Source organism: Hyperolius riggenbachi, chromosome 10 (genome assembly GCF_040937935.1).
Source record: "Hyperolius riggenbachi isolate aHypRig1 chromosome 10, aHypRig1.pri, whole genome shotgun sequence".
NCBI classification, from domain to species: domain Eukaryota; kingdom Metazoa; phylum Chordata; class Amphibia; order Anura; family Hyperoliidae; genus Hyperolius; species Hyperolius riggenbachi.
Window position 1 is genome coordinate 244,547,220 of NC_090655.1, and position 68,299 is coordinate 244,615,518.

The 68,299-nt window shown below is 45.3% G+C and overlaps 2 protein-coding genes across 3 annotated transcripts; both read left to right on the forward strand.

The window, feature by feature from the left end:
- The first annotated feature begins 21,250 nt into the window (after positions 1–21,250).
- On the forward strand, positions 21,251–39,170 carry LOC137536516 (gastrula zinc finger protein XlCGF57.1-like). Of its 2 annotated transcripts, XM_068258730.1 has the most exons (5): positions 21,251–21,330; positions 26,182–26,375; positions 26,497–26,594; positions 34,565–34,862; positions 36,510–39,170. In XM_068258730.1, the coding sequence occupies exons 2-5, from the start codon at positions 26,345–26,347 to the stop codon at positions 37,808–37,810; spliced, it is 1,728 nt and encodes a 575-aa protein (XP_068114831.1). In that variant the 5' UTR covers positions 21,251–21,330; positions 26,182–26,344; the 3' UTR covers positions 37,811–39,170. The 2 variants fall into 2 exon arrangements, with proteins under 2 accessions (XP_068114831.1, XP_068114830.1); XM_068258729.1 differs by lacking the exon at positions 21,251–21,330 and having other exon boundaries at positions 26,096–26,375.
- Positions 39,171–43,919: 4,749 nt separating this feature from the next.
- LOC137535126 (gastrula zinc finger protein XlCGF57.1-like) lies at positions 43,920–52,288 on the forward strand. The gene is made up of 5 exons (XM_068256939.1): positions 43,920–43,975; positions 44,076–44,152; positions 45,601–45,698; positions 46,181–46,559; positions 48,970–52,288. Exons 2-5 carry the CDS (start codon positions 44,122–44,124, stop codon positions 50,091–50,093), a joined length of 1,632 nt encoding a protein of 543 aa, XP_068113040.1. The 5' UTR covers positions 43,920–43,975; positions 44,076–44,121; the 3' UTR covers positions 50,094–52,288.
- The last annotated feature ends 16,011 nt before the right edge of the window (positions 52,289–68,299 follow it).

Genomic DNA, 68,299 nt, shown 5'->3' on the forward strand with positions numbered 1-68,299 from the left:
ATCGCCGTGGTGTTGCTATTGGCAAAATGGGCACGATATAATTTTTGAATCTTAACGTGCCTAATACAAAAGGGCCCTATTTAGTTGATCTCCCTCTAAGATGGTTTAATATATTCTTTTTTGGCAGAGTACTTTGGCTAATCCAATTGGCTAAAAGTAAATCACATTTTGGCCAATAGAATTGTAAGCCGTCCCACCATGGCAAGGTAGACTCTTAGGGCGGGTTAGGGGAAGGGAGTGAGTGAGGTATAGGGGATGGCAGTTTTAAAGAGGGATAAGGAGGATAGGTGGTCATCATAGGTACCACTCTTACACCCTCACCATGGCAAGGTAGACTCTTAGGGTGGGTTGGGGGAAGGGAGTGAGTGAGGTATAGGGGATGGCAGTTTTGAAGAGGGATAAGGGGGATAGGTGGTCATCATAGGTACCACTCTTACACCCTCAAGTGTAAAGTCTAGAAACATGACAACCACCTGATAAATAATTGGGATCCAATTGTTCCCCCTTAGGCCTGGTTCAACATTGGGATCGCAAAAGGCAAATCACAATCGCCTAAGGAGTGTGATTGCATTTTTACCAAGCAAATGTGGCTCCATGTTGCAGTGATTGCATTTTTCGAGTCTCATTCCAGAGAATGAGAATGGAATTCTAACTGCCACCACAATGTTGCACGCAGTGCAGCTTTGCGATATAAGCACACCGCAGGCACTGCAAGGTTTTACTACAGTGCTTTGCTGAATACCGGCTATCAGCAAAGAGCAGAAACTCTCCCCACCAAAAGCATACCAAGTTTGAACTGGCCCTTGAGAGAATTTGATTGGTGATTACAATTTGTTGCAACCTTCAGGGTAGAACTCAGGGGCATATTTAAAATGATTTAAATATACCCCTAAGTTCTACTTATGGCCTCGTCCTCCCCACAGCCATACCAATCCTCACCAAAAAGTTACAAAGCATAGAAGCGCAAACAAAATAAAAAAGATGCAGGCCGACAATCGTAGTTCTGGAAAATACCAATTGCATTAGCAAAAACCCGGCAATGCAATTTACATGTTCATCATCGTGCTGTTGCTATTGGCAAAATGGGCACGATACAATTTTTGAATCGTAACGTGCCTAATACAAAAGGGCCTTAATTAGTTGATCTCCCTCTAAGATGGTTTATTATATTCTTTTTTGGCAGAGTACTTTGGCTAATCCAATTGGCTAAAAGTAAATCACATTTTGGCCAACAGGAATTTAAGCCGGCCCACCATGGCAAGGTAGACTCTTAGGGCGGGTTGGGGAAAGGGAGTGAGGTATAGAGGATGGCAGTTTTAAAGAGGGATAAGGGGGATAGGTGGTCATTATGGGTACCACTCTTACACCCTTACCATGGCAAGGTAGACTCTTAGGGCAGGTTGGGGGAAGGGAGTGAGAGAGGTATAGGGGATGGCAGTTTTGAAGAAATATAAGGGGGATAGGTGGTCATTATGGGTACCACTCTTACACCCTCAAGTGTAAAGTCTAGAAACACGACGACCACCTGTTAAATAATTGGGATCCAGTTGGTCCCACTTAGGCCTGGTTCAACATTGGGATCGCAAAAGGCAAATCACAATTGCCTATGGAGTGTGATTGCATTTTTACCAAGCAAATGTGGCTCCATGTTGCAGTGATTGCATTTTTTGAGTCTTATATCAGAGAATGAGAATGGCACTCTAACTGCCACCAACATGTTGCATGCAGTGCACCTTTGCGACATATGCACACCACAGGCACTGCAAGGATTAACCACAGTGCTTTGCTGAATACCGGCTATCAGCAAAGAGCAGAAACGCTCCCCACCAAAAGCACACTAAGTTTGAGCTGGCCCTTGAGAGAATTTGATAGGAGATAACAATTTGTTGCAACCTGCAGGGTAGAACTCAGGGGCATATTCAAAATGATTTAAATATACCCCCAAGTTCTACTTATGGCCGCCTCCTCCCCACAGCCATACCAATCCTCACCAAAAAGTTACAAAGCATAGAAGTGCAAACAAAACAAAAAAGATGCAGGCCGACAATCGTAATTCTGGAAAATACCAATTGCACTAGCAAATACCCGGCAATGCAATTTACATGTTCATTGCCGTGCTGTTGCTATTGGCAAAATGGGCATGATACAATTTTTGAAGCGAAATGTACCTAATACAAAAGGGCCCTAATTAGTTCATCTCCCTCTAAGATGGTTTATTATATTCTTTTTTGGTAGAGTACTTTGGCTAATCCAATTGACTAAAAGTAAATCACATTTTGGCCAATAGGATTGTAAGCCGGCCCACCATGGCAAGGTAGACTCTTAGGGTGGGTTGGGGAAAGGGAGTGAGGTATAGGGGATGGCAGTTTTAAAGAGGGATAAGGGGGATAGGTGGTTATCATAGATCCAGTGGTCTCTTACACCCTCAAGTGTAAAGTCTAGAAACCCGACGACCACCTGTTAAATAATTGGGATCCAGCTGGTCCCCCTTAGGCCTGGTTCAACATTGGTATCGCAAAAGGCCAATCACAATCGCCTAGGGAGTGTGATTGCATTTTTACCAAGCAATTGTGGCTCCATGTTGCAGTGATTGCGTTTTTCGAGTCTCATTGAACAAAATGAGAATGGCACTCTAACTGCCACCGAAATGTTGCATGCAGGGCACCTTTGCGACATATGCACACCGCAGGCACTGCAAGGATTTACCACAGTGCTTTGCTGAATACTGGCTATCAGCAAAGAGCAGAAACGCTCCCCACCAGAAGCACACCAAGTGTGAACTGGCCCTTGAGAGAATTTGATTGGTGATTACAATTTGTTGCAACCTGCAGTGTAGAGCTCAGGGGCATATTTAAAATGATTTAAATATACCCCCAAGTTCTACTTATGGCCGCCTCCTCCCCACAGCCATACCAATCCTCACCAAAAAGTTACAAAGCATAGAAGTGCAAACAAAACAAAAAAGATGCAGGCCGACAATCGTAATTCTGGAAAATACCAATTGCACTAGCAAATACCCAGCAATGCAATTTACATGTTCATTGCCGTGCTGCTGCTATTGGCAAAATGGGCACGATATAATTTTTGAATCTTAACGTGCCTAATACAAAAAGGCCCTATTTAGTTGATCTCCCTCTAAGATGGTTTATTATATTCTTTTTTGGCAGATTACTTTGGCTAATCCAATAGGATAAAAGTAAATCACATTTTGGCCAAAAGGATTGTAAGCCGGCCCACCATGGCAAGGTAGACTCTTAGGGCGGGTTGGGGTAAGGGAGTGAGTGAGGAATAGGGGATGGCAGTTTTGAAGAGGGATAAGGGGTATAGGTGGTTATCAAAGGTACGACTCTTACACCCTCAAGTGTAAAGTCTAGAAACATGATGACCACCTGATAAATAATTGGCATCCAGTTGGACCCCTTAGGCCTGGTTCATCATTGGGGTCGCAAAAGGCAAATCATAATCGCCTAGGGAGTGTGATTGCATTTTTACCAAGCAATTGTGGCTCCATGTTGCAGTGATTGCGTTTTTCGAGTCTCATTGAAGAAAATGAGAATGGCATTCTAACTGCCACCGAAATGTTGCATGCAGGGCACCTTTGCGACATATGCACACCGCAGGCACTGCAAGGATTAACTACAGTGCTTTGCTGAATACCGGCTATCAGCAAAGAGCAGAAAAGCTCCCCACCAAAAGCACACCAAGTGTGAACTGGCCCTTGAGAGAATTTGATTGGTGATTACAATTTGTTGCAACCTGCAGTGTAGAGCTAAGGGGCTTATTTAAAATGATTTAAATATACCCCCAAGTTCTACTTATGGCCTCCTCCTCCCCACAGCCATACCAATCCTCACCAAAAAGTTACAAAGCATAGAAGTGCAAACAAAACAAAAAAGATGCAGGCCGACAATCGTAATTCTGGAAAATACCAATTGCACTAGCAAAAACCCGGCAATGCAATTTACATGTTCATCGCCGTGCAGTTGCTATTGGCAAAATGGGCATGATACAATTTTTGAATCGTGACGTTCCTAATACAAAAAGGCCCTAATTAGTTGATCTCCCTCTAAAATGGTTTATTATATTCTTTTTTGGCAGAGTACTTTGGCTAATCCAATTGACTAAAAGTAAATCACATTTTGGCCAATAGGATTGTAAGCCGGCCCACCATGGCAAGGTAGACTCTTAGGGCGGGTTGGGGAAAGGGAGTGAGAGAGGTATAGGGGATGGCAGTTTTGAAGAGGGATAAGGGGGATAGGTGGTCATCATGGGTACCACTCTTACACCCTCAAGTGTAAAGTCTAGAAACACGACGACCACCTGATAAATAATTGGGATCCAGTTGGTCCCCCTTAGGTCTGGTTAAACACTGGGATCGCAAAAGGCAAATCACAATCGCCTATGGAGTGCGATTGCATTTTTACTAAGCAAATGTGGCTCCATGTTGCAGTGATTGCGTTTTTCGAGTCTCATTCCAGAGAATGAGAATGGAAATCTACCTGCCACCAAAATGTTGCATGCAGTGCACCTTTGCGACATATGTACACCGCAGGCACTGCAAGGGTTTACCACAGTGCTTTGCTCAATACCGGCTATCAGCAAAGAGCAGAAACGCTCCCCACCAAAAGCACACCAAGTGTGAACTGGCCCTTGAGAGAATTTGATTGGTGATTAAAAATTGTTGCAACCTGCAGTGTAAAACTCAGGGGCATATTTAAAATTATTTAAATATACCCCCAAGTTCTACTTATGGCCGCCTCCTCCCCACAGCCATACCAATCCTCACCAAAAAGTTACAAAGCATAGAACTGCAAACAAAACAAAAAAGATGCAGGCCGACAATCGTAATTCTGGAAAATACCAATTGCACTAGCAAATACCCGGCAATGCAATTTACATGTTCATCGCCGTGCAGTTGCTATTGGCAAAATGGTCACGATACAATTTTTGAATTGTGACATTCCTAATACAAAAAGGCCCTAATTAGTTGATCTCCCTCTAAAATTGTTTATTATATTCTTTTTTGGCAGAGTACTTTGGCTAATCCAATTGACTAAAAGTAAATCACATTTTGGCCAGTAGGATGGTAAGCCGGCCCACCATGGCAAGGTAGACTCTTAGGGCGGGTTGGGGAAAGGGAGTGAGGTATAGGGGATAGCAGTTTTAAAGGGGGATAGGTGGTCATTATGGGTACCACTCTTACACCCTCACCATGGCAAGGTAGACTCTTAGGGCAGGTTGGGGGAAGGGAGTGAGAGAGGTATAGGGGATGGCAGTTTTGAAGAAGTATAAGGGGGAATAGGTGGTCATTATGGGTACCACTCTTACACCCTCAAGTGTAAAGTCTAGAAACACGACGACCACCTGTTAAATAATTGGGATCCAGTTGGTCCCTCTTAGGCCTGGTTCAACATTGGCATCGCAAAAGGCAAATCACAATCGCCTATGGAGTGTGATTGCATTTTTACCAAGCAAATGTGGCTCCATGTTGCAGTAATTGCATTTTTTGAGTCTTATATCAGAGAATGAGAATGGCACTCTAACTGCCACCAACATGTTGCATGCAGTGCACCTTTGCGACATATGCACACCGCAGGCACTGCAAGGATTAACCACAGTGCTTTGCTGAATACCGGCTATCAGCAAAGAGCAGAAACGCTCCCCACCAAAAGCACACCAAGTTTAAACTCGCCCTTGAGAGAATTTGATAGGAGATAAAAATTTGTTGCAACCTGCAGTGTAGAACTCAGGGGCATATTTAAAATGATTTAAATATACCCCCAAGTACTACTTATGGCCTCCTCCTCCCCACAGCCATACCAATCCTCACCAAAAAGTTACAAAGCATAGAAGTGCAAACAAAACAAAAAAGATGCAGGCCGACAATCGTAATTCTGGAAAATACCAATTGCACTAGCAAAAACCCGGCAATGCAATTTACATGTTCATCGCCGTGCTGTTGCTATTGGCAAAATGGTCACAATACAATTTTTGAATCGTAACGTGCCTAATACAAAAGGGCCCTAAGTAGTTGATCTCCCTCTAAGATGGTTTATTATATTCTTTTTTGGCAGAGTACTTTGGCTAATCCAAATGACTAAAAGTAAATCACATTTTGGCCAATAGGATTGTTAGCTGGCCCACCATGGCAAGGTAGACTCTTAGGGCAGGTTGGGGGAAGGGAGTGAGAGAGGTATAGGGGATGGCAGTTTTGAAGAGGGATAAGGGGGATAGGTGGTCATCATGGGTAAAACTCTTACACCCTCACCATGGCAAGGTAGACTCTTAGGGTGGGTTTGAGGAAGGGAGTGAGTGAGGTATAGGGGATGGCAGTTTTGAAGAGGGATAAGGGGGGTAGGTTGTCATTATGGGTACCAATCTTACACCCTCAAGTGTAAAGTCTAGAAACACGATGACCACCTGATAAATAATTGGGATCCAGTTGGTCACCCTTAGGCCTGGTTCAACATTGGGATCGCAAAAGGCATATCACAATCACCTATGGAGTGTGATTGCATTTTTACTAAGCAAATGTGGCTCCATGTTGCAGTGATTGCATTTTTCAAGTCTCATATCAGAGAATGACACTCTAACTGCCACCATTATGTTGCATGCAGTGCACCTTTGCGACATATGCACACCGCAGGCACTGCAAGGATTTACCACAGTGCTTTGCGGAATACCGGCTATCAGCAAAGAGCAGAAACTCTCCCCACCAAAAGCACACTAAGTTTGAACTGGCCCTTGAGAGAATTTGATAGGAGATTACAATTTGTTGCAACCTGCAGGGTAGAACTCAGGGGCATATTTAAAATGATTTAAATATACCACCAAGTTCTACTTATGGCCTCCTCCTCCCTACAGCCATACCAATCCTCACCAAAAAGTTACAAAGCATAGAAGCGCAAACAAAACAAAAAAAGATGCAGGCCGACAATCGTAATTCTGGAAAATACCAATTGCACTAGCAAATACCCGGCAATGCAATTTACATGTTCATCGTCGTGCTGTTGCTATTGGCAAAATGGGCACGATACAATTTTTGAATCGTAACGTGCCTAATACAAAAGGGCCCTAATTAGTTGATCTCCCTCTAAGATAGTTTATTATATTCTTTTTTGGCAGAGTACTTTGGCTAATCCAATTAGTAAAAGTAAATCACACTTTGGCCAATAGGATTGTAAGCCGGCCCACCGTGGCAAGGTAGACTCTTAGGGTGGGTTGGGGGAAGGGAGTGAGAGAGGTATAGGGGATGGCAGTTTTGAAGAGGGATAAGGGGGATAGGTAGTCATCATGGGTACCACTCTTACACCCTCAAGTGTAAAGTCTAGAAACACGACGACCACCTGATAAATAATTGGGATCCAGTTGGTCCCCCTTAGGCCTGGTTCAACACTGGGATCGCAAAAGGCAAATCACAATCGCCTATGGAGTGTGATTCCATTTTCACTAAGCAAATGTGGCTCCATGTTGCAGTGATTGCATTTTTCAAGTCTCATATCAGAGAATGACACTCTAACTGCCACCATTATGTTGCATGCAGTGCACCTTTGCGAAATAAGCACACCGCAGGCACTGCAAGGATTTACCACACTGCTTTGCTGAATACCGGCTATCAGCAAAGAGCAGAAACGTTCCCCACCAAAAGCACACCAAGTGTGAACTGGCCCTTGAGAGAATTTGATTGGTGATTACAATTTGTTGCAACCTGCAGTGTAGAACTCAGGGGCATATTTAAAATGATTTAAATATACCCCCAAGTTCTACTTATGGCCTCCTCCTCCCCACAGCCATTCCAATCCTCACCAAAAAGTTACAAAGCATAGAAGTGCAAACAAAACAAAAAAGATGCAGGCTGACAATCGTAATTCTGGAAAATACCAATTGCACTAGCAAAAACCCGGCAATACAATTTACATGTTCATTGCCGTGCTGTTGCTATTGGCAAAATGGGCACAATACAATTTTTGAATCGTAACGTGCCTAATACAAAAGTGCCCTAATTAGTTGAACTTTCTCTAAGATGGTTTATTATATTCTTTTTTGGCAGAGTACTTTGGCTAATCCAATTGGCTAAAAGTAAATCACATTTTGGCCAATAGGATTGTTAGCTGGCCCACCATGGCAAGGTAGACTCTTAGGGCAGGTTGGGGGAAGGGAGTGAGAGATGTATAGGGGATGGCAGTTTTGAAGAGGGATAAGGGGGATAGGTGATCATCATGGGTACCACTCTTACACCCTCACCATGGCAAGGTAGACTCTTAGGGCAGGTTGGGGGAAGGGAGTTAGAGAGGTATAGGGGATGGCAGTTTTGAAGAGGGATAAGGGGGATAGGTGGTCATCATGGGTACCACTCTTACACCCTCAAGTGTAAAGTCTAGAAACATGACGACCACCTGATAAATAATTGGGATCCAGTTGGTCCCCCTTAGGCCTGGTTCGACACTGGGATCGCAAAAGGCAAATCACAATCGCCTATGGAGTGTGATTGCATTTTGACTCAGCAAATGTGGCTCCATGTTGCAGTGATTGCATTTTTCGAGTCTCATATCAGAGAATGAGAATGGCACTCTAACTGCCACCAATATGTTGCATGCAGTGCACCTTTGCGACATATGCACACCGCAGGTACTGCAACGATTTACCACAGTGCTTTAGTGAATACTGGCTATCAGCAAAGAGCAGAAACGCTCCCCACCAGAAGCACACAAAGTGTGAACTGGCCCTTGAGAGAATTTGATTGGTGATTACAATTTGTTGCAACCTGCAGTGTAGAACTCAGGGGCATATTTAAAATTATTTAAATATACCCCCAAGTTCTACTTATGGCCGCCTCCTCCCCACAGCCATACCAATCCTCACCAAAAAGTTACAAAGCATAGAAGTGCAAACAAAACAAAAAAGATGCAGGCCGACAATTGTAATTCTGGAAAATACCAATTGCACTAGCAAATACCCGGCAATGCAATTTACATGTTCATCGCTGTGCAGTTGCTATTGGCAAAATGGTCACGATACAATTTTTTAATCGTGACGTTCCTAATACAAAAAGGCCCTAATTAGTTGATCTCCCTCTAAAATGGTTTATTATATTCTTTTTTGGCAGAGTACTTTGGCTAATCCAATTAACTAAAAGTAAATCACATTTTGGCAAATAGGATGGTAAGCCGGCCCACCATGGCAAGGTAGACTCTTAGGGCGGGTTGGGGAAAGGGAGTGAGGTATAGGGGATAGCTGTTTTAAAGGGGGATAGGTGGTCATTATGGGTACCACTCTTACACCCTCACCATGGCAAGGTAGACTCTTAGGGCAGGTTGGGGGAAGGGAGTGAGTGAGGTATAGGGGATGGCAGTTTTAAAGAGGGATAAGGGGGATAGGTGGTCATCAAGGGTACCACTCTTACACCCTCACCATGGCAAGGTAGACTCTTAGGGCGGGTTGGGAGAACGGAGTGAGTGAGGTATAGGGGATGGCAGTTTTGAAGAGGGATAAGGGGGATAGGTGATTATCATGGGTACCACTCTTACACCCTCAAGTGTAAAGTCTAGAAACACAACGACCACCTGATAAATAATTGGGATCCAGTTGGTCCTCCTTAGGCCTGGTTCACCATTGGGATCGCAAAAGGCAAATCACAATCGCCTATGGAGTGTGATTGCATTTTTACTAAGCAAATGTGGCTCCTTGTTGCAGTGATTGCATTTTAGAGTCTCATATCAGAAAATGAGAATAGCACTCTAACTGCCACCATTATGTTGCATGCAGTGCACCTTTGCGACATATGCACACCCCAGGCACTGCAAGGATTTTCCACATTGCTTTGCTGAATACCGGCTATCAGCAAAGAGCAGAAAAGCTCCCCACCAAAAGTACACCAAGTGTGAACTGGCCCTTGAGAGAATTTGATTGGTGATTACAATTTGTTGCAACCTGCAGTGTAGAACTCAGAGGCATATTTAAAATGATTTAAATATACCCCCAAGCTCTTTTTATGGCCTCCTCCTCCCCACAGCCATACCAATCCTAACCAAAAAGTTACAGAGCATAGAAGTGCAAACAAAACAAAAAAGATGCAGGCCGACAATCGTAATTCTGGAAAATACCAATTGCACTAGCAAAAATCCGGCAATGCAATTTACATGCTCATTGCCGTGCTGTTGCTATTGGTAAAATGGGCACGATACAATTTTTGAATCGTAACGTGCCTAATACAAAAGGGCCCTAATTAGTTGATCTCCCTATAAGATGGTTTATTATATTCTTTTTTGGCAGAGTACTTTGGCTAATCCAATTGGCTAAAAGTACATCACATTTTGGCCAATAGGATTGTAAGCCGGACCACCATGGCAAGGTAGACTCTTAGGGAAGGTTTGGGGAAGGGAGTGAGAGAGGTATAGGGGATTGCAGTTTTGAAGAGGGATAAGGGGGATAGGTGGTCATCATGGGTACCACTCTTACACCCTCAAGTGTAAAGTCTAGAAACACGACGACCACCTGATAAATAATTGGGATCCAGTTGGTCCTCCTTAGGCCTGGTTCGACACTAGGATCGCAAAAGGCAAATCACAATCGCCTATGGAGTGTGATTGCATTTTTACTGAGCAAATGTGGCTCCATGTTGCAGTGATTGCATTTTTCGAGTCTCATATCAGAGAATGAGAATGGCACTCTAACTGCCACCATTATGTTGCATGCAGTGCACCTTTGCAACATATGCACACCGCAGGCACTGCAAGGATTTACCACAGTGCTTTGCTGAATACCGGCTATCAGAAAAGAAAAGAAACGCTCCCCACCAAAGGCACACCAAGTGTGAACTGGCCCTTAAGAGAATTTGATTGGTGATTACAATTTGTTGGACCGACCTGCAGTGTAGAACTCAGGGGCATATTTAAAATGATTTAAATATACCCTCAAGTTCTACTCATGGCCTCCTCCTCCCCACAGCCATACCAATACTCACCAAAAAGTCACAAAGCATAGAAGCGCAAACAAAACAGAAAAGATGCAGGCTGACAATCGTAATTCTGAAAAATACCAATTGCACTAGCAAAAACCTGGCAATGCAATTTACATGTTCATCGTCGTGCTGTTGCTATTGGCAAAATGGGCACGATACAATTTTTGAATCGTAACGTGCCTAATACAAAGGGGCCCCAATTAATTGATCTCCCTCTAAGATGGTTTATTATTTTCTTTTTTGGCAGAGTACTTTGGCTAATCCAATTGACTAAAAGTAAATCACATTTTGGCCAATAGGATTGTAAGCCGGCCCACCATGGCAAGGTAGACTCTTAGGGCGGGTTGGGGGAAGGGGAGTGAGTGAGGTATAGGGGATGGCAGTTTTAAAGAGGGATAAGGGGGATAGGTGGTCATCATAGTTACCACTCTTACACCCTCAAGTGTAAAGTCTAGAAACATGACGACCACCTGATAAATAATTGGGATCCAGTTGGTCCCCCTTAGGCCTGGTTCAACATTGGGAACGCAAAAGGCAAATCGCAATCACCTATGGAGTGTGATTGCATTTTTACTAAGCAAATGTGGCTCCATGTTGCAGTGATTGCATTTTTCGAGTCTCATATCAGAGAATGAGAATGGCACTCTAACTGCCACCATTATGTTGCATGCAGTGCACCTTTGCAACATATGCACACCGCAGGCACTGGAAGGATTTACCACTGTGCTTTGCTCAATACCGGCTATCAGCAAAGAGCAGAAACGCTCCCCACCAAAAGCACACCAAGTGTGAACTGGCCCTTGAGAGAATTTGATTGGTGATTACAATTTGTTGCAACCTGCAGTGTAGAACTCAGGGGCATATTTAAAATGATTTAAATATACCCCCAAGTTCTACTTATGGCCTCCTCCTCCCCACACCCATACCAATCCTCACCAAATAGTTACAAAGCATAGAAGTGCAAACAAAACAAAAGAGATGCAGGCCGACAATCGTAATTCTGGAAAATACCAATTGCACTAGCAAAAACCCGGCAATGCAATTTACATGTTCATCGTCGTGCTGTTGCTATTGGCAAAATGGTCACGATACAATTTTTGAATCGTAACGTGCCTAATACAAAAGGGCCCTAATTAGTTGATCTCCCTCTAAGATGGTTTATTATATTCTTTTTTGGCAGAGTACTTTGGCTAATCCAATTGGCTAAAAGTAAATCACATTTTGGAGAATAGGATTGTAAGCCGGCCCACCATGGCAAGGTAGACTCTTAGGGCGGGTTGGGGGAAGGGGGTGAGTTAGGTATAGGGGATGGCAGTTTTGAAGAGGGATAAGGGGGATAGGTGGTCATCATGGGTACCACTCTTACATCCTCAAGTGTAAAGTCTAGAAACACGACGATAACCTGATAAATAATTGGGATCCAGTGGGTCCCCCTTAGGCCTGGTTCAACATTGGGATCGCAAAAGGCAAATCACAATTGCCTATGGAGTGTGATTGCATTTTTACCAAGCAATTGTGGCTCCATGTTGCAGTAATTGCGTTTTTCAAGTCTCATTCCAGAGAATAAGAATGGCATTCTAACTGCCACCGCAATGTTGCACGCAGTGCACCTTTGCGATATAAGCACACCGCAGACACTGCAAGGATTTACCACAGAGCTTTGCTGAATACCGGCTATCAGCAAAGATCAGAAACGCTCCCCACCAAAAGCACACCAAGTGTGAACTGGCCCTTGAGAGAATTTGATTGGTGATTACAATTTGTTGCAACCTGCAGTGTAGAACTCAGGGGCATATTTAAAATGATTTAAATATACCTCCAAATTCTACTTATGGCCTCCTCCTCCCCACAGCCATACCAATCCTCACCAAAAAGTTACAAAGCATAGAAGCGCATACAAAACATAAAAGATGCAGGCCGACAATCGTAATTCTGGAAAATACCAATTGCACTAGCAAAAATCCGGCAATGCAATTTACATGTTCATCGCCGTGCTGTTGCTATTGGCAAAATGGTCACGATACAATTTTTGAATCGTAACGTGCCTAATACAAAAGGGCCCTAATTAGTTGATCTCCCTCTAAGATGGTTTATTATATTCTTTTTTGGCAGAGTACTTTGGCTAATCCAACTGGCTAAAAGTAAATCACATTTTGGCCAATAGGATTGTAAGCCGGCCCACCATGGTAAGGTAGACTCTTTGGGCGGGATGGGGGAAGGGAGTGAGTGAGGTATAGGGGATGGCAGTTTTGAAGAGGGATAAGGGGGATAGGTGGTCATCATGGGTACCACTCTTACACCCTCAAGTGTAAAGTCTGGAAACACGACGACCACCTGATAAATAATTGGGATCCAGTTGGTCCCCCTTAGGCCTGGTTCACCATTGGGATCGCAAAAGGCAAATCATAATCGCCTATGGAGTGTGATTGCATTTTTACCAAGCAAATGTGGCTCCATGTTGCAGTGATTGCATTTTTTGAGTCTCATATCAGAGAATGACACTCTGACTGCCACCATTATGTTGCATGCAGTGCACCTTTGCGACATATGCACACCGCAGGCACTGCAAGGATTTACCACAGTGCTTTGCTGAATACCGGCTATCAGCAAAGAGCAGAAACGCTCCCCACCAAAAGCACTCCAAGAACCAACAAATTACTGTGCGCGGTACAAAGTAAGTAAAAACGAGGGGGGTGTATTTAATACAGAAAACGTATATACCAAATATAAATGCACTGGCTCAAAATTCAGACTTGGTAGTAGTAATTACAGTGACAAATGTTACATGATGAATAAATTGTATAACACATTTCAAGGAGCAACATGTTGAGAGAGCCTTGTCCTTGTGAGCTTACAATCTATGGGAATTGTGGGGATGGGGTAGTAAACAACATGTATACCAAGAGGTGATGTGTTTTTAGGTTTCCAAGTGAGGAGCACAACTTGGCCAGAGGCTGATGTGGGAGTGGCCTAAGTTGGAGTGCATATGCTTGTTGGAAAATGTATCTATCAAGTGTGATGCTTTTTCAGGACCATATACTAACACAGAGTAATAATTCATAGCAGCAATTCATAGCTGTTGCATGAAATAACTGGAGAATTGTTGCCACCCTGTCATCGTATAAATTCTAACACCAGATTACTTTCAAGTGTAAACTTGTTTCAGGGCTGTATACAGTCACGCTCTGTCAGTCAGTTGTAAATGGTGGTGAAAAATGACTTTTGGGTACCTCTCCCATTTGTAGAGCTGCAGGACTGTCTTACAGGATGTATTCTCTGCAGAATCCGGCACCCGGCCTCCAGTACTGCAGAGTGACCAGGATCTGCTTTCCTTTCCGTCCTCTTCCCCAATGTGCATCCATACTAGAACAGCAGTGAAAAGCACCACCTGAGAGGGCGTGTGCCAGAGGCTCCCAGCATCCTCTATCTATACCCAGCTGAGTATTGTGAGGTCATCAGGAAATCCTGACCAGGGCAGTTTCTAGGCAAAAATACACCCAGGGCGAGGGTGTGAAAAGTGCACGCCCTCCCCTCTCCACGTGGAGCCAGGTATAGGTGCCCGCAGTATAGGTTAGCAAGTTCTAGTTGCACTCAGTATAGGTAGCCAGCTATAAGTCCCCCCAGTATAGGTAGCCAGGCATAGGTGCCCCAGTATAGGTAGCCAGCTATAGGTCCCCACAGTATAGGTTAGTCAGGTAGGTGCCTCCAGTATAGGTATGCAGTATAGTTGTCCCGGCATAGGTTAGATAGGCAGGTGTCGCCGCTATATGTTAGACAGGTAGGTGCCCCCAGTACAGGTAAGCTATGTGGGTGCCTCCAATATAGGTAGCCAGAATAGTTGCCCCCAGTATAGGCTAGCTAGGTAGGTGCCCCCAGTATAGGCTAGATAGGTAGGTGCCCACAGTATAGGCTAGATAGGTAGGTACCCCCAGTATAGGTTAGATAGGTAGATGCCCCAATATAGGTTAGATAGGTAGCTGCCCCCAGTAAAGGCTAGATAGGTAGGTGCCCCCAGTACAGGTTAGATAGGTAGGTGCCCCCAGTATAGGCTAGATAGGTAGGTGCCCCCAGTATGTTAGATAGGTATCTGCCCCCAATATAGGTTAGATAGGTAGGTGCCCCCAGTACAGGTTAGATAGGTAGGTGCCCCCAGTATAGGCTAGAAAGGTAGGTGGCCCCAGTATGTTAGATAGGTATCTGCCCCCAATATAGGTTAGATAGGTAGGTGCCCCAGTACAGGTTAGATAGGTAGGTGCCCCCAGTATAAGTTAGATAGGTAGGTGCCTCCAGTATAGGTTAGATAGGTAGGAGCCCCCAGTACAGATTAGATAGGTAGCTGCCCCCCGTATAGGGTAGATAGGTAGGTATGACAAAAAGGTTAGTCGGGAGCCTCATATACAACATATCAAAAATATTTTTTATTCCAAACGCATAGTGTGAACAACCCCCCCCCCCCCCATTTAAAACCATAAAAATGGCTGCAGTTCCCATAGAGGATGGTAGGCCTAGCGCTAGATGAATTTGGAGTACACTCCTATTATTTAAGCATAAACAACAGTTACCAATAGTGTATTTCTTTGGGGCCCCCTTTATGTAAACTCCGGATGCTATTAATCCTTGTGATGTTCTCTATAACTATCCGGGTCATGTGCCATATGTCATGGATAGCATATGATGAATAGACTTCAGCCTCTTACTTTAGCTTCCCTTTTTATATGCAGAACATACCCAGCAATTTTTCTAAGTAGGCCGGCACTCGCCGGGACTCACCTGTCCTTTTGTATAAGCGTATTACGCTATAATGGCGGGTACTTCCGGAATTAGCAACGTCCATATGCCAGGTTCCCTTGCGTGCCACTCGTCTGCCGCCATCCGTTTATGTGCACTGGCTACTTCTGCTGTTCGGGCGTTTTGAAGCAGGAACCAGGATGCTAGGGGGAAAGAGTGAGGCTGTACACAGAGATCCGTCACATGACCGCAGCCTCACGTGACGCTTTTCACCCGGCGTTGGGTTTCTTCTGACAGGTAGGTACCTGCAATATAGGTTAGATAGGTAGGTGCCCCCAGTATAGGTTAGATAGGTAGCTGCCCCCAGTATAGGTTAGATAGGTAGGTACTCCCAGTATATGTTAGATAGGTAGGTACTCCCAGTATAGGTTAGATAGGTAGCTGATCCCAGTATAGGTTAGATGGGTAGGTGCTCGCAGTATAGGTTAGATAGGTAGCTGCCTCCAGTATAGGTTAGAAAGGTAGGTGCTTGAAGTATAGGTTAGATAGGTAGGTACCCCCCAATATAGGCTAGATAGGTAGGTGCCCCCAGTATAGTTTAGATAGGTAGGTACCCCCAGTATAGGCTAGATGGGTAGGTGCCCCCAGTATAGGTTAGATAGGAGGCTGCCCCCGTATAGGTTAGATAGGTAGGTTTCCCTGTATAGGCTAGATAGGTAGGTGCCCCCAGTATAGGCTAGATAGGTAGGTACCCCCAGTATAGGTTAGATAGGAAGCTGCCCCCAGTATCGGCTAGATAGGTAGGTACCCTCCTCCCCCATCATGGAGGGGGGAGTCAGCCAAGGGGAGAGCGACCCGACATCTCCCTCCCTTCCTCTCCCAGGCCGCCCTCTGTGCTCCCCCTCCGATGCAGAGTAAAGCGCAGCAGGAAGCAATGTAGAGAGCAACTCACCTGCCTGTGTTCCAATCGCCGGTTACTATCCGCTGGTCTCGGCAATTGGAACTCAGGCAGGTGAGTTGCTCTCTACATTGCTTCCTGTTGCTCTCTACATTGCTTCCTGCTGCGCTTTACTCTGCATTGGAGGGGGAGCACGGAGGGTGGCCCAGGAGAGGAAGGGAGGGAGAGGTCGGGCCGCTCTCCCCACAGCTGCAGCTCCCCCCCACTTCCCTCAGGGCGGCTGCACAGCCCTACAAAACAGGCCTGATCCTGACTTTATGGAAGGAGTTAATAAGCCTGAGGTAGAGAATATAACCTTGTGAGACAATCATAACCATAAAGTAAAAGTAACATTATTAAGCAGATATAAGATGGAACTGTGCCCCACATATCATACGTGATCAGATAATGACTCAGATACTTCCAGCTAGTTGTTATGCCTGGTACATACACACCATGCAATTTCCCATCAGATAGACGGGTCCAAACGATGATTTCTGACAGGACCTATCTGATCTGATTTCTGATCATTTTTCTGATGCATTTTTTGTAGAAGTTTTTGGAAAATTGAATTGGAAAAACGATCTGAAATCAGATCGGATCTGTTGGAAATTATCAATTCGATCCGTCTATCTAAAGGAAATTGCATGGTGTGACGCAGGCATAACACCTATAGGATGTAGTCTTCCTAGTGAGTAAATCCTGGTACACACTTTCAATTATGATTGGCCAATCACTAACTAACCTTACCAACATGCACTATGGGAGCCAACAGATATTGGATTTAATGAGCAGATAGTGTAGGTAAACAATCATACTACATATAGCTAGGTTCACACTTGGTCCGTTAACGTATCTGTGGCTCTGTTTTTCAGGCCGGATCAAAACTGGAGCCACGGATACCAGTGTTAAAGATAGCAGTTCTCTTCACCCATTAAAAAAAACGAATCAGTCTGCGTTCAGGGGACCTGTTTTTAAAACCTGAACGGACGGTCCGGATTCGCAACATTTTCAAGGACCCCCACTAGCTGGAGGGAGAGCGGGGATGGGGGACCCAGGTGAGGGGGTGGGGAACGACCCTGCCACCCACTGACGTTTCCACGGACTGGAAACGTCCCCTGTGGCTTTACCATAGTCTCCGTTTTGTTTAGAAAAAAAAAACGGATTTAAAAACGGATTTGATCCTGAACGGACAAGTGTGGACCTAGCCATAGGTGGTATAACTGGTCAGTTATTGGCCAATCATAATTGAAAGTGTGTACCAGGCTACTAAACATGTCAAACGTTCCATTGTTTTGCCTTGATTGGCCTGCTTGGTTTTAGTAGTTTTCAGATCATCAAATCATTATATTTGTGATCTGTTTATATAACTTTCTATTTGGCTACTAATTACCATAGTTTCTGTGTACAGATCACAAATATGATTTGATGATCTGAAAACTACTAACACCAAGCTGGCCAATCATGAATCCACAGTTATGGTTACTAATGCACTTAAGGGGCCCATACACTGGTCGATTTCAGTGATCGATCGATTCTATAGAATCAATCAATCAGAAATCGATTCTATCAAATTCCCCATTGGATCGATTTGCGGCCGATTTCGATTGATTTGATCTATCTTACAGGATGGAAAATTTAGGTCGATCTGCTGCTGGCAGCAGATCGATGGCCTATAGAGTTGCATTGGCACTAATGGTCCAATAATGCATTTAAGGGGCCAATACACTGGTCGATTTCAGCCATCGATCAATTCTATAGAATCAATTGATCAGAAATCAATTCTATCAAATTCTCCACCCGATCGATTTGTGGACGATTTTGATCGATTTGATCTATCTTACAGGATGGAAAATCTAGGTTGATCTACTGCTGGTAGCAGATCGATGGCCCATAGAGTTGCATTGGATCTAATGGTCCAATAATGCATTTAGATTGATTTCCAATAGATTTCATTCTGAAATCTACTGGAAATCTGTTCCGATTGTGTGGCACACATCAGATAGATTCCTGTCAGATTGGACTTGACAGGCGTCTGCCAGAAAGCTATCTGATGGTCAAATCTGTTGCAAATCTATAAGTGTATGGCCACCTTTACACTCATCTCATACTCAGTGCCTAAAGCTAATGTAACCCTGGTTTACAAAAAAAAAAAAAGGCAGATACTCACCTAAAGAGAGGGAAGGCTCGGTCCTAATGAGCCATCCCTCTCCTCTCCCGGTGCTGCGCTGGCTCCTCCGTTCTCATCCCACGCCGAGGGGACTTCGGAAGTCTGCGGGAGCCGAGTCCTCCCGAAGACAGGCGGCGCACACGCGAGTGCGTCATAGAGGGCGGGCACATGCGCAGCGTAGAGCAGCCCATCTTCTGGAGCACTCGAGCTTCCAAAGCCTCCCTTCGGCCGGGAGACAACGGTATTTGACCGAAACAGTCGAATACCGCTACGGGAGAGCCAGGACAGCAGCGGGCACCGGGAGAGGAGAGGGAGTGCTCTATGGGATCCAGAGCCTCCCTCTCCTTAGGTGAGTATCTGACTTTTTTTTTTTGAACCGGTTCCCATTAGCTTTAAAACTGACTGAGGCTGGGTGCACACAAACAGAGCGGGAAAGGTTGCGTTTTCTGTCATGTGTGGGTTTTTTGTGTGTGTTTTTAGTATGTTTGCGGTTTCTCCTTGCAGATGCGTTTTTCCAGCGTTTGCGTGCGTTTTTATGCATTTGTGTTTTGCATATACAAAACCCATATGCGTTTTGTATGCGCTTTTCTATTGCGTTTTATGCTTATCCCTATGAAGACAACAGGAAGCGGAAATACATCAGAAAACAATTTTTTTAAAAATAAAAACGCATGTAAAACGCAAACATAAAAAACGCATACCATTGCGTTCCCATTGACTTTCATTATGTGCGTTTTTGAATATTATGCAACAAAAACCTGCATTTTAAAAACGCATGTTTGAAAACGCATATGCGTTTTTATATGCAGTTTTTCCTGCGGCCCATTGACTTCCATTAGCGACAAAAACGCAGCATTTGTTCTGCAACGTTAGAGTTTCTGCTCAGTGTGCACCTAGCCTGTATGTTCTCTAGTCCATATACTTATTCTTTCTATATGCATCCTCTAAGTATAACCAGCTGAGTACTGTGAGGTCATCAGGTAATCCTAGGCTAGCATCCTCTATACCCATCTGAGTATTGTGAGGTCATCAAGTAATCCCAGCATCCTCTATACCCAGCTGAGTATTGTGAGGTCATCAAGTAATCCCAGCATCCTCTATACCCAGCTGAGTATTGTGAGGTCATCAAGTAATCCCAGCATCCTCTATACCCAGCTGAGTATTGTGAGGTCATCAAGTAATCCCAGCATCCTCTATACCCAGCTGAGTATTGTGAGGTCATCAAGTAATCCCAGCATCCTCTATACCCAGCTGAGTATTGTGAGGTCATCAAGTAATCCCAGCATCCTCTATACCCAGTTGAGTATTGTGAGGTCATCAGGTAATGCCAGCATCCTCTATTTTTACCCAGCTGAGTATTGTGAGGTCATCAGGTGGGGAAATTGTTTTTCAATAAAACGTTAACACAATATATATATGTATATATGTGTGTGTATATATATATATATATATATATATATATATATATGTATATATATATATACACATATATATATATACATATATATATACATACATACACACACACACACATACATATACATATATATATGTATATATATATGACTCTATGATCTTTTTTTTAGCTATTTCACAGGTACATATAGCCATCATTTCTGTTATAATTTGGTAAATCTGCTTACATTACTTTTTCTCTGGCTACTATATATATATACCGCTTTCATTACCATAATTGCTGTATTGAAATCCTTATGTGACTCTATGATTGTTGTTTAAATAATAAAAAAGAATAATTACTAAAACATTCCTTCCTTCCTTCGGTTTGCAGCATCGGAGCTGCGATCAGCGGCAGAGGCTCCCCGCTCGGCTCAGCGGTCTCTAGGCGAATGCCTCGCTCCCGCACTGAAGCTTCCTTATAAAGCCACAGAGCGGACCATGTTGAGAACATACACAGCCCCCGCGCGCCGCTGCGCCACACTTGTGCTTCTTCTCCTGCCTCTTCGCGGGGTTTTCAGGCGATCGGCGATGCCCAAACCCGGGACCACCCGCATATCTCCATCTCCGGACTCCCCCCGAAGACCCGAACAGGAATCTCGGAGGAATGCCGCCGCTTTCATGTGGAAATCCCTCGATCCATGGGCGCCCCCTGGCGGTCACAGCGCTAGCGGCAGGAAGACGGCTGTTCGGGGGCAGATTACGGGGGTGAGAGGGGGCAGAGAGGGGAGATCGCTGCTGGGGGTGGAGGAGGGGTCTCTGGCAGACAGGAGTAATGCTAGTTGGGGCCTCCAGGGGGCGGTGATGGGGAGCTATGAGCAGTGTAGTGTGATTGAAGAAACACAGAGGCTGTCACGTGACCCCAGAGCTGTCGGCACTGGAGATTCAGATGCGTCTCTCACCGTAGAGGGCACGTGCAGAGGGGAGGGGCTCTGGCACATCCCCCCGACCCCCACATGCCTTTTTTTTTTTTTACAGCAAAGGTGGCTGCAAGAAGCCACGCCCCTGGCTCCGAGAAGCTCCGCCCCCGGCCGCGAGAAGCTCCACCCCCCAATCCAGGACACAGGAATTTGGGAGCAGGTGATAATGTGCATCCCCGATACGATAGCAGCACCCACACTGATCTCTCCCCCCCCCCCCCCCCCGCCCAATCACCCTCACTGACCCCTTCTCCCTCCCCACAGTAACTTCTTCTTCATCCACACACCCACACTGACCTCTTCCCCAATCGCCCACACTGACCCCTCCCCCCACCTCAGCACCCACAGTAACTCCTTCCTCACACACACCCACACTGACCTCTCCCTCCACCAATCACCCACACTGACCCCTCCCCCCCCCCCAGAACCCACAGTAACATCTTCCTCACACACCCACACTGACCTCTCCCTCCACCAATCACCCACACTGACCCCTCCCCCCCCCAGCACCCACAGTAACTACTTCCTCACACACCCACACTGACCTCTCCCTCCACCAAGCACCCACCTTGACCCCTCCCCCCTCCCCCCCCAGAACCCACAGTAACTTCTACCTCAAGAACCCCCTCCCCCCCACCCACACACACACACACTGACCTCTCCTTCCACCAATCAACCCACGCTGATCGCTCACCCCCCAGAACCCACAGTAACTTCTCCCTCATCCCCCCCCCCCACACACACACACACACTGACCTCTTCCCCAATCACCCACGCTGACCCCTCCCCCCCAGCACCCACAGTAACTCCTTCCTCACACACCCACACTGACCCCTCCCCCCCCAGGACCCACAGTAACTTCTTCCACACACACCCACACTGACCTCTCCCTCCACCAATCACCCACACTGACCCCTCCCCCCCCAGCACCCACAGCAACTTCTTCCTCACACATCCACACTGACCTCTCCCTCCACCAATCACCCACACTGACCCCTCCCCCCCAGCACCCACAGTAACTTCTTCCTCACACACCCACACTGACCTCTCCCTCCACCAATCACCCACACTGACCCCTCCCCCCAGCACCCACAGTAACTTCTTCCTCACACACCCACACTGACCTCTCCCTACACCAATCACCCACACTGACCCCCCCCCCCCCCAGCACCCACAGTAACTTCTTCCTCACACACCCACACTGACCTCTCCCTCCACCAATCACCCACACTGACACCCCCCCCCCCCCCCGCACCCACAGTAACTTCTTCCTCACACACCCACACTGACCTCTCCCTCCACCAACCACCCACACTGACCCCTCCCCCCCCAGCACCCACAGTAACTTCTTCCTCACACACCCACACTGACCTCTCCCTACACCAATCACCCACACTGACCCTTGCCCCCCCCCCCCAGCACCCACAGTAACTTCTTCCTCACACACCCACACTGACCTCTCCCTCCACCAATCACCCACACTGACCCCTCCCCCCCAGCACCCACAGTAACTTCTTCCTCACACACCCACACTGACCTCTCCCTCCACCAATCACCCACACTGACCCCTCCCCCCCAGCACCCACAGTAACTTCTTCCTCACACACCCACACTGACCTCTCCCTCCACCAATCACCCACACTGACCTCTCCCTCCACCAATCACCCACACTGACCCCTCCCCCCCAGCACCCACAGTAACTTCTTCCTCACCCACACCCACACTGACCTCTCCCTCCACCAATCACCCACACTGACCCCTCCCCCCAGCACCCACAGTAACTTCTTCCTCACACACCCACACTGACCTCTCCCTCCACCAATCACCCACACTGACCCCTCCCCCCCCCCCAGCACCCACAGTAACTTTTTCCTCACACACCCACACTGACCTCTCCCTCCACCAATCACCCACCTTGACCCCTCCCCCCCCCCCTCCCCCTCCAGAACCCACAGTAACTTATCCCTCAAGAACCCCCTCCCCCCACCCACACACTGACCTCTCCTTCCACCAATCACCCCATGCTGATCGCTCACCCCCCAGAACCCACAGTAACTTCTCCCCCCCCCCCCCCGCCCAATCACCCTCACTGACCCCTTCTCCCTCCCCACAGTAACTTCTTCTTCATCCACACACCCACACTGACCTCTTCCCCAATCGCCCACACTGACCCCTCCCCCCACCTCAGCACCCACAGTAACTCCTTCCTCACACACACCCACACTGACCTCTCCCTCCACCAATCACCCACACTGACCCCTCCCCCCCCCCAGAACCCACAGTAACATCTTCCTCACACACCCACACTGACCTCTCCCTCCACCAATCACCCACACTGACCCCTCCCCCCCCCAGCACCCACAGTAACTACTTCCTCACACACCCACACTGACCTCTCCCTCCACCAAGCACCCACCTTGACCCCTCCCCCCTCCCCCCCCAGAACCCACAGTAACTTCTACCTCAAGAACCCCCTCCCCCCCACCCACACACACACACACTGACCTCTCCTTCCACCAATCAACCCACGCTGATCGCTCACCCCCCAGAACCCACAGTAACTTCTCCCTCATCCCCCCCCCCCCACACACACACACACACTGACCTCTTCCCCAATCACCCACGCTGACCCCTCCCCCCCAGCACCCACAGTAACTCCTTCCTCACACACCCACACTGACCCCTCCCCCCCCAGGACCCACAGTAACTTCTTCCACACACACCCACACTGACCTCTCCCTCCACCAATCACCCACACTGACCCCTCCCCCCCCAGCACCCACAGCAACTTCTTCCTCACACATCCACACTGACCTCTCCCTCCACCAATCACCCACACTGACCCCTCCCCCCCAGCACCCACAGTAACTTCTTCCTCACACACCCACACTGACCTCTCCCTCCACCAATCACCCACACTGACCCCTCCCCCCAGCACCCACAGTAACTTCTTCCTCACACACCCACACTGACCTCTCCCTACACCAATCACCCACACTGACCCCCCCCCCCCCAGCACCCACAGTAACTTCTTCCTCACACACCCACACTGACCTCTCCCTCCACCAATCACCCACACTGACACCCCCCCCCCCCCGCACCCACAGTAACTTCTTCCTCACACACCCACACTGACCTCTCCCTCCACCAACCACCCACACTGACCCCTCCCCCCCCAGCACCCACAGTAACTTCTTCCTCACACACCCACACTGACCTCTCCCTACACCAATCACCCACACTGACCCTTGCCCCCCCCCCCCCAGCACCCACAGTAACTTCTTCCTCACACACCCACACTGACCTCTCCCTCCACCAATCACCCACACTGACCCCTCCCCCCCAGCACCCACAGTAACTTCTTCCTCACACACCCACACTGACCTCTCCCTCCACCAATCACCCACACTGACCCCTCCCCCCCAGCACCCACAGTAACTTCTTCCTCACACACCCACACTGACCTCTCCCTCCACCAATCACCCACACTGACCTCTCCCTCCACCAATCACCCACACTGACCCCTCCCCCCCAGCACCCACAGTAACTTCTTCCTCACCCACACCCACACTGACCTCTCCCTCCACCAATCACCCACACTGACCCCTCCCCCCAGCACCCACAGTAACTTCTTCCTCACACACCCACACTGACCTCTCCCTCCACCAATCACCCACACTGACCCCTCCCCCCCCCCAGCACCCACAGTAACTTTTTCCTCACACACCCACACTGACCTCTCCCTCCACCAATCACCCACCTTGACCCCTCCCCCCCCCCCCTCCCCCTCCAGAACCCACAGTAACTTATCCCTCAAGAACCCCCTCCCCCCACCCACACACTGACCTCTCCTTCCACCAATCACCCCATGCTGATCGCTCACCCCCCCAGAACCCACAGTAACTTCTCCCTCACCCCCCCCCCCCCACACACACACACACTGACCCCCCCCCCCCCCTCCACCAATCACCCACACTGACCCCCCCCCCCTCCCCCTCCAGAACCCACAGTGAATATTGCTTATAGCATACACACGCTATTTCCTGCTATGGCTTCCAAGGCTCTTTGGGTGCCCACATTTCCTGCTTTCCCCCTTTGGTGGCGCTACACCAATATATTTTACATATCCTATTGTCTGCAGGTCAGCCCTTTCAGATCGTGAAAGCTCCAGTTGTATTCGTGAGTCTGATGTTAAAGGCATAATGGGAATATGATGGCATATTCTGCATAACAAAAGTTTGCTTTCTTAAAACAGAAGGTATTTGCAATCATTCAGGTTGGAGTGAGCTCTGAGATGTCTCCCACAATGCATCACTGCTAAATATGCAAACTGTCCCATTGTTGTCCCTCTAAGCTAACCACACCTCCAGATCTGCTGGAATGCAATGATGTGTTAGCTTGTTAATTGTACAAAGCTACAATAATCCAACATGCATACAGACGTTGATCCTCATAAATGCATAATGCATGGCATGGATTAAGGTGGCATAGGACTTGAAACACCCAAAGTTAGACTACTCAGCAAGCTCATGGTGAATAAGAACTCCAGGAGTGTTTGAGGGGCTTCAAAAAAGCCCTTTTACTAAAATGCTAAGCCAAACGAAAAGAAGGTATTTGCGATTATTCAGGTTGGAGTGAGCATATTATGTAAGAGTGCTTTTTGGTCCTTTGTAGCCCCTTACACACTTCTAGAAATTCTGGTTCACGATGAGCTTGCTGGGTAGTCTGTATGTCATATTCTGATACTATATACTGTATATAGGAACACACAGCACGAGGAAGTGTAAATGAGGCTGCAGTGCCACTATTCTCCACAAGAGGGTGGTCTTGCTCTCACAATGTGGAACGCACAATTAGCAAGTGGTGGCACGCAGACACAGGAAGAGGTAAATCTCTCATAAGGGAAGTTAAAGGTTAGAGTTAAAGTGGCAGAAAGCAGAGAGGGGACATTGCTAGAACTGGCAGCAGAGCAGATAATAAGATAATAAGCAAACTGCAATCTATTTTACAGGAATTCCAGTTTCTTGCCAGGTCACTGTTGTTAAGGAATAAGAAACAGGGAGGAGCTCAGAGTTCCACAAGGTCATGATCTAAGGCCAGTGATCTGAGACCTTCACATTATTTCAGTGTGACTCAACACAGTAGGCTGCTGGAGGACCTATAAGGACATCATAATGGAGAATCAGCCGTCCCTCACGTCACCAGGTAAGAGGAGACTTTCTTTTCTTGTAAAGGAGAGATCAGTATGGAGGGTCCGCCTAGATCGCCCATCATCTGATAATCACATAGAGACAATGTATTCAGGCAGTGTGTGTGTTTCCTACAGATGGATCTGGTAATAGAAACCCACCAGAGAGATGCACAGGTCCTCTTTATTCCCAGGATTGTCCACAGGAAGATCACACAATCTCAGAACATGAACAGGTAAGTTGATGTGTTGGCATTTGACCCCCAATACACTATACAGCATGTTAGATGTGATGACAACTCATAATCACTGAGGAAAGGAATACTACACATAGATGGATAGATAGTGTGGGATGAGGAGGGGGACATGAGTCAAGGAGGGTGGATTAGGGTGAGAAGGTGGGGTTGGGACAGCAAGGTAGCAGCTGAACATGGAAGAAAGGTCTGATGCAAATGGAAAAAAGGGGGATACTGTAAATGGGAATAACTCATGAGGGGAGGGTTGCATTTTGCACATAACATGGGAGCCACAAGCAAGTTGCGTGCTAGTCTTGTTTAGGGGACCCAGCAGGAAACCTCATCGGGAAATTGTGCTAACGTGATTGGGTGGACAGCACCCTCTCGAACTGCTAGGTTTCAGGTAGGTTGTAGTAAACCACACCCACACTATTCAACCAATCACAACGCTTCATGCTGTGATTAGAGAACTGTTCCCTATGAGGTTTCCCATAGCTCCCAATTGTCCCTCTTTTGGAGCCCTGTCCCTCTGTCTCTCTTTCCTCCTCATTTGTCCCTGTTTCAGGACTTTGTCCCTCCTTCTATGTAAATATACAGTCCTGGCCAAAAGTTTTGAGCATGGCTGTGGAGTCGGTACAAAAATCTTCCGACTCCTCAGTTTATGAAACCACAACTCCGACTCTGGGTACCCAAAATGACTCTGACTCCTCGACTCCGACTCCTTAGTCTAATACTTAACAGTGCTATGGATTTTGTACAAAAATCATCCGACTCCGACTCCTCAGTTTATGAAATCAACGACTCATACTCCGGGTGCTCAAAATTGCCCCAACTCCTCGACTCCAACTCCGACTCCACAGCCCTGGTTTTGAGACTGTCAAAAATATTGGAAATTAGAAAAGTTGGTGCTTACGTTTTTAGAATAGCAATTTGCATATTCTCCAGAATGTTATGAAGAGTATTCAGATAAATTGCATAGTCCTTCTTTGCCATGAAAATTAACTGAATCCCAAAAAAAACTTTCCACTGCATTTCATTGCTGTCATTGAAGGACCTGCTGCGATCATTTCAGTAATCGTCTTGTTAACTCAGGTGAGAATGTTGACGAGCACAAGGCTGGAGATCATTATGTCAGGCTGATTGACAGACTTGACATGTTAAATGGAGTGTGATGCTTAAAATCATTGATCTTCCATTGTTAAAGCGGTTTAAAACTCTGACAAAATATTTAACAAAAATGTGTTTTCCTACTTTTTATAACCCATACAATTATCATATTTGCTTTTGTGCACAAGTATTATAATTCATTTAGAAACGATAACTTACCAAAGTTCAGTTTATTTATTTTGAAAGGTGCTGGTGCATTTTATTCATAACTGTTGTAATTCTGTTGTAAATGCACCCAGCAGTGATTTCTGACCTGTGTTTCACTTCAGGACTCATTAGCATAAGTTTCTGCACAGTCAGAGAATGTTTACTTAATTGTATCAAGTAATGAATGTATACAGAAGATAAGCTCATCACTAGAGATGTGGCGAACGGTTCCCGAACCGTTCGCCGGCGAACATCTCTGAATCCCTGGGGGGTTTACTACTTCCAGGTCGCTCTGACCCGGAGTAGTATGCCTGCGTTGCCCAGCGGAGAGCGTCCTAGATCACGCTCCTGTTGCCGGGCACTTTCTGCGCATGTGCGTGACGTCATGAACGTCCGTTCGCCACATCTCTACTTATCACCGGTTCGGATGCAGCTGCCCCTGCAGGAGAAAAAGTCAGTCCTGTGATGTAACCCTATAAATGCTGTTTTACTAAAAAAAATAATTACTATATTATGTGCTGTAAATAATAGTTTAGAGCACAGAAGAAATACTGGGTTATATTCCACTTTAACCGTGTTGACCAGCAAAGAAACGCATGCAGCCATCATTGCATGGCATACAAATGGATTCACAGGCAAGGATATTGTGGCTACTATGAATTGCACCTAAATCAACATTTTATAGAATCATCAAGAACTACAAAGAAAGAGGTTCAATTCTTGTTAAGAAGGCATTCAAGGCATCCAAGAAAGTCCAGCAAGCACCAGGATTGTCTCCTAAAGAGAATTCAGCTGCAGGATCGGAGTGCAACCAGTGCAGAGGTTGCTCAGGAATGGCAGCAGGCAGGTGTGAGCACATCTGCACGCACAGTGAGGCGAAGACTTTTGGAAGATGGCCTGGTGTCAAGAAGGGCAGCAAATAAGCAACTTCTCTCCCAAAAAAACATCAGGGACAGATTGATCTTCTGCAGAAAGTATGGTGAATGTACTGTGCTGAGGACTGGGGCAAAGTCATTCTCCAATGAAGCCCCTTTCCGATTGTTTGGGGCATCTGGAAAAAGGCTTGTCAGGAGAAGAAAAGGTGAGCACTACCATCAGTCCTGTGTCATGTCAACAGTAAAGGATCCTGAGACCATTCGTTTGTGGGGTTGCTTTTCATCCAAGGGAGTGGGCTCACTCACAATTTTGCCAAAAAACACAGCCATGAATAAAGAATGGTACCAAAACACCCTCCAACAGCAACTTCTTCCAACAATCCAACAACAGTTTGGTGAAGAACAATGCATTTTCTAGCACGATAAAGCACTGTGTCATAAGGCAAAAGGGATAACTAAGTGGCTCGGGGACCAAAACGTTGACATTTTGGGTCCATGGCCTGGAAACTCCCCAGATCTTAATCCCATTGAGAACTTGTGGTCATTCTTTAAGAGGCGGGTGGACAAACAAAAACCAACTAATTCTGAGAAACTCAAAGAAGTGATTATGAAAGAATGGGTTGCTATTAGTCAGGTTTTGGCCCAGAAGTTGATTGAGAGCATGCCCAGTGGAATTGCAGAGGTCCTGAAAAAAAGGGCCAACACTGCAAATACTGACTCTTTGCATAAATCTCATGTAATTGTCAATAAAAGCCTTTGAAACATATGAAGTGCTTATAATTATATTTCAGTACATCACATAAAATCAAATGAGAAGATGGAGGAGCACTCTTCCATAAAGAGGAACTGCCGTGTGCCTAAGCCTCAGATCCCAGCATCCAGGGGATCCACCAGAAACTGTTGTGCAAAAATAGAAAATAGATGTATAAAAAGATTAGCTCTTTATTTCAAATTGCCATTAAAATGACAGTTGTCAAAAAAATTGGCATTGGCGGCAACAGCCCGCAGTTTCAAGCTGTAGAAGCTCTTTTTCAAGCCACTTAGTCTCTATACAAACGTCAACTGACATCAACTTATATAGTACATCACATAAACAACTGAAACAAAGATCTAAAAGCAGTTTAGCAGCAAACTTTGTGAAAACTCATATTTTTGACAATCTCAAAACTTTTGGCCAGGACTGTAGATAGTTCTCTACAAAAAAAAAGTGTTTAACTCTAAACTTTATTCCCATCCTTTAACCACTTAAGTACCAGCAGTCTCTGCCCCCTTAAGGACCAGAGAAGGCTGGTACAATAACAGAATACCGACAAATCGCCGCACATACCCGCTACAACCAACGTCCACGCCGCATGCCAGGTTCCTCAGGACGCTCAGTCTGCTGTCTCTATGACGGAAGAGTCATGTGAGCCGGTCAGGAGTTGCTTTCATTGGCTCCTGACCGTGTCTATCAATGTAAGCCTATGGGAGTTGCTTACATTGATAGACATGGCCAGGAGCCAATAAAATCAGCTCTTGGCCGGTTCATAGGGCTCTGCAATCATAGAGACTGACAGGACGAGTGAGCTGCGACGGGACACGGTGGGCAGACAGCAGCGAGAGCGATGAAAACGGCGGATGCGCGCTGCAGCAGTGAACTGAAATCGATGCCCTGGCAGCCAGATCAGCATCAAAACAGGGTGTAGATGTCAATTAGCATGGTCCTTAAGTAGTTACATTGATATATTACTAGTTTTAAAATGTTAATATGAAGGAAAATGAACCAGTATAGAAAGGACCAGTGTGGTTTGAATTATAAAACAACATTTTTCTTAGGAAATCTTTATGGTATGCGTGACTAGGGGTGCGACGGGGGCGTGGTCAGGGGTGTGGCAGAGGCGTGGCTCTGGTCTGGTCTCCGGGTCTGGCATGCTTCACTTCTTCCTGCCCGGCAGGAAGTTTAAACAGTAGAGCGCCCTCTACTGTTTAAAGTGACTCCGAGCTCAGAGTAAAAATAAAATTTGAACTTACCCGGGGCTTTCTCCATTCCAGCCCTGGTCGGGACGTCCCACGCTGGCCTCCTGGCTCTTCTCCCGGCGGCTGTCCGCATAGCGCGGACAGGCCGGTCCCCCGGGCGACACTGGCGAGTGTCGGGCCTTCTCCTTCCGTATACGTCATGAATGACGTCACACGCCGGCCGCCGCGCGTCATGACGGCGGCCGGCGTGACAGCACGGCGCATGCGCGGTTTAATCGCACATGCGCCGTGCTGTCACGCCGGCCGCCGTCATGATGCGCGGCGGCCGGCGTGTGACGTCATTCGTGACGTATACGGAAGGAGAAGGCCCGACACTCGCCAGTGTCGCCCGGGGGACCGGCCTGTCCGCCGGGAGAAGAGCCAGGAGGCCGGCGTGGGACGTCCCGACCAGGGCTGGGATGGAGAAAGCCCCGGGTAAGTTCAAATTTTATTTTTACTCTGAGCTCGGAGTCCCTTTAAACTTCCTGCCGGGCTAGAAGAAGTGTAGTATGCCGGACCCGGAGACCAGACCAGAGCGGAGACGGACCAGCGGTGACCGGGGTGAGTCGCGCCGACGGAGCAGGTAATGTACTGCCACTCTATTGCGTCGGTCGTCGGGCACTCGAACGCCGCTAGCAACACGCTCCCTACCCGCGGGCGATTGACGGTAATTTCCCGCACGGAGCGATCGACGGGATCGATCTATTTCGGGACGAAATAGATCGAAATTTAGCGTGTAGCGTGAACGATGTGACAGCAGATTCGATCCCAGTGATCGAATCTGCTGTCTATAGGCGGGGAATCGGCCTAGTGTATGGCCAGCTTTAGAGCTGAACCAGAAATAGTGTGATAGGGCAGAGTGGGTGGGAGAAGCTGCTGCATTCCAAAGAGAGGGGAGAGGTAGATCTCAGTCCCCCCAGCAGCTCCCTTTGTGATCCAGCAGTGCGAGATCCCCAGCTGGGAGGTTTCCTCTGGGAATAGCTGATCTTTCGAGTATGACATGCTCTGCCTTCTTACTACATCTCAGTCAGCCCTGGCCTCACCCATCAGCCACACCCATGCCCGTAACTGTGCTCCCTGCATTGCGAGGAGGAGCATTTATTTCTCTCAGTGACTGTGACCTGCCTCTCTACAGCGATTACAGTGGTGCCACCAGGCCAGTCTCCCTCTTACTGTATTCACCAGCATTAGCTCTGCCATATCATCAACTGAGTCTCAGTGGTGACAGACAGCATGACTGGTTGCCTGGGTGATAGCACAAATGTGTAGCGTGCAGGCAACAATGAGCTAAATGGTACTTCTATATCACAAGTCTCCAGAGGCACCCCAATTGCACATGTACAACCTGCAGCACTACCAGCGGCCATGTTTGCCAGATGGCCCAAACTGACTTTATCCAATTGTCAGAATAGGGTAAGTACACCTGCATGTGCCAAATTTAAAAAGTCTTATTAGTGTTATGGATGGGAGTGAAAATGGGGAACATCATAGACTGTCCAATCAGAGGAACTGTGGTAAAAGATAACTTAAATACAATTGCTTTATTTTTTAATTGTTTACAAAATTACGTTATAAATTAGTCAGTGTTTGCCCATTGTTAAATCTTCCCTCTCCCGGATCTACATTCTGAAATTTACCACTGGTGGTGACATCTTGTTGGCAGGGGCATCTCTGCAGAATGATTGCTAACTGGTTGTTCTGAAGTCATTAGAAATAATACCTAATATCCCAGAATGCTCTGGGAGGAGAATTCTGCATAGCTTAACACCCTAGGCTGGGGCATCACTGGTAGGCAGGACAACATACCAATAATCAGTAATATATACATATACTTTGTTGGAATGTGGTATATGCTCTCCTCCCAAGAGCCTTAATCAAATATGTTATTACCCTTATAACTCTAAACGTGGATTGCTGCACAGAGTAGGGGGTAGGACCTCCCTGAACAAAATTGTAACAGAGCTTATGCAGCACTTGCACAATGTCCTCAAGAGGAAATCAGCCTAATATAGTTCACTAAAGTCCACCAGGACAAATAGGTAGTTCTTGAACCCACCAACAATTCACAGCAGTTCAATCCTCAAAACAATATAAATTGCGCTCACCAACGTTAATAGCTGATTGAATTACAGATCAGCAAAACAGGCTTTTTTGATAGCAGACTCCACTCTGAGCATGTGCTGCACAGTGTGAAGCAAGCATGATCGAAAAGAAGGAATTGGGAAAAAAAACAGTGTAATCCAGTCCAGACTGTTTACTCCATCAACCATAACACCTTGTGTAAACAGTGCTCCAATTTGCACCCAGTGTCTTCACTGTACTTGTGTCTCCACTGTACCTTTATTGATATGCGCATGAGATTTTCTGCGATGGGAGTACACTACTGTAGTTTTACAATAAACGGTATTTACGCTATGGGCAGACTGTTTCTGAGTTTCTAACAGGCTTGATCCATGGGAATGAATATACTTGGCTGCAATTAAAGAATAGCAACTAATAAGCGTTGAAGGCTGGTGCATCCATGGTCAGCAACGATATCTGGTGAGCTTGCGCTTTGCTCATTTCAGGTGGTGGAGACACGGGGGTCGATTCACAGAGCCGTGCTAATTCATAGCACGGGCGCGCTATGCTTTGCGTGCGGTTTACCGTGCATAAAACTTTACGTGCGCTATAACAAACGTTTGCGCGCATTCACATGGCACAATGCGCACGAAAGTACGCGTTGTGCTGCGTAAACATTAGTTATAGTGCATGTAAAGTTTTATGCATGGTAAACCGTGAACGAAGCATAGCGCGACCGTGCTATAAATTAGCACGGCTTTGGGAATCAACCCCACTAGGTGCAAATTGTAGCACTGTTTTCACGAGGTGTTATGGTTGATGGAGTAAACAGTCTGGACTGGATTACTCTATGTTTTTTCCCAATACCTTCTCTTTGAGCATGTGTTGCGCAGGGTGAAGCAAGCATGATTGGAGTGGAGTCTGCTATCAAAAAAGCCTGTTTTGCTGATCTGTAATTCAATCAGCTGGTTTTAAACTCTGACAAAATATTCAATAAAAATGTGTTTTCCTACTTTTTATAACCCATACAATTATCATATTTGCTTTTGTTCACAAGTATTATTATTCATTTAGGAATTATAAGTTCCCAAAGTTCAGTTTATTTACTTTGAAAGATGCTGGTGCATTTTATTCATAACTGTTGCATTTCTTTTGTAAATGCAACCAGTAATGACTTCTGAGTAGTGTTTCACTTCAGGGCTCAAGTCAGAGAATGTTTACTTAATAGTATCAAGTGAAGAATGTAAGCACAAGATAATGTTATCACCAGTTCGGATGCGGCTGCCCCTGCAGGAGAAAAAGTCAGTCCTGTAATTTAACCCTTAAATGCGGTTTTACTAAAAAAAAATTGTTTTAGTATATTATATGCTGTAAATAACCTTTTAGAGCAAAGAAGAAATGCTGGGTTTCATTCCACTTTAACATTGGTGAGAGCAAATTATATTGTTTTGAGGACTTAACTGCTGTGAAGTGTTGGTGGGATCAAGAACTACCTATTTGTCCTAGTGGACTTTAGTGAACTATATTATGCGGATTTCCTCACGAGGACATTGTACATTGTGCAAGCGCTGCACAAGCTCTGTTACAATATATACATATAGCAAGTGTTTCTGATACTGAAAACAAGAAAAAAAAACAACTTAAAAGTGGGTATCCTGAATTATTTACTATATTCAACTATATGCCACTATTATGCCTCTTTAATATGAGGATTTGTGGATTTAGGAAGAAGAACAGAATTCTGTAAAAGTTGGATTTAAAGAGGAAGATGAGGTGTACATGAGGGGTGATCAGCCATTTATAGAGGAGAGTGACATGATGAGGACAATTAAACAGGAGCAAGAGGAAGATGAAGAATCATATGAGAGGACTGATGAGCAGTCTACAGGGGACGATGAACTGATAGTGGTAGTTAAAGAGGAAGAAGAAGACGCGTATGAGTGGGAAGATGAACAGTCTTCAGAGGAGAGTGCAATAATGATCAGAATCAAAGAGGAGGAATGTTCAACAGATGTCAGCACAGGTAAGGCCCATCTCCATTCCTCAGTATAACATTATAGTACCAACACATGAGGAGGAGATACTGTACACCATAAGAAAGGCCCATCTCCATTCCTCAGTATAACATGGTACCAAAAAATCAGGAGGAGATGCTGTAGTGTACACCATACGAAAGGTCCATCTCCATTCCTTAGTATAACATCATAATTCCAACAAATGAGGAGGGGATACTGTACACCATATGAAGGGTCCATCTCCATTCCTCAGTATAACATCATAGTACCAACAAATGAGGAGGGGATACTGTACACCATATGAAAGGTCCATATCCATTCCTCAGTATAACATTATAGTACCAACAAATGAGGAGGGGATACTGTACTCCATATGAAAGGCCCATCTCCATTCCTCAGTATAACATCATAGTACCAACAAATGAGGAGGAGATACTGTACACCATATGAAAGGCCCATCTCCATTCCTCAGTATAACATCATAATACCAACAAATGAGGAGGGGATACTGTACACCATATGAAAGGTCCATCTCCATTCCTCAATATAACATCATAGTACCAACAAATGAGGAGGAGATACTGTACACCATATGAAAGGCCCATCTCCATTCCTCAGTATAACATCATAATACCAACAAATGAGGAGGGGATACTGTACACCATATGAAAGGTCCATCTCCATTCCTCAATATAACATCATAGCACCAACAAATGAGGAGGAGATACTGTACACCATATGAAAGGTCCATCTCCATTCCTCAATATAACATCATAGTACCAACAAATGAGGAGGAGATACTGTACACCATATGAAAGGCCCATCTCCATTCCTCAGTATAACATCATAATACCAACAAATGAGGAGGGGATACTGTACACCATATAAAAGGTCCATCTCCATTCCTCAGTATAACATCATAGCACCAACAAATGAGGAGGGGATACTGTACACCATATGAAAGGTCCATCTCCATTCCTCAATATAACATCATAGCACCAACAAATGAGGAGGAGATACTGTACACCATATGAAAGGCCCATCTCCATTCCTTGTTATTGCAGTTTCATTAATAAGCCTATTCACTGTGCCATTTTTTATGGCAAGTAATTTTTTTCTGTTTGAGGCTAGGAACACACTAGGAAGAAACACTAGTGTGGAAAAAACACTTGGTTTTTGTTTGCTGCCAGTTAAACTCTATCTGCTGCATTTAACAACAGATATATAAGAACAACATTGTGTGTTCTTGAAAACTCACAACTTGCGGCATAATGTTACAAAATGCATGCAAAAAGCACTCAATGAGATGCAGAGAAATGCGTTTTTACGTGCATTTTTTTTAAAAATATGATACTGTATTTTACTACATTGATTAGGGAAAATAATAAAGACACAAATGCATCAAAGATGCATGAAAACACAAATACCAGCTGCAAACGCATACAAACATACACTAAAAATAAAAATGCGCAGTGCAGAAAATGTATGGTCTTATGCACTGTCTAGTGTGCTACCAGCCTCAGCTTCTCACATCATGGTTATGAGTCTGTGCCATTCTATGCCACAGTTTTGTACAAGGTGGGAAAACTATGCTGCTCAGGAAAACTGAAAACCTAAAAATGCTTTTTATTATGTCTATTTGTATGGTTCATAAGATGGACACGATGTTGCGAGCCCCTTGGAGGGACAACCATCTCCAGATGAGAAAACAGAAGATAATGGTGGCACACAATGTCCACCCGAAAGAGGTCCCGATATTCCAAATATACGTCAAAGGCTTAAAGCGAGACCTAAGGATTCCTGTGCTCCTGAGAAGCCATCTGCCAAACCACGTTGTGCTACCTCAAAAATCAGTTTAAAATCTCCTGGTGGCGGGAAGTCAACAGATCCATCTAATTCTGAGAAATCGACTTCCGGTCCATCTGGGACTGCTGGAGACGGAGGTGATGTGATATTTCCATGTTCTGACTGTGATAAATATTTTAGGGATAAATCGCTGCTTGTTTTACATCAGAGAGTTCACACAGGGGAGACCCCTTTTATATGTCCTGATTGTGGGAAATATTTCACTCACAAACGAAACCTCCTCACGCATCAGAAAAGCCACTCAGGCAACCACCCCTTTTCATGTCCCGATTGCAACAAAGGTTTTGCTCATAAAGTCACTTTTCTCACACACCAGAAAAGCCACACGGGCGAGCGACCTTTCACCTGTACAGAGTGTGGGAAAAGTTTCACTAGTAAAGGAAGCCTCCTTAGGCACGAGAGGGGTCACACGGGAGAGCGTCCTTTCTCGTGTTCAGAGTGTGGGAAATGCTTCATTAATAAAGGCGATCTTCTTATACACCAGAGAAGCCACACCGGTGAGCGCCCTTTTACATGTCCAGTATGTAGAAAAGCTTTCACAACTAAAGGTCTCCTTCAGATACACCAGAGGAGCCACACCGGGGAGCGTCCATTTTCATGTCTAGACTGTGGGAAATGTTTTACCCAGAAAGGGAACCTTTTTGCGCACCAGAAGACTCATACTGGTGAGCGCCCTTTTTCCTGTCCAGAGTGTGGGAAAGGGTTTCCACAGAAAAGTAAGCTCCTCTTACACCAGAGAACTCACTCCAACGTCCGTCCTTTTCCATGTTCAGTGTGTGGAAAATGCTTTACTTTTAAAGGGAACCTTCTAACACACCAGAGGAGGCACACTGGGGAGCGCCCTTTTTTATGCTCCTACTGTGGGAAAGGTTTCACTCACAAAGGTGACCTCCTCAGGCACCAGAGAACTCACACCGGCGAGCGTCCTTTTGCTTGTGAGGAGTGTGGGAAATGTTTTAGCCAGAAAGGGGACCTCTCCAAACATCAGAAAATTCACAGCGGTGAGCGTCCTTACTTATGTTCCACGTGTGGCAAAGGCTTTATAGAATCACGCAAACTCAGTAAACATCAAAAGACGCACGGCCACTGATGCTGGTAACGTGTTCGCTGGCATTTAATTAGATGGACTGTTGATAGTAATATTATAATAGAAATGAGGAGACAGGTTAGAAAAAATCACTCCACCCAAAAGCTATATATAAAGATTAGTGGGTGAAGTAATTTTTGAAAATACAGTACTAATTTATGGCTGGAGTGACATCATGTAAGGATTGGAAGTCTAATGTACACATCAGGGGTAATGAATAGGTCCTGCATTGTGGATGGATAGTCCTCACTTATTGGATTACGGGGCGGTCCTTCCCACACACAGCTCTCCACCCCCTAACAGAAAACAGGCAGGTCCCAGCCCAACAAACCAGCACTCACATACGGGATGACAGGAGGGTCCCACCCACATAAAGTTCTTCACCCCCAACAGACAATACAACAAGGAGGTCCCACCCCAACAACCAGCCCTCACACACAGGATGATAGGAGGGTCTGACCCACAAACAGCTCTCCACCCCCAACAGACAAGTCAATAGGGAGGTCACACACCAAACATACCATGACTGGAGGGTGCCATCTACACACATCTCTCCACCCCAACGGACAACTGGAAGGCCTCACTCCAACAAACCAATCCCCACACATGAGATGACAGGAGGGTCCCACCCACACACTGCTCTCCACCTCCAACAGTCAAGACAACAGAAAGGTTCCAACCCAACAAACCAGCCCCCACACATAAGATGACAGGAGGGTCCTATCCTGGGGAGGGTGGCTACCTAATACTTGGGGAACATCTTGCTACCTTCTACTGGGGAGGGGAGCTACCTTATACTGTGGTGGGCACAATGTAGGTGTTCAATACTCTCCAGCCACTTCCTCTTGGTCCAGCCCCTCTGTCAGATTTAGGAACCCATTGTGGCCCACAAGTGAAAAGGTTAGACCACCCCTTGTCTAGCATGTTGAGGAAGCTTAACAATTCCAGCACATACAATTACAGTTCAGGGTAGAGTTCAGGTGCCTCCAGAATGTCTGGTTTGTTCTGTAATGTTGAGTACACACAATACGTTTTTTTCGGTTGATTCTGCCGTTCGATCGATTTTAGATTTGTTCATCCGCTCGATTCTCTTATCTTTTCTTATCAATTTCCATTCACTTCTATGAGACATCGAGTGGTAAAACGATTGAAAGTAATATCGGACATGACAAAATTATCGAGCGCATCTATTGAACGGACAAACGTATTGTGTACCTAGCATTACTCTATTCATCACACTCACAGCTAATACCGTTACTAAATACAGAATCTTGTTAAATAAGGTCTGTAAAGATTGCCTGCTTATCATTTTTGTTCTCATGTTACCAATAAGCTATGTTTTCTTTTCTTCCTCCGTACTATTTTGCCATGTTGTCTTTTTTTTTTTGTATGAATAATAAAAAATAATAATAAAAGATCTCTGTGTGTGCCTGAATTCTGTAATTACTCCACTGCTCCCCTCAAGGAGGAGTTTTTGGAGGTCCTGATAGATCAAACGCTCCACCCCCTATAACAAGCACCCCCCTTTTTCCATTCTGCCTGATCTTGCCTTATATTAAAAAGTAGAATTATCCACCTAGTTCACCCTTTGCTCATCTATCTCTGCTTACACTCCCCCTCCCTGCCAAACCCTCCATGTTATGCCACCTTACTTATGTGAAAATCTTGTTTCCGCCACCTAACCCTAAGTTACAAAATGATTATTAATATCTGCCCGCTGTTAGCTCACTTATTTTCAGTTACCAGCCTGTGTAGATCCACCTTACTACATCTGACCTGCTCCTATTTTCCAAAATGGCCTTCTTTTCAAACTCTCACATCCAAGATTTCTCACAAGCTTCTCCACTTCTCTGATTTTTGTTCCTCTCTACATCTGGCACTCTACACCCCTTAAATCCTCTCAGATCCCCGAATCCCAGCCTACGGGGCTTAGCCATCCTTGACAATATGCACCGCCCAGAAGAAATATTTTAAGCCCAAGGGAGCAATGACCTCCTCCCCTCCTAATGTAGCCTGTGTTGTTCTACCTCTTGGACTACTAAGCTATGTACACACTTAGAGATGTCATCTGAAACAATTATTCCTCATTAGACAACATTCTACTATCAAGTGCTGTACAGATATGCTTATTGGCAAAAATAAGGAAATAGTACAATAACCATGTTGGTTTAAGGAGAGAAAAAAAGCGTAAAGACACCGAAAGCCCAATCTGGTGGAGTACATGAATAAAGGTAGATGGCAAATCATTGCTAAGAGGTTATACTCAAAAGGCAGGGTTGCTAGGGAAACAACAATTCAATGTACATGAGGGGAAGTACCGCCCCCTCTCTGCCTTTACTAAGGATAAAGTAGGTCGATACTCCAGGAAAAAACAAGATGGTATACTCTAATAGCAGGTGTCCCCTGCCAAAGGGATAGACTATAAAAGACCGCAGGTAGGAGGAGCCCAATGATTCATAAGCAGGTAAAAAGAGGTATAACTACAGTGGGATGCGAAAGTTTGGGCAACCTTGTTAATCTTCTGGATTTTCCTGTATAAATCGGATGTTGCGAAAAAAAATGTCAGTTAAATATAGCATACTAGTTGACCTAAGCCCGTTTAAAAACGGGCTCTAGGTCTCATGCCACCACTGCCAGTCAGTGCGCGAGCGCCCGCCCACCGCGCGCACCCGCCCGTCTGCCTCCCTGGCCCGTCCTCCTGTCCCAATGGTTAACTGTACTGCACACATGCACAGTAAAAAAAAAACATGGACACACAGACAGGGAAAAAGGATGAATCAGGGACAGTTAGGTTGTATTGTGTAGGATCGGAGGCACACAGTGATATTTGAGAAGTGAAATGAAGTGTATTGGATTTTCAGAAAGTGTGCAATAACTGATTAAATAAAATTAGGCAGGTGCATACATTTGGGCACTGTTGTCATTTTATCGACTCCAAAACCTTTAAAGCGAGTTATTACAACTCAAATTGGCTTGGTAAGCTCAGTGACCCCTGACCTACATACACAGGTGAATCCAATTATGAGAAAGCCTATTTAAGGGGATCAATTGTAAGTTTCCCTCTTCTTTTAATCTTCTCTGAAAAGTAGCAACATGGGGGTCTCAAAACAACTCTCAAATGACCTGAAGACAAAGATCGTTCACCATCATGGTATAGGGGAAGGATACAGAAAGCTGTCTCAGAGATTTCAGCTGCTTGTTTCCACAGTTATGAACATATTGATGAAATGGGAGACCAAAGGCTCAGTTCAAGTTAAGGCTCGAAGTGGCAGACCAAGAAAAATCTTGAATAGACAGAAGCGACGACTGGTGAGAACAGTCAGAGTCAACCCACAGACCTACAACATCATCTTGCTGCAGATAGAGTAACAGTGCATCGTTCAACCATTCGGCACACTTTACACAAGGAGATCCTCCATTACTGCAAGGCCATTGACATTTTTCCCTCCTCATCTTTTCTGATGGTTTATTTTTCCACTAGTTTTGCATTTGTCTTCATTCAGTGTCAGTACAGGTAACATGGGGATATATGGACCCTACAGAGGTTGCACTGGTAGCCCATTTCCTCCAGGATGGCACATCTATACATAATGCCAGAAGATTTGCTGAGCCTTCCCTGGCATGGAGGAAGTTCTAGGGGACAGGTAGTTAGTCTAGAAGAGATGAACAGGGCCACATAATATCCTTAAAGTATACCTGAGGTGGCCCGAATTAATAAAAAGTTTTATACTTGCCTAGGTAGATAGTCCAGAGGCTTCCCGTGACCTACTTGCCCCCCACTGTTGCCAAGCACAGACCCTCAGAACATATCTGAAAAGAACTTGGCAAATATGTAATCGTGGCCACACTCGTCTACATGCACAAGCACCTCCAAACTGTGGCACATTGTGGCTGCGCTCATGCATGAAAATGAGCGTGGCCACAAAGTTCCAGAGGGTCCCAGGTGGTCTGAAGGAGGAAGTGGGAAGCCTCTGGAAGATCCACAGACTTCCCATTTTTAGGTGTTTTTTTTTTGTTTGTTTTCTTTATTTAAAAAACAAAAAAGTCTGGGTCTTCACAACACAGGCTTGTTGAATATGTCATGGCTCAAATATAGGAGATTTCTGAGGACCTCTGAAAAACATTTATTGACACTCAACAGGCTTGGAAAGGTCACAGAGGAGTTTGGGCTCCACCAGTCCTTCACCAGGCAGGCTGTGTACAGAGACCATTCACCATCATTGTTAACCTTCCCAACAGCAGCCAATAAAGATTTCACCAAACAGAAGATGTGTCATACGTTGGGAAATCTCACCCAACCCCTGGCTACAAGCTACCTCTCTTGCATTAACAAATCTGAGCTTTCTCGAGACCACCTTTGGGAGAACACAATCTACCTTGATGTTCATGTCAGATGCAAGGAGAAAGCCATTACTAGCACATCTACAGTACAATTGCTAAAGACTTTACATACAAGTCAGACAGTTATGCAAAAACATAAAATTTATCTAAATAACACATTGCTTTAACTGATACCACAAATGACTACAGAGCTTTGTCAAGAGCTTTGTGACAGAACTGTACAGCTTTACATCATGCCTGAGGAAGGAACTTGAAGGCTTTAAAAACCTTTAGGCCCAATTTGCACTATGCTGATTTAATTGCATTGCATTACTCGTTCTGCATGCAGGGTAACGCAACAGCAAGGAAAGTCTATGAGGCCTAGTACATTTACCCATTGCATTGTGTTGCACCGGAAGTTCTCAATCAGCCGACAAGTTATGTCGGACTTCCACGGCAATGCAACAGCGTCAAAATGCATGGAAGTCAATGGGCGACTCAGAAATTCTAAATTTGTTGGCATCGCTGGTGCAGCACGCATGTGCGGAACAATGCAAATACAACAGGGAAGCCAGGAATCCCAGGGATATATTTACTGTCCAGCAGATAGAATGTCACTGGCCAAGGGGCAGCACTATGCATATAAAAAAAATAAAAAATCTAAGAGATGTGAAAAGTCTGGCATTATAGTTTTAATAGCAGCAAAAATTAGAACAAACATTGTGCACACCACACCTCAGATGAAGCTTGGCATTTAGCCCTGCGGAACGGTCGTAAGGCCGTGCACCGACTGGCGCCCACACCTGCCACCTCCCTACACCCAGTTACAGCATTTTTGAGCATCCTTGTGACCAATCACCTTGTGTAAACACTCCTCTGATGTAGGTCAGTCCTCAACCGCACATTGTGTCATTCCACTGCATCATGCTGCACGATGTTTGTTCTAATTTTTGCTGCTATTAAACTATAGTGCCAGACTCTTAACATTTCTTAGATTTTTTTGCATGGACTTTGCTATTAGTCTTGAGCACATAGTTTTGCCGGGTGTTGTACACAACTGCCTGCATCCTTCAGCTCAACCCGAGTGCCTGCAAGCTCTCCCATAAACTATGCATATAACCCTGTCGGTGCACTCTGCTGCAGGGTCATTTGAACGTAGTTTTTGGCGTTGCAATGGGGTGGAGCATTGCAACGCTATGGCCAAGTGTAAAAGCAGTCTTAATGACTAACTATAAACGGTGTCTGTCTAATAATAGTACAATTTTTAGGTAGAGTACATCACTGGTTTCAATATCGGGGATGGTTTGGATTCTTCAATGCACTGGAGCATTAAATACAATCCTTTCTTTCGATCTGATCCATCCTATCGAATATATGATTGTTTGGTAAAAATCATACCATAAATGGGCACATGTAGAAAGGTTTTAAAAGTTTGCAAGAAAACTGATTCTTCTACATGCATGATATAGACTTACACATTTCCAATTCAGTGCTGTGTCAAACCTTAGGAAGAAACGTAGGTTTTGAAAGCTTGAAAGAAAGCGCTAGTTATAGATATTACCTAAAGTAGTTTTTTGTTATTTTGAGAAAGAGTACGTTTGCAGATCTTCTGCATGGTTAACGCCAGACCACACATCACCAGAAGGATATTGAAAGAACGTTTTGTGGTGAATGAGGCAAAAAGACAGCATGAGGATGGTTGCAGTTCTCATATTCGCCACAAGATGGCAAACACACTTGATCCAGATGGAACCACAGACAGGAAGAGGCAGACTGTACTAATTTCCTTAGAGGTGGGATGTGGGAGGAAGTAGATGGGAGCCATAGCTGGAACTGGCAGTAGAGGAGGTAAGATTATAGATTTGAGAATTTCTCATTTCGCATCCCTGTGGTGAAGAGTTAATCCTTCACAATTAGTTAAAATGTCTTTACCTGTCTCTGTATACAGGAGTAGCAGTTTATAAAAGGATACAAGGATCTCTTCAAGGACCATAATGGTGAATCAGCTGCCCCTCACATCACCAGGTAAGACTAGGAGACTGCGATTCTTTTTGTAAATGAGAGAGCAGTACGGAGGGTCCACCTAGTCCCCCAATGGCGCATCACAATGCTTTGGTATGTAATTGTTGGAAGGGAGAGGCCATCACACTTTGTTGTGGGGGGGGGGGGGGGGGGTCATGATTTGTAGGGCTTCCAAATGCACAATTATTCAACATACTTTTGCATGTTTCTTTGGGCAATAACTAAAATCCTTCTACAGACAGTATTAATGTATATACTGTAGAGCAGGGGTAGGGAACCTACAGCTCGGGAGCCAGATGTGGCTCTTTTGATGGCTTCATCTGGCTCACATACAAATAAGGGGGATTTATTCACTAAGCTACACTGCTCAATCTGTAGCATGCACTGATAACTTACTCGCGCTACCCCAAAACGAATGGCTGCTCCAATTGTCCCACTCTGTCTGGACCCTATCAGGTTCAATGACTTTGTAGCATTAGATCTCCGCACTTTGGCCCAATAGGCTGCCTGTCAAGTGACAGGCAGCCTATTGGGCCGGTCAAAGTGCGGGGATCTCATCCTACAAAGAGAATCAACCCCCAAGTCAGCTAGCTAATTGTACAAGCTGTTAGTCAGTATTTCTCCTGTTTGGCTCTCGGGGAAATTGCTGATGTTACTGAAAGCCAAGAGAAGCTGAAGACGTGTCTGACGCTTCCGCTGCCCAGCGGATCAACTGTATACACATCACGATGGCAACAGGGACTTGAGCCCTTCTGTCCCAGTTTGAAATATATAGTATGGCTCTCACGCAATTACATTTTAAAACGTGGCGTTTATGGCTCTCTCAGACAAAAAGGTTCCTGACCCCTGCTGTAGAGTATACATGTGCTGGTCTTAGTCCTGCATTTGAAAGCTCAGCTTGTTAGTCCCTGCCTATCTAACCAGCAAGTGTAAATTCACTGACTCTGCTGTCAAACTGATAAAGAAGAGGTGCAGCAATTAAAACGGGAGAAATTAACCCAACCCCCCCCCCCCCCCCCCCCCTTTGCACCATTTGCACTTAAATCTCTGAAAGACGATGTTACTGCTGAACACAGTTCAGTTTTCACATAGCGATAAGCAGCTTTGCCCTCTTCATGTGCACTGTAAGTTCTAATTACATAAGGAGTTCTGTAGTGAAGAACCAGCACAACAGAAGGGTTTGGATTTTTGGGGTGACTGAAATATTAGATCCCACTGGGGATGGTCTAGAGGCTTCCTGGATCCTTATAGAGCCCACAGATCCAGCACATGATCCCTCTTCATCTTGTGGCACTCTTTCCTGTGGTGTGGTACCCCAAATCATATCCCATACCTTAGATATGGTCTCACAAGTGAGTTATACACAGAGAGAATATTTGTGTATCGTGACCCTTTTCTTTGGGAGTTGTCACTCAGAGACAATGTATTGAGTCAGTGTGTGTTTCGTACAGATGGATCCAGCAACAGACACCCACCAGAGAGATGTACAGGTCCTCTTTACTCCCAGCATTGTACACAGGAAGATCCCACCATCCCCCACCATTATCAGGTAAGTAGAGCTGAGGGTGCATAGCCAAAAAGTAACTACAAGTTGCATGAGGTTAAACTGTTCATATTGTTCTGTTGAACCTCATTTCATTAGTATAAATCTCTTTAAAGTGGACTTGAACTTAGAACTTCCTCTCTACTCTAAAAGATAAGCAACAGCATAATAACATTTTAAAAAAAAATCTTCGTTACAGCTGATAGAAATCCTGCAATAAATCTGTAGTGTGTCTACCGCCTGCTTTCATGAAGCAGACATAAGGTTAACATCCTGTGTTTACAAATTAGCTGCTCTGCCAAGGCAGCCAGCTGACACCCGAGAGATCAACTTACAGTTGTGATTAGTCACACATGGGGGAATTAAACAGGCAAAACTGTCTATATACATACAGGGTGCATTTCTGTATTGATCTGTTTTCCTTCTGTCCTGTGCAAGAGTTAATGTCCACTTTAAAACTAGTATTTTCTATTATTTTGCGATTTGAGGATGAAGATCAGCTTTTTGTGAAAATCAAAGTTGAAGAGGAGGAAGAAGAGACAGATTTGATCGGAGATCAGCAGTCTATGGAGGCGGATGGAGTGATGAGGACAATTAAACAGGAGGCGGAAGAAGAAGAAGAGGAGACATATATGATGGGTGATCAGCTGTCTACAGAGGAGGGGGAAATGTCGGGGATAATTAAAGATGAGGAGGAAGAGACGTATCTGATGGGGGATCAGCAGTCTGCGGAGGAGGATGAAATAACAGTGACAATTAAGGAGGAAGAAGAGGAGACGTATGTGAGGAGCGAACAGAAGTCTATGGAAGAGGGTGACACGAGGAGGAAAGTGAAAGAAGATGAACTGCCTCTAGATATCAGCACTGGTAAGTAGCAAATATGCCCTTTGGGAATGGGTCAAAGGCCTTGATCACAAACAACCATTGCTTTAGAAGCGCTTGTTTAAAAGAACAATTAGCGGCTGCTATGCAGGTTACGCTAGCTCTTTGCAGCGTAGCGTGCCTTACTTAGTATTGCTTGTTGCTTCCAGAGCAACACACGCTCCTTTAAATACCGGCCACTGCTGTGAAGTATCGCGACCGCTTCTATGTTAATTAACACAGTAGCGGCCACACTAGTGAAGTATCATGGTCACGATACTTTACAGCAGCGGACGGTATTTAAAGGAGTGCCCATTGCTATGAAAGCAATGCTGTATGTAACTAAGTAAGGCACGCTACGCTGCAAGGAGCAGCCACTGTTTTTTAATGAGCGCTGCTAAAGCTACGCTTGTTTGTGAATCAAGGCCAAAGTTTCATGTTTCTACTGATGAGACTGCATCGTAGCGCCAACAAATCAGGAGGAGATACTGTACACCATATGAAAGGCCTATCTCCATTACTCAGTATAACATCATAGTACTAACAAATGAGGAGGAGATACTGTACACCATATGAAAGGCCTATCTCCATTCCTCAGTATAACATCATAGTACCAACAAATGAGGAGGAGATACTGTACACCATATGAAAGGTCCATCTCCATTCCTCAGTATAACATCATAGTACCAGCAAATGAGGAGGAGATACTGTACACCATATGAAAGGTCCAACATCATAGCACCAACAAATGAGGAGGAGATACTGTACACCATATGAAAGGCCCATCTCCATTCCTCAGTATAACATCATAGTACCTACAAATGAGGAGGAGATATTGTACACCATATGAAAGGCCCATCTCCATTCCTCAGTATAACATCATAGTACCTACAAATGGGGAGGAGATACTGTACACCATATGAAAGGTCCATCTCCATTCCTCAGTATAACATCATAGTACCAACAAATGAGGAGATACTGTACACCATATGAAAAGCCCATCTCCATTCCGCAGTATGATATCATAGTACCAACAAATGAGGAGATACTGTACACCATATGAAAGGCCCATCTCTATTCCTCAGTATAACATCATAGTACCAACAAATGAGGAGGAGATACTGTACACCATATGAAAGGCCCATCTCCATTCCTCAGTATAACACCATAGCACCAACAAATGAGGAGATACTGTACACCATATGAAAGGCCCATCTCCATTCCTCAGTATAACATCATAGTACCAACAAATGAGGAGGAGATACTGTGCACCATATGAAAGGCCCATCTCCATTCCCCAGTATAACACCATAGCACCAACAAATGAGGAGATACTGTACACCATATGAAAGGCCCATCTCCATTCCTCAGTATAACATCATAGTACCAACAAATGAGGAGGAGATACTGTACACCATATGAAAGGCCCATCTCCATTCCTCAGTATAACATCATAGTACCAACACATGAGGAGGAGATACTGTACACCATATGAAAGGCCCATCTGCATTCCTCAGTATAACATCATAGTACCAACACATGAGGAGGAGATACTGTACACCATATGAAAGGTCCATCTCCATTCCTCAGTATAACATCATAGTACCAACACATGAGGAGGAGATACTGTACACCATATGAAAGGCCCATCTCCATTCCTCAGTATAACATCATAGTACCAACAAATGAGGAGGAGATACTGTACACCATATGAAAGGCCCATCTCCATTCCTCAGTATAACATCATAGTACCAACACATGAGGAGGAGATACTGTACACCATATGAAAGGCCCATCTGCATTCCTCAGTATAACATCATAGTACCAACACATGAGGAGGAGATACTGTACACCATATGAAAGGCCCATCTGCATTCCTCAGTATAACATCATAGTACCAACACATGAGGAGGAGATACTGTACACCATATGAAAGGCCCATCTCCATTCCTCAGTATAACATCATAGTACCAACAAATGAGGAGGAGATACTGTACACCATATGAAAGGCCCATCTCCATTCCTCAGTATAACATCATAGCACCAACACATGAGGAGGAGATACTGTACACCATATGAAAGGTCCATCTCCATTCCTCAGTATAACATCATAGTACCAACACATGAGGAGGAGATACTGTACACCATATGAAAGGCCCATCTCCATTCCTCAGTATAACATCATAGATCCAACATGGAGCATGATGGAAACACTTCTTATTTTAGGGACAAGATTACTGTACTTATGTAAGGCAAATGATGGCTGCACTTGTTATGTGGGGGACATGTTGGCTGCAGTTGTTATGTGGGGGACATGATGGTTACATCGGTTATGTGGGGGGCATGATGGCCGCACAGGGAATTAAAATTTCAGTGTTCTTTTAGTAGTATTGTTGTTTTTTTTTCCTCCTAATAGATGGGCGTTATGTCCCAAAGAAGGCAAAACGATCTTCAGATGATAATGCAAGAAAAAATGTTGCCACACAACATTCTTCAGGAGAAAAACCTGTTACTAAAAATATACATCATAGACCTCACTATAAGAACAGATCATCAGATCCTTCTAATTCTAATGAATCTTTTGCCACTGTTGAAGATGTAGGTGATAAGAGATTTCCATGTTCTGAGTGTGGTAAATATTTTAGGAAAAAATCAGTTCTTCTTGCACATCTGAGAATCCACACTGGTGAGCGCCCTTTTGAGTGTTTAGAGTGCGGGAAAAGTTTTACTCAGAAGCAGCATCTTCTTACACACCAGAGAAGTCACACAGGTGAGCGCCCATTTACTTGTTCAGAGTGTGGGAAATGCTTCATTCAGCTAGTAACCTTTATCAAACACCAAAGAAGTCACACAGGTGAGCGGCGTTTTACATGCCCTGAGTGTGGAAAACGTTTGAAAGATAAGGGAAATCTTCATAGGCACTTGAGAAGTCACACAGGTGAGCGTCCCTTTAAATGTTCAGAGTGTGGAAAATTTTTAAGTGATAAAGGAAGCCTTCTTAGGCACCAGAAAAGTCACACTGGTGAAAGGCCTTTTACATGTTCAGAGTGTGGTAAAGGCTTCATTCAGAAAGCAGCCCTTCTTACCCACCAAAGTATTCACACGGGAGAGCACCCTTTCTCTTGTTCAGAGTGTGGAAAATGCTTTTCTCAAAAGGGACACTTTCTATTACACCAGAAGAATCACACAGGCGAGCGGCCTTTTTCATGTTCAGAGTGTGGGAAAGGCTTTACCGATAAAGGAACCCTTTGCCGACATCAGAGAAGTCACACAGGCGAGCGACCCTTCCCTTGCTTATTGTGCGGGAAACGGTTCACCCTCAACAGCGTCCTGCGCAGACATATGAAGAGACATTCAGGTGAGCGGCCATTTTCATGTTCAGAGTGTGGGAAATGTTTCACTGTGAAAAGAACCCTTCTTGAGCACCAGAGAATTCACACTGGCGAGCTTCCTTTTTCCTGTTCAGAATGTGAGAAACGGTATGCAAGTAAAGGGAATTTAGTCAGACATCAGAAAACACACAGCTTCTCAGACCAGTGACTTTTGTATGGCGGCATTTCATTGGATGGATTGTATTATTTATAGAGATGAGGAGGAGTCTCTTGAAGTGTGGGTGTAGTCATACTTCAAGGGAATCTGAAGTGAAAATAAATGTATTATATAATAATTTGTATGGGTAGTACTGCTAAGAAATAAAACATTACCACAGATATGAGTCGGGTATTGTTTCCAGTACGGGAAGAGTTAAGAAACTTCCGTTATCTATGCAAAAGAGCTTCTGTGATCTCTGCGACCTTATAAAGTCGTGGACAGCGCTGTCTTTTGAAGCGCTTATCTCAACTGTCTCGCATTGTTTCTTCTTTGTTTATGGTTTTTCTGCAGAGAAAAGTTCAAAGGGTCAGTAGCCTGCTCTGTGAAATCATTTAAAATGGGGAGTGTATTGTGAAAATTTTAGAGAATGATGCAATATTAAAAAAAAAAAAAGATATATACCTAAAAATAAAAATGACACTATTTTCTTTGCTACTAATCTTCTATTAAATATTTGTACTACACAACCAATTCATTATATCAGGAGTTTTTTTTTTTTTTTGCTTCAGTGTCACTTTAAATCAAGAACCAACATAAGATGTAATAAACTAGAGTACATCTAGTACCAAGTACTTCCTGTATGCATATCAGACAGTGGCAAATAGTACTACTGAAATGTATGTGGAAACAGAAAACACTTTTATATGGCTGAGCAAACAATCCTGACAACAAGAGAATGCTGTGAAGTTCCAAAGCTAACTTGTTTTGCATTTATTGAGGGCTACATGAACCAGGTTTAGGCCGCTCTGCTATGGCAGAGTCTCCTGCTGTTATTTCCCTGCGTCTGGCTCTGACTTTGTGATGTTCCATCCGCATCGTAGGAATTCATAATAACATTGCATAAAACAAAAATCCAGAATCAGGAGCTCCTCATAGTGGATGTGACAGGCATTGACCTCTGACTTGAAAACTAGAAAAAATGTAGAAGCATGCATCTGGCTTTAAGGCCCCTTTTACACTAGCAGTGCATTGTGTTACCTTAGTTTGCTGCAAAGGGCCACAAAAACAATGGAAGTCTGTGGAGACCTTCACCCTACTGCGGTCCCTTGAGGCGTGCTGGAAGGATATAAGTCGATGCAAGGGCAACAGCACGTTACCGCAAGCACTGCAATTCATGCACGGTGCTTGGGGTAATGGAAGTCTATGGGCAATGCACGTAGTGTAAATAACGGAGCGCAGTGCGTCGCGGCATATGCATGGACCGATGGGAATCCCAGTGGCATACTTCCTGCCCGGAAGGAAGTAGGTCACTGAGTGGGGGTGGTGCTATGCATGACCCTACCACTGCACTCTGCCGCAGGGTCATATTTTTGTCATTTTTTACAAAATGGAATGTAAAACCGCCCTAAACGATCACTTGTCAGGTAGGAGTGCCGTATAAGGACTACCTGTAGTGAAAAAAATGTGGGTGGGTTTAGAAAGTCACGTGACAACCAGCCTATTGGGCCAATCAAAGTGTGGGGATCATGTCCTGCAAAGACACTGGACCTGACGGGGCTGAGGGTGGTATTAAAGGGGTGGCCGGTACTTACCAAAAAGCGGACACAAGTTAGCAGCCCGCGCTATGTAGCACTACAACGCATAGTAAGCTTAGTGAATCAAGGCCTATGTGCAGACCATTCTTATATGTCCTATTCCATGTATAATAGTCCTCTCATTCCATGTGCAGTCCACTCCTCCCTATGTTGATACTCATTTGTAGCCTGTTTTTTTTTTTTTTTTTGCAAGCAACAACCCCTTTTCTGTGTCCAGCCACCCCTTGAGCACCAGATGCCCTAGGCACTGACCTTTATGGCCTTTCCAGAAATCCAGCCCAGCTTCTACTTCATCATTTCATATCACTGGTCCACCTGCCTGCTCAGTGTGCTGAAGTGTGGATAAGATCTGTAGAGAAATGCTGGGATACAAACTGTCTGAGCAACAATATTGCCATGCGCTGTCTTTGCATGGCAGTATTACCACGATTTTATGCATGAGGCTCAATGTCACATAATGATGGTTTTAGGTTACCGTTGTGAACCCACAAGGAAGTCTCATTACGTTTTTTGAACAACTGTGCTAATTAAAGGAGCACTATGGCGAAAAATTGTAACATTTAAAATATGTGCAAACATATACAAATAAGAAGTACATTTTTTCCAGATTAAAATGAGCCATAAATTACTTTTCTCCTATGTTGCTGTCACTTACAGTAGGTAGTAGAAATCTGACAGAAGCGACAGGTTTTGGACTAGTCCATCTCTTCATAGGGGATTCTCAGCAAGGCTTTTATTCTTTATGAAGATATTCCCTAAAAAGGATTTAAACAATTATGCTGGCCAGCCTCCATGCTCGCTACATAGTTGTTTGGCATTTGGACAGAGCAACTGACATTCACTAAGTGCTTTTGAAAATAAATAAATACCGGAGAATCCCCCATGAAGAGATGGACTAGTCCAAAACCTGTCGCTTCTGTCAGATTTCTACTACCTACTGTAAGTGACAGCAACATATGAGAAAAGTAATTTATGGCTCATTTGAATGTGGAAAAAACTAATATGTTTGCACATATTTTAAATTTTACAATTTTTTTGCCATAGTGATTACAGCAGGGTGACACACCCATCAAGCATTTTTGTTTTAGGAAAAGTTTGTGTTAACTGTGTTGGTACTGTAAAGACATAAAGATGAAGGTGAGAAGTGAGAATTATGTAAAGAGAAAGGTGGAAAGTTTGTCTGAAAGGGATTGTTTTTCTTGTTCCTGTAAGCTGTGTGGTGTTTTCTTCTGTATAATTTTACTTTGTTGTTGTATCATAACAAAAGATGAAATAATAAAAGATCAGATCTGTGATCTCCTTTTGTGCCTGAACTGTCATTACTTTGCTGCTCCTTCACCAATGTATTTAAAGTATATCTAAACCAGGGCTGTGGAGTCGGTACAAAAATCTTCCGACTCCAACTCCGACTCCAACTCCTCAGTTTACGAAACCTCCGACTCCGGGTACCCAAAATGGCTCAGACTCCAACTCCTCGACTCCGACTCCTTAGTCTAATACTTACCAGGGCTGTGGATTTTGTGCAAAATCATCCGACTCAGACTCCGACTCCTCATTTTATGAAATCATTGACTCCAACTCTGACGCCGGGTACCCAAAATTGCTCCGACTCAGACTCCTCGACTCCGACTCCACAGCCCTGATCTAAACTCTTGCACAGGACAGAAGAAAACAGAGAAATGCTCCCTGTATGTATTTAGAGAGACGTTAGCCTGTCTAATTCCACCTCATCTGTGACTAAGCACAAGTTGTAATTTGATCCCTCAGATGTGTCAGCTGACTGCCACTGCAGAGAGGTAATTGGTAAACACAGGATGTTAAAGTGTAACGGTCAGGCATAAAATAAATCTTCATTTTTAGCAGGTAAACGAATAATAAGGATGCTAACTAGGCAATCCAAAAGCGAAAAATCACTTTTTCTTATCCATAAAACATTCCACATTCTCCACTTTTCCTGGTTCTTATTTGGTGCATCTGCCGCACAAAAGAAGTTGCAGGGCATGCTGGGTTGTCTTTTTTTTGCTTCCCTCAGATTTAACTAATGCAGCCTGATTGGCTGAAGCCTCTTTCCCACCTGTTTTCCCCTCCCACACCTCTTTTCCTATCTGACTGGCCAATATTTCTCATGCTGAGACAATGCACTTTCTATTACAGAGCTGGGTGGGAGTGCCTGAAGACTGGAAGGAGGGTGGGCAATACTTACACAATCAGGCAGAGCAGAGTAAGGGAGGACATTACATCAGGATTGGCTTCAAGATAGACACAGTTAAAATGGATAATACTAGGAAGGTTTTATTTTTTATTTTTTTGACTATAGAAAAATCACTAAGATCAAAACATGGGCAGTGCAATACATGTTATGCAAGTAGAACAAGTATTTACTTATATATGTGTTTGTTTGTTTTCTGAGATAGTATGGCTGACAGCTCCTCTAACAATATGTATGCTTCCATGAAAGTAGGAAATGGATACAAATCCTGCAATAAATCTGCAGTGTCTCAGCTGTAACAAAGTAGTTTTTCTTTAAAGGTTATTATGCTGCTGCTTATCTTTTAGAGCAGAGAGCAAGTTCTGAGTTCAGGTTCGCTTTAAGGAAGAGGACCTGTGGTCGGAAGGGCATCTACAGCCCACAGAAAATATTTGATGGGGGTCCAACACTCTACTAGCTGTCACTTATGCCCCAATCCCATTGTGCACACCCCCTGTTCTGCCAACACCCCAATCACATTATACACCCTGTGTCCTGGCTGTCACATAGTGCCAGAGCTCTGTATATCATGGTGACAAGCAGCCTCTGACTGGTTGCCAATAAGAAGAGCACCATCATGCCATACAGAACTCTGCCAGGAGAGGGCAGTCATGATCCACGCGGCTTTCTTCTGTTATGCTGTGGTGAAGGGGAGAAATGTGTTTGGCAACTCTCACTAAGGGGGCAGGGACTGGAAAACAAAGTGTAGGAGAAAATGTGAGCTCCCACCGGCTACAGGCCCCCATAACAGCAACATGGCCACACCTATGCCATTCTTCTAGATCAGGCCCGGGAAAATGTTACGCGTCTCGGGCCGCATTCGTATAATCCCCCCCCCTCCCCCTTCAGAGTCGCAAGCGGGCAGTTAGCGGGGTTAATATTTACGCACTAGACGATTCCTGCGTTGCATCTCTGTGGTAACGGCGTCACATGACGCGCTAGCGTATCACACGCTGGCATGTCATGTTTTTACGATGTTATTGTCACATGGGCGTTACCATGGAGACGCAACACAGAAAGCGGCAAGTTCGTAAATAGTAACCCCTGCTAATCGCCCGCTTGTGACTCTGCAGGCATGGAGGGGGAAAAGAGAGGAATCTGGCCGCCTATCGGTGGGCCAAATGAACAGCGCACGCGGGCCATATTTGCCCAGCACTGTTCTAGATGCTTCATATTCTTTCCCTTAAAGTGGACCCAAATTAAAAATACAAGATTTCAGAAATAAAATGTATTTTCTAAATTATAATAATAAATAGCAGCCCTTTTTCAGCTGCATGATGACAAATATAAAATATTTTACATTTATTGGAGAAACCCCTTCCTTCCTTTCAAATTGCCGGGACAGAATCCGGTAAAATGCTGGAGTAGGGGGTGTCCGGCAATGGAGGAAATGCTAATGGCTGTATAACCCTAGTTATGAAAAGAGAAGGGTGAAAAGCATGCACTGAAATGCTCATAGGCTTGAAGGAGTGTTTATTTAACTTTGTATGTGTCAGAGTGGTGCAACTAAATATTTTGAATTAAAAAAATGTTTGGTTTGGGTCCGCTTTAAAGAGAACCCGAGATGAAACAAAATAACTCTCCTGGCTGCAGAAGCGCAACAGAGAGTGTGCACTGCTGCAGTGTTCCTGCGCCGACTGGCCAAAAATACCTGGAGCCCTTGTGGAGGATCCAGGAGGCGGAAAAGGACCACAGAGGAGCAATCAGGCCAAAGGGGGCTGGAGAAAGCCCCAGGTAAGTATGATTTTTTTTCCCCTCAGGTACACTTTAAAAAAGTGGACCTATACTTTTGCACAAGAGACAAGGAAAACACAGAAATCCACCCTGTGTGTATTTAGAGAGAACAGCCTGTCCAATTATCCTTTAGCCGCAAGTAATCAGAAGTGTAATTTGATCTGTCAGCTCTGTCTGAACTGTGCAGAGTTGTGTGCCAAGTTATGCTAATATGTTAACCCTTTCTGTGCTTCCATGAAACCAGGAAGTACACTGCAAATTTATTATAGGAGTTATTTAAAGGACAACTGTAATGAGAAGGATAGGGAGGCTGCCATATTGATTCCCATTTAAACAATACCAGCTGCCTAGCTATGCTGCTGATCAACTGCCTCTAATACTTTCAGCCATAGCCACTGAACAAGCATGCATCAGATCAGGTGTTTGACATTGTCAGATCTGACAATATTAGTTGCATGCTTGTTCCTGGTGTGATTCAGACACTACTGTTGCCCAGAGCTGGGACAAGGTCCTCCAGCACCCAAGGCTGAGACACCAAAGTGCGTCCCTCCATCCCTCCCACCCCAGCCGTCACACACTGATTGCTATTAGACTAAGAGGGCCACAGGGCCCACAACCTCCCCAACACCTTAATATCTAGTTATCTGGCTTGCAGTCACTGCTATGTATCCCCTTTTCTTATTTCTTTCTGCTTCATACACAATTAGGAATGACAACTGAATGAATTGTGCGCCCCCTCCTACACTGCGCCCCGAGGCTGGAGCCTCTCCAGCCTATACCCCGGCCCGGCCCTGCTGTTGCCAAAGAGATCAGTAGGGCTGCCTGGTAACTGGTATTGTTTAACAGGAAATACATATGGCTACCTTTGTATTCTTCTCACGACAGTTGTCCTTTAAGCTATAACAGAGAAATGTTTTGGTTTAAAGGTTATTATGCGGTTGCTTATCTTTAGAAGCAGAGAGGAAGTTCTGTGTTTAGTTCCTCTTTAAAATAAATACAGGCCTCATCCCTTATTACTCTGTGTCTTCGTTTGTGTAAGATGTCAGCACTATATAAATACATAAATGACTAATTACTAAAATAAACAGCCTGCCAGCGCTGATTGAATCACTGGGGCCCGCTGTGTGTTTCGGAGCGCACGTTCCCATCCAATCTCGCTCCTAGCAAGTAGAGATGTGGTGAAGTGTTTGCCGAACAGGCCATGGGGAATGACCTCGGGGTCATTTCCGCATTCGCTATATTTGGATTACTGCGCAGATGCTTTCCTCTGCGGCTGCGTGTCCTCGATTGCACAACTGCAGTCGGGAAAGCTCTACGCATAACGTCCAGGACGCGTGGCCACTGGGATTGCACCTCCACAATAATGCAACGAATGCAGAAATGACCCCAAGCCAATAAGCGTCCAGGAGACATGAGAGTGCCGCTACGTTAGGCAGGCGGGAAGATGTTAAGGTGTTCTGTTTTTTTATCTCCTCCACCAGTCTGCCAGATTCTGTCCTGGCAATATGAAATTAAAGGAGGAGTTCCTCCAATAAATGTGAAATATTTTATATTTGTCATCATGCAGCTGAAAAAAAGGCTGCCATTTATTATAATTTGGAAAATAGATTTTATTTCTGAAATCGTGTATTTTTAATTTGGGTCCACTTTAAGCTGTGAGCACGCTGGAAGCAGAGTGGCTCAGTGTTTTTGGACTCTACACAATTTTAAATGTGTTTTTAACCCTTTCTGCAGCAACTGAGTGGGGGCCCTGAGTGGGTATGGTGGCAGGGACAGCCAGCATTTTGCTTACATTGTGGGGCTGGTCCAGCAGCGGCGATACACCTCCCTATCCATGCTGCTGTATGATTTTTATGTCTTAAAGTGCTTGTGCACAATTAAAGCCCTGAGGCTATTTTTACGCTATCTGGAGTGTTTATTTCCTATAAGGTGCGCTGGTGAGCTATCCAAGGGCTGGAAGGAGGACCAGTAGAAGGACCCTGCCTAAGTGGCTCGGGGTGGCCATACACCCCACATGCACAGACTCTGACTGTGAAGGTTTCAGGATCTGGTGAGTCGTTTACCAAAGGGGGAGGGGACACACACACATTGGGGTTGATTCACTAAACCATGCTAACTCCTAGCACGGCCGTGCTAGCGTTTTGCGGGCGTTATAACGTGCATAACAGTTAATGTGCGCAAATGCAAATGTTCGCATTAGCAAGCTTTTTATTTGCGTTTGCTGTATTTTTTCCATGTTTCAGCTTATATAAAATTGGGGGGGGGGGGGGGGGGGAATGCAGCAAAGGCACAGTTTGCATTTTGAATAGAATAAAAAAATGTGCTGGTTAAAAGGGACACTTAAGCCAGAAAAAAAAAAGTTTTGCTCATCTGGAGCTTCTACCAGCCCCCTGCAGCAGTCCTGTGCTCTCGCAGCCCTTCACTAATCCTCTGGTCCCCCGCTGCCAGCTAGTTTTGTTTTTGCAGACAGGACTGGCCTCGCTTATCTCTCCCCGCATTCCCGACTGTAATTAGCGCTATTGCGGGCCGCAACGTGTACAAAAATACGCGTTGCTGCATATCTATGCATTAGTAACGCGGCAACATGCATCTTTGTACGCGTTGCGGCTCGCAATAGCGCTAATTGCGGTCGGGAATGTGAAAAAAGCTATGCGTGGCCAGTCCTGTCAGCAAAAACGAAACTATCTGGCAGTGGGGGAACTAGAGGATTAGTGAAGGGCTGCGAGGGCACAGGACTGCTGCAGGGGGCTGGTAGAGGCTCCAGGTGAGTCAAACTCATTTTTTTTCTGGCTTAAGTGTCCCTTTAAAGGACAACTGAAGAGAGGTATATGGAGGCTGCCATATTTATTTCCTTTTAAGCAATACCAGTTGCCTGGCAACCCTGCTGATCCTCTGCCTCTAATAATTTCAGCCATAGACCCTGAACAAGCATGCAGCAGTTCAGGTGTTTCTGACATTATGGTCAGATCTGACAAGATTAACTGCATGCTTGTTTCTGGTGTTATTCAGACACCAAATTCATATGTATGTTATTCATACACCCTGCCAAATAGATTGGCAGGGCTGCCAGGGAACTGGTATTGTTTAAAAGGAAATAAACATGGCAGCCTCCATAGTCTTCTCTCTTCAGTTGTCTTTTAATATCTGCTGCAATTTCTATTTTTGCTTAGGAATCTGCTGGGATCAGATGGGAACACAGACAGTGTAAAATAGCCCTAAAAGCAGATACTCGGCTTATAAAAATACAGCAGAGCCTCTATAATGCGGCACAGGTGGGGATTGCCTAATGATGGATATGTGTAATTCTGGTTGCTTATACGTTCAAGTAACCAAGGTCTCAGTGTGACACTAACCCCCCTCTCCCCCCCCCCCCCCCCCCACACACACAGTGACCTCTCTCCCACTAATGCAGAGCAGAGTGCAGTGGAAACATACCAGAACTCCAGGCACCATTCCTCTTCACTTCTTACAGCTGCCTGCTGCATCCTCTGTACGGCTCCTGATGCTGCATGTGACCCGATGTGCCAATCCTTCCTGAGAGGTCAGTGTCATCTCTCTTAAGCTCAACACACACAACAGATTGAAGATACCTTGAATGATTGATTGGATAAGCTCTTATACTACATGAAAGTGGTAAGATTGAGCAACCAAGATTGTATGGTGTGTGTTGAGCCTTATACACAGCCTGGGGGGAAACAAATACATATAGATGTTACTCAGCTGGAGAATTGTTCATCAAAAATTGTCACCATTTCACAAATATATACAAAAAATTGTGCAGAGGGGCTGGAATAGCTGTGCTGGGAGGTGAGGAGTTACACTGTGATTAGGTGACTTTATATGAAAAAGCACTATTTCAGGACAGGAGTTGTGATGGGTTACTGTTCCAGAAATGTTACTGAGAATTGATGGAAGAGATGCTGGAGACCTGCTGCTCAGTACAACGCTATACTGCTGGAGAGCTGCTGCTGCTCAGTACAACGCTATGCTTCTGGAGAGCTGCTGCTGCTCAGTACAACGCTATGCTGCTGGAGAGCTGCTGCTGCTTGCTGTCAAACTACAGAGAAGCCCCTATGTGCAATCTCATTACCTTGTCCCCCTTGCTAGCAGACCTGGCACCTCTGACATGACCACATATTATGCTGTGTGGAAAATATTCAGGGAGTAAAGCAAACCTTGTTATATATAAATGAGGTCAACACTACTGAGAGGGCCTATTTATGTGCTGAATGTGGGAAATGTTTTATACAGAAATCACATTTTGTCACACGAGCCTTCCCACTGAAGAGAAGCAATATTCTGACTGAGTGTGGGAAAGGTTTCAGAGGTAAAGAGAACCTTGTCATACATAAGTGATCTTACACTACTGAGTGGTCCTGTTTGTGTGCCGAGTATGGGAAATTTTTGGAGGTTAAGCAAACCCTGTCATACATGTGAGGTGTCACAATGGAGAAGCCCTAATTTATGTCATGAGTGTAGGAAATGTTTCAGAGGTAGAGCTAACTTTGTCATACATGAGTGATCACACAGTACTGAGAAACCCTGTTTATGTGCTGAGTGTGGGAAATGTTTTAGAGGCAAAGCACACCTTGTCATACTTGAGAGATCTTTCACTATTGAGAATCCCCATCAATGTGCTGAGTGTGGGAAATGTTTTGGAGGCAAAGCAAACATTGTCATTCATGAAAGAGCACACACACTATTAAAAAGCTCTGTGCTGAGTGTGGGAAATGCTTTGGGCATAAATCTCCACTTGTTAGATATTTAGTATGAGTATGGGCAGAGTATCATGCCTGTTATTGTAAGATCTCTCATATTATAAAGGTTTTCTTTACCTCCAAAACATTTCACACACTCAGCACATAGAGCTTTTCAACAGTTTAAAGGGACTTTAAACTAATAAGGATATGGACTTTTCCTTTTAAAATACCAGTTGCCTGACTCTCCTGCTGATCCTGTGTTTCTAATACTTTTAGCCACAGCCCCTAAACAAGCATGCAGATCAGGTGCTCTGACTGAAGTCAGACTGGATTAGCTACATGCTTGTTTCAGGAGTGTGATTCAGCCACAACTGCAGCCAAAGAGATCAGCAGGACTGCCAAGCAACTGGTATGGTTTAAAAGGAAACATATATATCCCTTCTCAGTTAAGGTGTACTTTAAAGATCACTCATATATGACTATATGACTAGGTTTGCTTATCCTTTGACAATTCCCACACTCAGAACATACACCGCACTTCTCGATTGTGTGAGATCTCATGTATGACCAGGTTTTTTTTTACCTCTGAAACATTTCCCACATTCAGGACTTAAGGGCCACTCAGTGTATGATCATTCATGTATGGCAAGGATTTCTTTACATTGGAAACATTTCCCACACTCAGAGTATTGCTTCTCTTCAGTGTGAAGAAAAAAAAACACAACATTTCACACACTCAGCACAGGAATAATGTTTGTCACCAGTATAAGATCTCTTATGCATATCAAGTTTTGCTTAAAGCTAAAATATTTATCACACGTGACAGCATCTCTCATGTATGACAAGCTTTACTTTACCTCCAAAATATTTCCCACACTCAGTAAAAGTACGACAAGTCTTCAGTGTGAGATCTGATGTCTGACCAAATGCGATTTCTCTACAAAATATTTACCACATTCATTAATGCAGTTTATCACCAGTGTGAGATCTCAGGTGTAATAAGCTTTGCTTAATGCTAAAACATTTCCCACACTCAGCTAATGAATAAGGCAGGGCTATGTGTCATGAGACATCCAATGGTGGTGTCCCACAAACACACAACACCGCCAGGGCTAGAGAGTCCAATCACGCCTCGAATGAGCAGTGCAATGTCAATAAAGGCATTGCGATATGGGAGGCGTGGCCCTCTCATAGAAGTCCTGATGTGTGATACTGTGAAATAAGGAAAACAGGAGGTCAGTGTGAAGGACAGTCAGAATTCTGGAGATATAGTACTGGAGATGAGAATCTAACATCTGCAAGACATCGGGCCTCGCCCCACCAGAGGTAATACTTAAAGGATACCTAAAGTGACATGATGAGATAGACATGTATGTACAGTGCCTAGCACACAAATAACTAAATGTTGTGTTCCTTTTTTTCCTTTCTCTGCCTGAAAGAGTTAAATATCAGGTGTGGCTGACTCAGTCCTGACTCAGACAGGAAGTGACAACAGTGTGACTCTCACTGATAAGAAATTCCAACTATAAATCACTTTCCTAGCAGCAAATGGCTTCTGAGAGCAGAAAGAGATAAAAAGGGGAATTTCTTAAAAGTGAAGGTCACACTGTAGTCACTTCCTGTCTGAGTCAGGACTGAGTCAGCCACTTACATACCTGATATTTAACTCTTTCAGGCAAAGAAAAAACAAAAACACAGCATAGTTATTTGTGTGCTTGGCACTATACATAAAAAGTTATATTAAAGATTATGCTGTTACTTATCTTCTAGAGCAGAGAGGAAGTTCTGAGTTCAGGTCTACTTAAGGATAGAGATGGGCCGAACGGTTCGCCGTTGAACGGTTCCAGGCGAACATCGGGTGGTTCGCCTTCACCGGCGAAGGCGAACTTTCCCGGAAGTTCGATTCGCACCATAATGCTCTATGAGGGTCAACTTTGACCCTCTGCATCACAGTCAGCAGGCGCATTGTAGCCAATCCGGCTATACTAAGCCCTGGAGCCCCACCCGCCCTTATATAAGGCAGGCTCCGGCGGCCATTAGCCTCACTCGTGTGCCTGCTAGAGACAGAATAGGGACAGCTGCTGCAGACTTGTTCTCCTAGGGACAGATTAGTCAAGCTCTTGCCTTCTTAGCTTGCTTAGCTGAATCTTATTGCTATAATAGCGCCCCAGAAAAGCTCTTTTCAGAGCTCATCCTGCTCGTGTGATCAATTATTTTTTTCTGTGTTTGAAACTGACACTTGTGTTTTTTAGACAGCATTGCTAATTCATACTGTGTGTCCCACTGCCAGCAGCAGCAGCACATTCAGTGACTACCTGTGTGTGTGAGACACTTGTGTTTTTTAGACAGCATTGCTAATTCATAATGTGTGTGTCCCACTGCCAGCAGCCCACCAGCATTCAGCAGCACATTCAGTGACACCTGTGTGTGTGACAGGGAGCTGCACATTGTACTACCTACCCAGTACTGCATTTACCTACTACTAGTACCTGTTGTGTTTAGTTAACCCACCTCATCACTGCATACACCTACGTTTGTATTGAGTGAACCCACCTCGCTGCACATAACTACCTTTTGTGTTGAGTGAACTTGCCTCACTGCATATAACTACCTTTTAAGTTGAGTGAACTCACCTCACTGCATATCTACCTTTTCTGTAGAGTGAACTCACCTCACTGCATATAACTACCTTTGTGTTGAGTGAACTCAGCTGACTGCATCTAACTACCTGTTGTGTTCAGTGAACTCACCTCACTGCATATATAACTACCTTTGGGTTGAGTGAACTCACCTCACTGCACATAGCTACCTTTTGTGTTCAGTGAACTCACCTCACTGCATATATAACTACCTTTGGGTTGAGTGAACTCACCTCACTGCATATATAGCTATCTTTGGGTTGAGTGAACTCACCTCACTGCATATCTACCTTTTCTGTTGAGTGAACTCACCTCACTGCATATACCTAGCTTCCCCCCGAGATGGACAAAATGGACAAACCAGGTAGAGGAAGAGGTAGAGGAAGACCCAGAGGAAGGCCACCTGGCACTGGCAGGTCTGTGCGAGGTGGTGTTGCTGTGATTTTGTGCGGACCTGGACCAAAGTACAGTGCTCAGAAGAAGGCACGTGCCATCACTTCCCAAAATTGTGAGGACGTGCTTGAGTATTTAACACAGAAGACCTCATCTCCCGCAGCCAGTGCTACCAGCGCTAGTACAAGCACCACATCCGCTGCATTTGACACTTCGCAGGAGTTATTTGGTGGTGGTGGGGGTGAAATCACTGATTCACAGCCACTACTGCAACAAGAAGAAGAAGGCACAGGTACACCACCTCATACGTCTGAGTTTGGTGGCGATAGTATGGACGTAATGTGTGAGGAGGGGCATGATGAACCACCTGAAGTTGGTGCAGTTGTGGAGTTGTCTGAGGAAAGCGAAGCTGGGCAGGAGGATTATGATGACAATTATACGGATGCCACGTATGTTCCCAATAGAGGAGATGACCAGGGGGACAGTTTAGAGGGGGAGCCAGACAGGAGTAGGAGGAGACGACTCCATGATAGAAGCAGAGGGAGCTCATCCTCAGAAACAGCTGGGGGTAGTGTCCGGCGCCATGTATCGCCAGCTATGGCCAGCCAGCCAACATGCCCTTCAACGTCAGCTGCTGATGCCACCGTAGCGCCATCACCCCAGGGGGCTCAACGGTTTGGAAATTTTTTAACGTGTGTGTCTCAGATCGGAGCAAAGCCATCTGTTGTCTCTGCCAGCAAAAATTTAGCCGTGGAAAGGCCAACTCTCACGTAGGGACAAGTGCCTTACGAAGGCACCTGGAGAGAAGGCACAAACAGCTATGGGAAGAACACCTGAGGAAAAGCAGCACCCCTCAAAAGACAAGCCACCCTCCTTCTCCTTTTCCTCCTTCAGGTGCATCGTCTTCATCCGCTTTCTCCCTTGAACCTTCACAGCCACCCTCCTTCACACCGCCTCTGCCCTTGAGCGGTTCCTGCTCCTCTGCCCACAGCAGTAGCCAGGTGTCCGTGAAGGAAGTCTTTGAGCGGAAGAAGCCAATTTCGGCCAGTCACCCTCTTGCCCGGCGTCTGACAGCTGGCGTCAGGGCCGGATTTACAACTCAGGAGCCTGTAGGCACAGGCCTTCTGGCGCCCTAAACTCCACCCCTCAACAGGTCACACCCCCAAGTAAAAAATATACTGAACTCTAATCTCTTCATCATGTCACTGAGGGCCTGAGCCCACTGCTGTGTTTTAAATAAAAAACAAAAAAAAACATCAACGCATGCATTTTTTAAATGTGTTTTCCTCTGCTGCAGCCTGCACCCCCACCAATAATACACTATATCAGCTCCTCTGCTGACACTGACACACACCTCTGCCACAAACACACTCGCATGCACACACCTCTGACACAAACACACTCGCATGCACACACCTCTGACACAAACACTCGCATGCACACACCTCTGACACAAACACTCGCATGCACACACCTCTGACACAAACACTCGCATGCACACACCTCTGACACAAACACACTCGCATGCACACACCTCTGACACAAACACACTCGCATGCACACACCTCTGACACAAACACACTCGCATGCAACACACCTCTGACATATACACACTCAAACACCTCTCACACATGCACACACCTCTGTAGATGGCACAAATAATATATACTTTTAATTAATGCTCTCCTTATAATTCATGAGCATAAAATACCAATACAAAGTGCAATTGATGGAATTGAAAGTGTAGTCAGGTGTGACAGAAAGGGATAATCACAGCAAAGAAGATAAATAATATAAATGGCTGTGGTCTGTCACCATAAGACTACACAGGTGACCCCCAAGGTGTGCTAGTGAAATCAATTAATATATCACTAGTAGCCAAAAGAATTTCATGCACCTTCCTAAAATAATACATAACTAATGAAAAAAACTATACCATGCACAAAGGCAGCTGTATTCTAAATAAAGAGTCATGTGCTTTGGAAGACATCCTAACAACCAATTAGAAAGTGCAGTTGTTTATATAAAAGTGCTGTTGTACACAGTAGCAGCAATACAAAGACATAGAAAGTGCTGATGCAGAAACCAAAACCAAAGTGAAAAACCTGAACTCATTCAGCTCATAATGAAAACACCATGTCTGTGTATGCTTCGTGTACTGTAGGAGATGAACACATGAGAAGGGATGTGAGGGGAGAAAGATGAACCATGTGAAAAAAAAATGCCCCACTCTCGTGTTAAGGTGTCAGCTTACAGAAGGACTCGGTCAGATGCACCCTGTCCAGTAGTGATGGGAATTCCGGCTCTTCTCAGAGAATCGGCTCTTCTGAATCGGCTCCCATTAAAGAGCCGGCTCTTACGGCTCTGAATCGGCTCTTAATTAAATATCACTAGACACCACTCAGAATCGGATTAAAAGGCCCGCCCCCGTCTCCATGCCAACTCCAGACTACTTCTCTGACTGAGGCAATCCCTCCTGCTACTGCTCTGCTCCGCCCCAAACACTCCTACAAGCTGCAAGAGGAGGACTACATCTCCCAGAATGCCTCAGCGCCCTTTATTACGGAGCAAAGCAGAGCTAAAAGGGGCGGCTGAGGCATCGGCTCTTCTCAGAGTGAGCATCGGCTCCTCTGATTCACTTCAAAGAGCCGGCTCTTAGAGCCGGCTCGTTCGCGAACGACCCATCACTACTGTCCAGGAGAGCTCCGTCCAGGAGGAGGGGGGTGGAAGGGAGGATGACTGGAGCCTAGAGGAGCAGGAATGAACTGTCAGTCACCCAATGCCCTGCACTCTGCATAGCCCGAACATAACAGTGCGGTCCCCCATGTATATGTATGTAATAAATAGCATGTACCAGGCAAGGGTGTGATCGCAGGGTGTACAAGCGCTGCTCTCTGCCTCAGATGCAGGTGTCTCATGCTGTGCTCCATTCTCCTTTTTCTTCCTCTGATGTAGAATGCAGGAAGGGGCATTCTGTCCTGCTGGCAGCGGCTCTGCATACACAGGCGGCGACCTTCCGTAGTGAAAGGGTCCTGACTTGATGACCTCATCAAGCAAGGGCGCTTAAAGACACACTGCAGAAGATTGCCGTCACTGTAATGCAGAGCCACCGGAGGGACAGAGCGCCGCTGCCTGCTTCCTACATCAGAGAGATGGAGGAGAAAGGCGCACTGCATGAGGACACTTGCATCTGAGGCGGGGAGGAGCGCGGTAGGGGGAAATCTTCATGGTGCAAAGGGAGCACAACAGCTGCGCCTTGTAGCTCGCCAGGGAGGCATTCTGGGGCCCGCCCCTTCCACTTAAAGGCGCCTGTAGGCACGTGCCTACAGTGCCTTATGGGAAATCCGGCCCTGGCTGGCGTGGTGGAACTATTAGCTCGCCAGCTATTACCATACAAGCTGGTGGAGTCAGAGGCTTTCCGTAAATTTGTGGCCATTGGGACACCGCAGTGGAAGATATCAGGCCGCACTTATTTTTCACGAAAGGCCATACCCAAACTGTACCGTGCAGTTCAGAGGCAAGTGGTGTCATCTATTGCGAAGAGCGTTGGGTCAAGGATCCACCTGACCACGGATGCCTGGTCTGCCAAGCACGGGCAGGGCGGCTACATTACGTACACAGCCCATTGGGTCAACCTGGTGACCGATGGCAGCAAGCAGGGAGTACGTGGTTGTTCAGCGGACCGACTTCTCACACCTCCACGGCTTGCAGGCAGGCCTCCTGCCACCTCCTCTCCTTCTCCTCCAGCTACATCCTCTTCGCTGTCAACCTCCTCCTCCTCAGCTGAGTGTCAGTTAAACTGTAGCGGTGCTGCCATCTCCTCTTCCTCTCCAGCTACACAGCCCCATTTCCCCAGAGCCTACGCTGCATGCCAGGTATGACGGTGTCACGCAATTTTAGACATGTCTTGCCTCAAAGCGGAGAGTCACACTGGAGCAGCTCTCCTGGCTGCTCTTAACAAACAGGTGGAGCAATGGCTGACCCCGCACCAGCTGGAGATCGGTAAAGTGGTGTGTGACAACGGCAGCAATCTCCTTTCCGCTTTGAATTTGGGAAAGCTGACACATGTACCCTGCATGGCACTAGAGATGTCGCAAACGGTTCGCCTGCGAACGGTTCCAGGCGAACTTTGGGGGTTCGCATTCGCCTGCATCAGGCGAACTTTTGCGGAAGTTCGATTCGCCCCATAATGCTCTATTGAGCAAAACTTTGACCCTCCATATCACTGTCAACAGACATATTGTTGCCAAACACACTTCTCTCACTGCTGGAGGCCCGCCCACCCTCCCTCCCTTCTCCAAGCAAGGTCGTTATACCATTTGACTCAGTTGTCTGCCTACACTAATTAGTTATGGGACAGCTGCTACACACTCTGCTAGGGAGATTTTAATTAGCCTCTTGTGGGTTCATTCCTCCCTTCTACCCTTCTACCTATTCCCTCCTCCGGGTCTCTTCTGCCAGGGAATTATACTATTTTAAAAACCAGTATACATCATACCATGGCTGGGAATCGAACCCAGATCTCACTGTGTGGTGGCCAAGTCACCCTAACCACTGTACCACTACAGTAGTAAGTGAAACTGGCCTAAAATTTACCATTTATGCTCAATGCAATAGAAACAGGTTGCTTACAGGGAACCTTAACTGAGAGTGATATGGATGTTTCCTGTAAACAATACCAGTTGCCTGGCAGTCCAGCTGATCTTTGTGACTGCAATAGTGGCTGAATCACACCCTGAAACAAGCATGCAGCTAATCCAGTCTGACTTCAGTCAGAGCACCTGATCTGCATGCTTGTTCAGGGGCTGTGGCTAAAAGTATTAGACCACTGTACCAACTGAAGCTGGCCTAAAAATTACCATTTATGCTCAATACAAGAGAAAAAGTAGACAAGACAAATAACATT

Excerpts from the sequence above, each read along its gene's own strand:
- LOC137536516 (XM_068258730.1), top strand. The coding sequence starts at position 26,345 with ATGGAGAATCAGCCGTCCCTCACGTCACCAG. Across the intron at positions 26,376-26,496 it reads GCCGTCCCTCACGTCACCAG|ATGGATCTGGTAATAGAAAC; the intron begins GTAAGAGGAGAC and ends TGTTTCCTACAG. Across the intron at positions 34,863-36,509 it reads TTCAACAGATGTCAGCACAG|ATGGACACGATGTTGCGAGC; the intron begins GTAAGGCCCATC and ends ATGGTTCATAAG.
- LOC137535126 (XM_068256939.1), top strand. The coding sequence starts at position 44,122 with ATGGTGAATCAGCTGCCCCTCACATCACCAG. Across the intron at positions 44,153-45,600 it reads GCTGCCCCTCACATCACCAG|ATGGATCCAGCAACAGACAC; the intron begins GTAAGACTAGGA and ends TGTTTCGTACAG. Across the intron at positions 46,560-48,969 it reads GCCTCTAGATATCAGCACTG|ATGGGCGTTATGTCCCAAAG; the intron begins GTAAGTAGCAAA and ends TCCTCCTAATAG.